This window comes from Arctopsyche grandis, chromosome 13, assembly GCF_051622035.1.
Source record: "Arctopsyche grandis isolate Sample6627 chromosome 13, ASM5162203v2, whole genome shotgun sequence".
NCBI classification, from domain to species: domain Eukaryota; kingdom Metazoa; phylum Arthropoda; class Insecta; order Trichoptera; family Hydropsychidae; genus Arctopsyche; species Arctopsyche grandis.
The window spans coordinates 23,098,916-23,164,084 of record NC_135367.1 but is presented as its reverse complement, the minus strand read 5'-3'; the positions used below and the strand labels follow the sequence as shown (position 1 = coordinate 23,164,084).

Below are 65,169 nucleotides of genomic sequence, written 5' to 3'. Positions count from 1 at the left end.
GGGGGGATGTTTCTATCAATACACTAAATTTGATAGATTTGGTCATAACTGGTATTATAAAATATTTAAAAAATTATTAATGAAAAAGTTTATAACGGTATTTGCATAGATTTATTAATTTAATATAAAAAAATCTATACAGTTATATTTTAATAAAATAGGCACAAATACATTTTAAATATATATATCCATATATAATTCTCGCTTTTGTGTTAACGATTAAAAAACATACTTAACAACATACATATATTATATTAGATATTTATGTATACATATATTACAGCAAAAATTAATAAACATATTTAAATTTAACACTTATAAATAATAAAATTCAATAGGACGAATGTTTAGCATACGATAATATCTTCAAATTATTGCAATTAAATAAACTTATTCACAGATTTGAATATTTGCGGTATAAAAGTTTCCCATCCTTTTAAAATTATAATACTCATGTACATATCAACGGTAAAATGTTTTTATAAATTTTAGATTTGAACTAAATATATTAACATATAAAGTGCACTAGTATTTGACACATATTATTATATACATCTATATATTATCTCTTTACCACGAAAAGCGGTTGTTGCATTTTTCGACAGATGTTTTGTCCGAGATGGAATAGACATCCATTCTGACTGGTTTTCCAAACGTCCAACATGAAACTGGTCGGATTCAGTATTGCCTTTAATTCCTTCAGCTCTATCCTAATTCTCATAGTTATCTTCAGATTTATCTAGAAGCAAGACATATATACAGGGGCGTCATTTGCGTTGCAATGCCACAATAACACATGTAATTCCCGTTCCCGTTCCCGTTTTGGGCGATTTTTTTTTACAGAAACCATCAACCATCTTTTTTTAAAAGAAACACACAATAACTCATGTAAGTTTCATCGCAATCGGTTGAATGGTATAGGAATACATATGACACAGACAGACAAACATTGATTTTTATATATATAGATTTAATATATAATGTAATATATTAATATATATGTCATCTACTGGTGTACTTACTCTTCACATAATAAACTATGTATTGAATTACAAAACATTATGCAAATTTGGCCTCGATTATACAGAAACTTGCTAAGCTTCAACGATAAATACTTTGAATGTCGCTTAAAAACGCTAGGAACATATCGCTTTCATTTTTCCTTAAAACTTTCCAACAAAAGTGATCGAGATGTGACTGGAACTGATCTTGACTGACGATGTTCATCTTTTTAATGGCGCGCGTCTTTGCATCCAGCCACATCTGTTCGACAGCATGCACATTTCTCAAGCCGAGTTGGTTTACTATAGAATGCCGATAGCCTGTGGAAGTGAGACAGTCGTAAGACTGCGAGTCGTTCGATATGATCACAGACCCAGATTGGCACTCTTGCTCAATAATAGGAATTAATGTATCTCGATCTAGAATTTGTATATAAAAGTACCTAAAATCAGAACCCTGTCTGAGACCGAAAATCCACGGACCGTCGATTCCGGTACCTTTAGTACTCTTATTGTTCGATACCTCTCCATTTATTTGTTCACCATTTGATGACTTATTGCGTATATTCTTCTTGCCGACAAATCTCGTCTCGTCTATTTGAATGGGATTTTCCTCGGTGCCGATCATCTGACCTCTCATACGATGAGAGACGATAGTTCCACACACCTCTCGGCACATGTTGAACCAGTCAGTAACCGTCTTGAAGGATTTCCCCGTCAATGTTACGGCTGTGTCTGTGGGTATTTCTAAGACGAATAGTAGTACGAGTTCTAAAATTTCAGACAAACTCAATCTACAATTTAATCGGTTGTTGATATCTTTATAATGGAAGAACTCATTGCCTTTTCGGATTGAACGGGAAGTTTGGCAGCCCCGACGGGTGCAGCGAAGCACTGGTCTGAAGTTTCCACTTCTATCCCGCTTCTTTCTCTCCAGCATAGTACTGCCGCAGCGGTGACATGGTGCAGCTTCTTGTGGTGCGTCTAAAAGGTTGTGCTCGCGAAGAAATTTAACAGCAGTATCTTCCGACAAGATTACTGTCCTGTAGAATTCTTTCAATAGCATGTTTGATTGTGTGATGAATCAATGTTCTCTGCTCGACTGTCGACTTTTCGATTTTCAACGTCGAGCATTGAATGATTCAATGGGCTGATGCTGAATCAATATACTGCATACTCAAATCTATACAGTTCAAAAACAAAATTCAATAAACAATATGTCTATTTATAATTAGGTGATTTTTGTAACATAAATTATGCATCTTGAATGGTGTTATAATTGTATGCAAATGATTGTGCTTGTGGGGAATAATATATACAGTAGTTAAATGTAAATTATCATAAACATATTTCATATAAAAATTAAAGTGGAAATATTTTTATGATAAAATTTAGATTTATCTGTGGTACCTGTCATAGTCGATTTAATCCATAATCTTCATATATTTTTATTTTTCCAACTGATTGCTTTAGAGCTACGATCGTTTGCGATAACCTAAATTGATACACAAAATATGTATATTTGGAATACATTTGACAGTTGACAATTGCTTTAGTGCTGCCACTATTAAATACCATCAATAATACCATACGTAAAAATTTTTATATGTAATCATTGTCGCCATTTAGGAACTGAGAGCAATATAGTTATTTAATATAAACTGGGGTCAATACACTACTTAAATTTAAGTGGGTAAACACCAAGAATAGCGTCACCTGGCATTTCGATACACAAAACGTTGAGTATGTAATTCACTATCATTTGGATCCACAAATTTGTCTTGGTGAATCACAAACGAATGCATTTTTATTCCATTGTGGATGCGAGTGAAATGGAAGCTGAAATGTCAATTTGGCGGGTTTGGTGCAAACGATCGACAAGCGCCAGACAGACTGAACCACAGATTAACTGGATGGCTGCTTTAAGGTCTATTCATACCTAATCAGCACGTACCGACTTCAGCAGGTATCCGGCCGTACGAAAAGTATTCTTTGGTACATTTTGTATGGGTATATTCCAGTGGCGGCTCGTCCTAATGGGCTGCCGGGCTGCAGCCCCTCCTATAAAATTCTAAGATATATATTTAATAATACATTTAATATTTTATTTATTAATGATATTTTTTTTATTAGTTGGATGGACTTAACTATTGGGGCCTTCGACAGAGTAAATATTACTTACAATATCACCCATATCCAAAAGGGTGATATTGTAAGTAATGTTGACCGTTTCGAAGACCCCACTAACTTGTATGGTGATAGATGAATTAAAATGTTGCTGTACTGGCTGTAAAGTGTTACAGCGCCGAGCTGAACGCTGCCCAGCCCGGAGTTTCGGAACGAGAAAGAGAAAGAGCTATTTGCAACTGCAGATAGGTCTTTCTCTTTCACTCACTCTTCCGTTTTGGGCTGGACAGTCGGCAGCCTTCGCCTGTTAAACGACATTCATCTGTCAGTTTGTTTAAGATTTCGCGCGCTTGATCTTACATTTGATTAGTTGAATTGCACGATCACAGCTTTATTCGTTTTCGTTACTCTTAATTGGTTGCGTACGAGCCCTCATCAAATCTTCGGTGAGTCGTTTTCATTTTGATAACAGCAAACTTTTTTCAAATCTGTTTAACTTTTTCTCGTAATTTTTATTTAAATATATTAAGATTTTTTTTCTTTTAAAAATGGAAGAACAAAAGAATTCAGTAAAATATTTACAAAATTTGCACTTTTCGCGACTAGAACTTACCGAAAAAGTCGCTATAAAAGCATTAGGCTGCTTCACGCCCAATTTAATTATTTCACAGCCTGCAACTAGTAGATCTTTTAGTTACTCGCGAAAATTTAATCCAGATATTTATAAAAAATACAATTGGTTAACGAGATGTACAGAAAAAAACGCGTTATTTTGTTATCCGTGTCTTTTGTTTGGAGGCGAGTCGCCAGGCGAAGCATCTTGGACGAAAACAGGAGTTATTGACTTAAAACATTTAAACGATTAATTTAAAAACACGAGGGAAGTGTCGAACACTTAAAAAATGTGTGTAATCTCACGATTTTGGGAAGCTTGTCGACGGGAAATAGATAAGCATAACGAAAACGTAAAAAAAAAATCGGGATGTTTTATTTAAAATTATTGATTGCGTTAAATTTTGCGGTAAATTTGAAATGCCAATGAGGGGACACGATGAAACAGATAATTCAAAAAATCCAGGAGTTTTTCGGGGGCTTCTAGAATATTCACAAAATTTCGACGATTCTTTAAAAAAACATTTTCAAACTTCTTCGGTTTTTAAAGGGACATCAAAAACTATTCAAAATTAACTTTTAGATTGTATTTTGAACGTGTGTAGGGAACAAATAAGTGCTGAAATAAAAAAAAGCAACTTATCTAGCTGTTATGGCAGATGAAACAACCGATGTATCGATGCATTGTCAACAGGTTAATGTTTTTCGTTACGAATTAGGGGGTTAAGTTTTTGAAAGGTTTTGGGGTTTTTTTTAATCCGCGTCGCGAAACCAGCAAGAACGAATTTTTTTTAGCAATCTTACTGGAGTACCAGCGTATTTTTCGAAATCTTCATCGCGTTTGGACGCACCCTTTTAATGGGTGGTGAATTTTGCTAGTTTTTTTTTCAATAATACTTAAATTCACATGTAAGTGGTCGTACGCCAAAAATTGTGCTTATTTTGTCCTGTTATGACATGATAGAATAATTATGGTGACATTTTTTAGACATCTTTTCAGTGCAGCCCCGCCACTAAAAATTATTACGAGCCGCCACTGGTATATTCATACCAACCGTCACGTTTACGCCACGGCAGGCTTACAGCAGTACCCGACATTTCCTGTTCATACCTTACAGCAACATCCGTCAACGTATCGTATCCGTTTTTTTGGCCATCGTGGAAATATATACGCGAATTACGTGCCATGAGTCTGCCGCTTTGCTGTTTTGGACCAATTATCGATAGTGACAGTTGACAGCTGTTCAATCTTTCGACATGGTTTTGGCGCAAATATTTAAAAAAAAATTAAATTTTTTACGGAAATATTTAAAAAAATTTTGTCCATCATCCACAAGCTCCTTATACAGTGTCCAAAACTCTCCTTCGGTTTTTCTATTTTTAACATGGGATGCACATCAAAACGCCTCCGTGCTTTTTTATTCCCTTCTTGAGCGTCTTCTTTCAACAACAACGCGATTATACATAATTTTTCGTTCGATAAACGCCGAAACATTTTTGCTGACTTGTATTCTGACGCGTAGCTACGAATGCACGTGTGTGCATTTATATTGCAAGTACTCGACAATATGACGTAAGCAATATTGTGGCGTATCGTCATGGCCTCTAATGTATAAGTAAGCCGATTTTGCCTTGCACTCGGCCAAATTGCTGTAACCGTGACGTGACCGCGACGTGTAGGTAGATATGAATAGAAATGTAATAAAATGACATATTTGAAACGGAGTCGTGCAGTGCTGAAGCCGTGCAGTGCTGTTAAGTATGAACAGACCTTTAAACGCAATTCTCGACTTCATGAATGATATATTGCACATCAGATGACGAGTAACCTTTCGATGTGCACAGATGCAATTATTAAAATTGAATTGGATCTTTCTGGTTTAATAAGGCAAAGTTCGGAACTAAAGTATCAGAAGCACAGAACGTATACAGGGTAGATATGTCGGGACTTCGGGTAGATTTCGCTTCGTGTAAGTGCGAGCAGTGCGCACGTATAAGGTACACGTGTCGCTAATCTGTGGTTCAGTCTGTCTGGCGCTTGTCGATCGTTTGCACCGCATCGCAATTCTGTACAAGTCGTGGATTATTTACAACGTATTTGCAAAAAATTGTATTTATAAATTCATTTCGCACCACCACCAATGTATTTGGAGTATTTCTGAGAATTTCACAATATATGTACCATGTTGGATCTTAAGTCAAATTCCAGGCGACTCTATTTTTAGTGCTTACCTTTAAGTGGCCAACAACTAGTGTTTTCCTACACGCACACCTACATACATATATATGCAAATATTAACCACTTCGTCGCCATAAGCGCACCGATATATTGGTATCATTTTATGGTGAAAAGAAACACCATCGAGGTTATAAACTTTTTAAAAATTCGCGTGGGTAATGATTCAGTCAGCATGGCCATTGACCAGTGTTTTCTCTTCTTAATAATAAAATGAAATATGTATTTTAAAGTCTATCCGAAAATTGTAATATTTATTTACAACGAGTTTTGGTTTCTGCCCATATAATTCCATCTTTTTACTGACAATTTTATGAAATCTAATATATAAGAATACATAGGTAGAATTATTGTAATAAATACAATGTATGTTGCATGTATTGTTAGGATTTCCCTTTTGTAAGTACCTATTAATTATAAATACACATTTATACTTACATATTATGTCTATGTAATTTGTCGCATAGCCAACCGGTTTAATGACTGTTAATTACGAGTAATGTTTGTTTTTATAATATAAATATGATGAAGTCAATTTGAAAATATGGCATAGAATTCGTTTGTTATTTATTTATTTTATCTTGGCAGCAAAGAATAAAGTATTATTTCTCTTTGTGACAATATATATTTGTATCAGTGGCGTGCGCTGAAATTCTCTCTCTTTTTGTCGTACAGCTTTACTTAACGTGCACGAACGGGATACAAGAGGAACAGCCTGTTCCCCTTGTATCCTGCTCGTGCACATTAAGTAAGGCTGTACGACAAAAAGAGAGAGAATTTCAGCGCACGCCACTGGTTTGTATGTACATATATACAATATAACTACATATACAGTACATCATTTCCATCTGGTGGTTCTACAAGCTGGTCTATTCACGGTTATCGCACTGACTTTTTGTAGTAATTCATCAAGTATCTAAAGAGATTATGTAATTATTTGGATATTTTTGACATTTTTGATAAAAAAATATTTTATTAATGTACACATTGAAAAAACATATATTTACACGAATACATTTATAAATGCATAAAAATTGTACAATTTTGGTTTACAAACTATTATAGAATAAGGATCTTTACTCTAATTAAATTAAATTAAAATGTTCAGTCTTCGAAATGGGAATAATTTATGTTCGTAATATTATCACGTGACACATTAACTTGATGCACTGATTACATATATCTGCAAGAGGTATTGCAGAAAATTTGTCCTTTTTTCATAAATTAACATCATTATTACACAAATTAAGGTTTTAGTTGGTCCAGGAGCCAGTCCATGTAATAGGCTACTCGAGTATAGACTCCAGGTAAATTAGCCGTGCCACACCTTTTAGGGCCGAAGCTAACTATTCCATGTTGGACGAATCTCTGAACTCCTCCAACTTCTCCAGGAGACATGAGAGGACCTCCCGAATCTCCACCGCAGGAGTCCACTCCCTGAATTCCACCGGCGCATACTTGCTTGAAGCCTATACCAGCGGCAACAGATCTGAAATATGAAATTTTTTATTGAATTGTGCATAGAAAATAAATCTCAAAACTTTAGTCGGTCAAAAAATGAATAGACAGGAAACGGGAAAAAAGGAAAAATTGAGAATTAATTTAAAATGAAGATAAGTAAAATAGGTGAAGAAAAGTGAAGTAGTAGAAAATATGCGAGGAATATAAAAAAAATGATTCAATCTGAGTTCTGCATAAGATTGGGTTAAACTGCTACGTTTATATTGTTAATCGTATCAGTATTGCCAACTGTGGCGCTTATCATCAGGAGAAGAAGATAAAAACGGGTATTTTGCAGTGGCGGCTCGTGAGAATTCACAGTGGAGGGGCTGCAGATATGTTATGTTGACCATATCGGTGACCATAGCAAAAATAGCATACTATACTGGGGTCAGCAGCCTTACAGCCCATATGGACGACAAAAATAGCATGAGTGTGTATTATACTGGGAGGTCTGCAGCCCGCTGCCCTTATGAACAAGCCGCTACTGGTGTTTTGTTGTTTATTTACCTATTGTGTATTTCTCCACATCTTGTATTTGTGAGAACAGGCAGGTTGACTCTTAATAATTCTGGGGAGCTGGTACCAGTTTCTGTGGCACCCCAACCTGTAACAACTATCGTCGTACCTTCTAGCCGCATATTCCTCAGTGCCTCGGATGATGGCAGACACACTGGCTTAGAGTTTTCTGCAAAATCAAATTAGAACGAACATTGAAAAATTACAGATAATTATCATTTGAGAAACATTAACTACCCTTATTCCGCAAGGGCAGGTTCTTTTTAGCATTTTTAACATGAAATCGCACATATTCGCAAGTTTCTTAATTGTGGCCGAAATTCAAACTCGTTTCAAACGACGGCTGCTAGTTTTTTTTTTTTTATTTACTTTCAAAATATTTTTATCAAGACGACCTTGAATGAAGATTTGCGGGTTAAATTATTTATCATTAAAGGTCAGAATCTGAATTCAATTTTTGATTGATTAATCAAATTTATAGGATAAAATATCCAGGTGTAATTACTTTATCTATATACGTAGTAACAATAGATTAAGTTTTGTGATCATGCGAAAATTTGAAATCGAGATTTTGACTGATTCGAACTCAGAATCGATCACTGATCATGTTTTCATGATCTAGAAAAAATGTGTCTGTGTATGTGTGTCTGTGTGTGTCTGTGTATTTTGGGGATTTTTTAAACATCGTTAGTTCTATCGAACTGAAACTTAGTATCGGTTACTGAAATTTTTATCGATACACCGTAATTTTTTTTCAAATTTTTAAGTTGACCGGAAATGGTACCGTAGAAATAGAAATTATAAATTTTATACCCTGATATTTTTTGAATATTTTTACCTGAACCGGAAGTAGTACTTTTACTCTAGAGAACCGAGGTTTTTTTTATGTTTTTCTCAGAAACCTTTTGGTTAATTGAACTGAAATTTCATTTCTAGAAGATTAAGCTTAATACCAAGTTTCGTATAAAATTTGGCAGTTTACTCTTTTTCGATTTTTCTCCCACTATTTTTTTCGACCCGTTAAACATGTGTGCTCTTCACGAAAAAATTCAAGTACAATTCTTGTATTAATGTGATGAAAATAAAAAAAATCACTAAATTTAAAAATATGTTGTGTCCACTATTCTGTCCACACCCCTGAACGTATCAAGCTGAAAATTTATATTTGTATTCTTTATGTACTAACTTAGAGCTGATAAGGTCTAAGTTAGTACAAAAGTAACAAAATCCAAAAATCGGAAGTAGAACTTTTGTCTTGTGCAAGTTTCCATACATTTGCCCTCAATTTGAATCGAAAATGCTGTCGTAGCTATTAGTATTTAATAATGCTGCCGGTATATGTGAATGTGTATGTACGGTTCAATATCGAATTTTGTTTTGTGACCTTCTTATATTCCTCAAATACATAGATTAAGTTGCAATGGGTTGGTCACATCCAAATTTTTTAATAGTACATATAGACAAACATAGAATCAAATGTTACAAAATTACAAATATTGTAATTGAGGTACCACGAGATATCATATATAATATCGCTATTCTGTCTGTCTGAGATAACGCTCGCTGTACTATAATAGTCGTTTCGATTCGACATACATATGTACGTCACAGTTAAACCACTGCCAATACGTATATGTTACACCGAATCCGTGAAATTGTCTATTACACGCATTCGGCAAGAGAATTGCCGAATTCGTGAAAAATGCAAGCACGTTGCCCAGTTCACGGATTTGGCAAATTCTTTGGCGAATGCGTGTATTCGGCAAGAATTTGTCTGCTCAAAGCATGGAGTCGGCAAATAGACAGCAGCGCTCCGGTGTTGTTTTTTAGAACTGGACAGCGTGGACAAATGTCAAAGTGACAGCTGAATGAGGATGTTTAATTTAGTTTAATTTACATATTATTATGTATAATATGACTACATACATATGTTTAGATCATCTCATATGACTTATACATAAATTAATGCCATTTTTATACATTTTGATCAATATTTTAACAGTGAAACATTTGTATGTAGTCATATTATACATAATAATATGTAAATTAAACATCCTTATTCAGCTGTCACTTTGACACTTGGTTATAATATAACACGCTGTCCAGTTCACGCATTCGGCAAAGAATTTACGGAATCCGTGAACTGGGCAACGTGCTTGCATTTTTCACGCATTCGGCAATTCTCTTGCCGAATGCTTGTAATAGACAATTTCATGGATTCGGTGTAACATATATACGGATACAATAATAAAATAAAAAAACTTCTATATATATGTACATATACTGATCGCTACTAATCTTTCCTCTTGGCAGAGAATTTACCGCTATCTATTGATAATTTAACTCATTAATTAATTTTCCTATCGGTGTTTTATATTGTTTATATGTAGGTAGGTAGGTAGTTTTACCATTTTTTCATATTAAACAATAAATATAAATACATTTAAAAGGCATTTGAAAAAAATTCAACCCCGTGGAGATCGGACACATGACTGACGACACATTTCTTTTAATTTAGTAACCTAATATACCAACAATATCGGGTACAAGGGGTACGGGTAATTTATAGCATTAGTAAATTTTTAATTTATTTATGCTAACAATGTATTTCCTTCTTGAAATAAATGATTGCCTGTGGAAAATTGATATATACTTTTCTACGAAATAATATATGTAAATTTATGAATAAACGTATACATACATACATAGATGTTTTATTCTTTGGAATAACTGCCATTTGAGTAAAATGTAGCGTAAATGCCGTTCAACGCGTAAAAAAATAGTAAACATGCATTGTTGTCAATACATAATATTATTATGGTTTGATATAACAGTATATCAGTAAATGTTTTTTCGTCAACGTCAACTACGAACATTGATGAGTAACCCTGAACTACCAGTTAACCTTTTTTTATTTTCTAATTATTACCAATCACATGTCATACAAAATAAATTACATAGATGTGGTTCAACTCTTTCGCTGTGTCGTACAGAAAAAATAGAATGTTTTAAAAATATGAGGTGTTTTCATCCCATGACTTCGTATTTCCACTTCTCGTCCTAGAATACACACCGAGAGAACGAATGTGTAATGTAAAAGTTTCTAAAAAATTTACCCAAACTTGTTTTTTGGGTATGGTGCAAAGCATGGTGCAAGGTATGGTGTGTATGGTGCTTCAAGGTGCGGGCCTGTCTTATCTGAAGGCCTGTGAAAGCTGTACTTACCACTATTGAAGTCTATAGGCGCAGACAGTCTAAGCAGACCGATGTCATCCTGCAGCCGGACAGGACTGTAGCTTGGATGAGGTAGAATTTCTTCGATGGTAAAGTCTTGAGGTGGTGGTGCGCAATCTAAAGCATCTGCCTCACCCTCACAGTCAGTCTCGTTGCGAATGTCGTGCTCACCAACTCTGACTCCAGCCAGGGTCAGACCCCTCAAGTTGGTGATGCAGTGAGCAGCAGTCAGGATGTAGCGTTCGTTGATAATCGTCCCACCGCATCTGAACGACATCCCTCGAGCTGAATTCATGAAAAACTTTTTTTTTTAAGTGTAAGCACTTCTATAGCGACTGTAGCGAAATCATACAGAAAGTTGTCGTTCTTATGGTGCGTACGCACCAAGCCAACGAATGGCCCATAGGCCAACTTTTAAAACCAGTAGCGTACAAAATATCGAAATAAAAATTAAATTTAAAAATTCAAATTAAATATCAAAATTAAAACTATTATTATTATATTAAAATTAAATTCAAGTATCAAAATAAAATTATAATCATTATATTAAAATTAAAATTAAATATTGAAAGTTAAAACAAAACATGCACAATTTAAATAAATTTTCGAGATTGACCTAAAATTAGATCATCAACAATCACATACAGGTAATCCTCGACTTTTGTTTGTCGAAGATGTTTTGACTTACGAAGATACGCACTAAGATCGAAAAAAAATCAAAGAATTATTATTTTTACTTCCCCGTAATGCGCAGTTACTGAGAATATACCATGTATTAGTATGGGTGATCCAACGATTTTTGCTAACCCGGGGTGTTGTCGGTCACATCAAACGGATTTTTTTATTCTTCAATTGTTTCTTTCGTCGAAATAAATCAAGTAATTAAATCATTTCAGAGGTAAAATTTATCGGATAATGTGTGATTATTAATTTTATTTCGACGAAAGAAAAAAAACCCTTTGACAAATCACCGACATCCGACACCGCGTTTTTTTATGAATTGTTTTTTTTTATCGATCATCCACGTGGAAATACAGTAACATCTCGTGACGACTTTAACAATATTTTTTTTCGCTCGTATGCAGAGAAATTATAATATTTCTCTGGTTGTAATGCGTATCGTCGTAATTCAAAACATTGTTGTAATTCAAAACATCAACGATGATCTAATTTTAGCTCAATCTCGCTCTTTAGCTTGATTTTGATATTTAATTTCAATTTTAAAATTTAATTTTTATTTCGATATTTTGTACGCTACTGCTGGTTAAAAAGTTGGCCCAAAATCGTCGTTGGTTTAGTCCGTAAGCACCATTACGAAATACTCACCGACCAATCAGTGGTTTTTAAAACACAATTATTACTATTTTTTATTCACACTTAATTTTTTCCAAGAGCGACAGTATCGATATATCACTAGTCGGTCTCCCTCACGGGACCGAAAGTGAAACGCTCGAAAACGCAAATATCGGAAGGCAAAGATCGAAAATCGAAAGATCTTAAGTCGAAAGATCAAAAAAAAGGGTGCATGGTAAACGGTACTATGTATATTTATAATATATATGAGTGGCATGCGGTGAAATTATCTCTCTTTTTGTCATACAGCCTTGTTTAATGTGCGCGCGCAGAATACGGAAGGAAAAGTCTGTTCCTCTTGTTTCTGTTGTATCCTGCTCGCGCAAATTAAGTGAGGATGTACGACCTTTTTTTTATCTTTCGACTTAAGATCTTTCTATTTTCGATCTTTGCCTTCCGATATTTGCGTTTTCGGGCGTTTCACTTTCGGTCCCGTGAGGTAGACCCCTTAGTATAACATACATATATTCGAATATCAGTTAATTCATATTAGCACAGCACGTACCGTCAACTGCAGTACGAAAAGTATAATTTGGTACATTTTTTACGGACACATTCATATATTACGTGGCGTAGACGTAACAGCAAGCAACAGCAGTAGCCGACAGAATCTATTCATACTATACAGAATTACATGCCACCGTAACGTATCAAGCAAAACTGGTTTCCTTTGGCCACTGTGGAAATATTCATATACGACGTGACGTCATAGTAGCGAGAGCAGACGTACTAATGAAAGTGCGCATGCGCATATGAATATTTCCATGTAATGTATTATATATGTAAGCTGATTTTGCCTTGCACTCGGTCAAAACTTGTCTGAGTGTGCGCTGTTGTATAGTATGAATAGAAGCTGTCGTTTACGTGAGATGATGTGTTGTGCTGTTGCCGTGTACTGTGATGTGGCACAGGATGTACAGGCAAAGAAATAAATAAATATTAACAACTAAAAATACACGAAATTCGCCGAAATACAATTCACCAGTGTTTTAAGTTTGTCGAGACAGTTCAGGGTGGAAGGGTTTGCTAGTCGTTCATGTGTTATATAAATAAATTATCACCTGTATTATAAGCCAATAGTGCCATCCATGGAAAGTCGAACACTCCTGTTTTGTTTCCCCCCAGGATGCGATCGTCTTCCAGAGGACCGCAATTAGTTGGCAACATGGATAGATTCGGGTGTCTCGTTACATCCGGAGGGGGCTCTCTGTATTCCTGCTGATTGTTTGGTCTGGGTGCTTGAGTGACCGGATTCATTATCCTTGAAGTAAGCGGAGAAACCGGCTGAGGTGTAGGAGTTGTTGTCCTTTGCGGAGGACAGCAAACCTGAAACAAGAAAATGCTCAATTATGCACATATTTTTAGTTTTTGCATAGCACACGAGTTCTTTCATCTTAGTTACCTTGGGTTGAGCACCTTCGTAGCCACAATTTGACCTGACGAGAAGTTCTCGGCTTGACTGAGGTAAAGGTCGCACCATTAGCAATTGTGCGAGTACATTGCACTGGTTCAAGATGATGCAGGTACCTGGTTGACCACTCGGAGTCACGCAGCCATCCTCAGGGTCACTTTCTGAAACGAAACATGATATGAATTTACAATTCGGCATCAAATCTTACATACAAGGAAAATAGCTAATAATAATAATAGAATCATTTCGAAATAGTTTACACCAAATGTAGAAGTCTTATATTATTTGAACAAACACTCCTAGATCAACGGTAGACTTTTTGCAGCGTTTATCCTTATCTTTACGTGATATTTTACGAATCTGAGGTAGGAGGGGGGGGGGGGGGCGTGATGGATAGAGATGTGACATTCTTGCATGTACAAGTGCACTTTGATCGAATTGTATAGCATTATTTATGTGCACGCCCGGTCGACCCCCCCACGGTGACTTCGCAGTGGGATTCCCCGATGACATCGATCTCTATGTGGTTGTGGGTTTGTCTGTTTAATGATTACATATTGTCAATACACGTGCTTTTGGTGAATTGTTTTCGGGCGAATTTCATGATAATGATTAATTTCAAATAATGACATCTGCAATGTTTTTAGTACACCGTTAAACTTGGCAACACAATGGCAACATCAATGTCATAAAACTTTATAAATCTGCTTTCATACAACATAGTATTATACACACAAAGAGTATTCACGAAGTTGGGGTTGTCAAAATATTACTTATGTGGTTTGGTTCTTAAGGTTCCTCAGCACATCCATATGGTATTACGACCAGTCTATTTTTATACCACTCTCATGCAAGTCATTATTGGAAATTGAAATGCACACAATGGTTCATTCTACTTACATATACATATATAAATACATACATATGAATTGAACAACATAAATTGACAAAAAAAAAGCACTTTTTAGCGTCGCATTAGATTCATCGATTCAGTTTTTTAGCATTGTCTGTTAAATTACGGTCCATTCCAAATGGACATAGACTATTTTGATTATTATTTTGGATTCGTTGCGATTTTAGCATAAACAATACATACATATGTACATATATTGTAGTAATGCAGTTGTTCTAATTTAATCACACCTACTTTTATGAATGTCAACTTTCTTTGTCAATAAAGAAAGAACTATGTAGGTCATGAACACTCAAACTTTCTGCAAATTATAAATACTTAATGTATACATACATATACATTAATTATTTAAGTATATGTATGTATATTTAATGTATACATACATATAAATTAAGCCTTTCCGGTTCCTTAATGTGAAAGATGAACATTTGGACCTGTTCAATTGTCACGTTGATGAGATTCAACTTAAATTCAAGTCTTTTTGAATGAGATGAATGATGAATGGTGATTTATATTGTTCTTTTCTTTTTTGTAAGACTGGTGTGACACTTTGGGGCAATCTGTCAGGTCACATTGGTCATATAATTGTTATTATTATTATGAAATAATAAATAAATAAATATGATATAATACAATTAAATAGGTAGAGATTCCATGTGTACGATTTATTCAATGTTTACCAAACAATATCCATAATTATTACATATTTAGAACATTGAGTTTTCGTTACATCTCCGAAAGTTCAAGTGATTATTACTATAATTATAGTAAAATATGTGAAAAAATGTATGTTTTATTTATTTTCTCACATATTACTATAATTATAGTAAAATATTTAAAAAAGGAAGTCATTTTAAATATTAAAACATAAAGAAGTTGATTATGACTCATAAGTAAAAAACGGACCCAGAGCGCGCTGTTCATTGTTCACATGTTGTAAATGCATTGTTAAAGGTTTGCCGAACCTTTTTTACAAAGCATTTACAATAATGGAACAATAGACGGCGCGCTTCCGGTCCTACCTCTACTCATAAGTTAAGAGTAGACATAGCGTAGAGGTAGGACCGAGAGCGTGCCGTTTATTGTTCAATTGTGGCAAATAGGTTTTGCTATTGTTAGCTTCATCGAAAAGCTTTTTGTTTGCTTTCAGCTGTGTTGAAATCTCTATTGTTATTTGATATTGCCTAATCACCCTTAGAATGCGCCGAAACGGGATCCTTTTGTCAATCTCTATTGTTAACCCGAAAAGAAACCCATTTATTTCGAGCCGGCGCATCCACGCGCCTCACTTTACTCATGACTAGAGACCGGAGCCACTTTGTGCCGTTCATTGTTCATTGTTTGCCCTGCATTGTTAATTTTTATGGTGAACCTTTTTTTTGCTATCTAGTTTTGTATTACAAAGCTAGAGAGCAAATGAACAATGAACAGCGCACAGTGGCTCCGGTCTCTAGTTATGAGTAAAGGGCGGCTAAACGTGGTTTATTTTTTCTTAGAAATGGCCAATGTCTTAGAAAAACCATCAGTGTTCAAAGTAAATGGACAAAAAAGCGTTTAAAAAATATAAGACATTATTAACCGTTCGAATTCTAGTACGTCTAGTTAAAACTAGAACATGAAAATGTGATTGATTCTGAGTTCGAATCAGTCAATATCTCGAGTTCATCTATTATTACTACATACATACATACATATGAACATTGATAAAGTAAAAATATATATTGAATAAAAAAAAATTAAAAATTGCCCATTTTTATTTAAAATGCTCCTATCTCATAAACGAGAGCAAACCAACAAAATTATAATATTCTAATTAAATGAGTCAAATTTAGTTTGAGTATATTTTTAAGCATATACTAGTTTCTAGCATTATTTTGTTGCTATTTAATCTTATATTTGTATTTTGTGCTCATTACGCCGCGGGGGAAATTTTAATGTGTTTAAAATTAGAATATGTTTTTTACATCAGTCTACAAAACTTTAGTATATGTATTATATAATACTTTTATAGTCTACGATACTTAATACATATGTATACTAAAGTTTTGTAGACAAATAATCAAAAAAATAAATATTTTAAAAATACACAAAAACATTAATAGTGTGTATAATACTTTCCAAGATACTTTTATTTACTTCTATGGTTCAGTTCAATCCATTGACGCCCACTGAAATCTTGAGGAATATTTTTTAGCATCTTTTCTGCTAATAAGATGCAAAAAAATTTTTTTTTTTCAAACGGAACGAATCTCAATATAAAAAAAATGCAGTAAATTAATATCGAAAAACAAGCCCACGCAAAATCCTTGAATGCGAACAAAAACAGGTTAATTTCACAACAGAGAAAATAAAATTCAATTAAAAATCGCAGAATCAAAACGACTACATATTATTATCGTCATAACAACTTTATTATTAATCTAATATATAATTTCGAAAGAGACTTTGTTGATTCGTAAATCCGTCATCGAACAAATTAATAATCAAATAAATTTAATAAAATTTTTACTATTAGACTGGCCATGTTTAAGCGGTTTATATACCAATTTGCTTTTTGAATCTTTAATTAATATTATGTATTATATGTATTATGAGCATTTATAAGAATTATAAATAGGTTTTTGAGCTCTTTTTCCTATTATGCTGTACATTAACATTATAATAATATAATACTATGATTACTAACAAAATTAAATTAAAATTTAAAATAGAAAATGATCAGTAGATCAGTAGCTCTTAAAATAGATACAAGATGTATTGTGAACATAATTTCGTAATAATAAAAAGCATTTAAAAATCAAGCGGCTTATATTACAAATACCGAGCGAAGCCGAGTAAAGCCACTAGTTATATATAATTATATACATAAAATATTTGACACAGCACTACGCACATTGTATATGCACATACATATACGAACCGGTCGAATCGGTCAACTTACGGCAATTAACCGCGATCACCACGAATGCGATCGTCACCACAAAGATGCACCACCTCTGCTGCATCGTTAACGACCCCTGGCCTGACCTAGGCGAACCGGTCGGTGCGAATCGGGTCAAATATATCAACGAAAACGTCCACACACCGGTAGCACGACCGACCAACTGACTAATCCGTCTCGTAAACCACCTGTTTTTACCGAATCGGTTTTCGATCGGGGAGATTCCCAAAACCTCCGAGATGCGTCACAATCTCAATTTTACCGCAATCGGGTGTGCGCTATTGTCCAAAGAGAGTGACGATCGTATGGACTTGTATGCACCTGCAGTGCGGTTTGTTTACAAACACTTTTGCGAATTGATGATGCTAAAATTTGCATGTCCTTGTTGATGGATTTGTCATTGTGTAAACTTCTGTGCGCGCACGACTGTTACGAAGGTGGTAACGCGTGTGTATCTGTCTTTTTCGCATGCGTTGTAAAATGTTGAATACCCCCTCGTTGTCTCGTTTTAATCGTTCAGTGATGCGCAACCTGCTTTATATGACTAGGGGACATACCACGGTCGTTGGCCATGCTCACTGAGTCATTGGCCACTCGAATATATGTATAGGTACATATGCATAGAGCACTCGATAGTGCTCCCATCCACTACTAACTAATATCATTGTATTTATTTACCTTCAATTGGTGTTAATATACATATTATTTTAATCTAAATCTATGACTATGTAGTGTTTCTCGTATAAAAAATAATGTATGCAGTATTGTGTAGACATTTTAGGGAAGTCCCAATGAACTTGTACTCATACTTTCTGCTAGCTGTAGAGTATATAATTAATTTGTCTATTGACGTAACTTCAACTGCTTGATTGAGAATGTTTGCTGAAGACATATCATCATAATTCTTAATAGATGATTAACTCATCTCTCCGTGGATTATTTATTTAAAGTTTGAATCATTGTGGTATTACAGGAATTTGCTAATGCCCCACAATGGACGAAAATTTAATAAATAAAAAAATATATTTACTATACAGAAATAAATTTTCAAATAGAAGTAGTCACAAATTGAAGAGAGAAGATCAACATTCATTCATACATCACATCCAATTATGAAAATAATGATGAGCGCAGGCTACCAGAAAAATAGGTTAATAATCAACGCTCACTGAGATGGAATATATCACGTTCAGGCACGGTAGCAACGTTTTTACCAACATGCCGGATAGCTCTTAGGATAGGAGCCTTCCAATAAAGAACTGTGCGGGCAGGAGGTTCAACCAGTACCGGTTTTAGGGGGGGTCTGGGTCGGGCGGTGCCCGAGGGCGCCAAATAAGTTTGGGGACCGCTCGATGCGCCAAAAGCGCTTTAAAATTAAAATTAGAGCTCACAACGAATTAAAAAAAACTGATATTATTATTCAAATAAAGTTCAAGATAAAATTAATTCACTCATTGTATTTAATTTTATAAAACAGCACAATTTACAAGAATTATATCCAAACATTTGAGTTTCTATGCTTTTGCTTACACTGCCTGAAACTGTAGCAAAGTCCCAAGGCCGGGAAAAAGGAGGATGGTAATCCAATTTTTTACAATTTTTTTCTAAGGGTGTTTAGAAAAAATTCCCAGATTGCGCCATTGGGTGTAAGGCCAGCACTGGGTACAACCATCAAATGATGATGTCTACTTGGCATATAATAAGGGGCATGAAGTCCCAACTGTTACAGCAACGACATGCATGCCTCATTACCAAGTAGAAGCTAAGGAAATGGAGCATGGTTGAACTGCATGTATATATTTAAAGATAGTGCAGTTCACCTGATTTTTTGTGGTTTGGTATAGTACTTAAATACTGATAGTACTCATATACTTAAAATACTGAATCAGATTCTATGTATAGGATGTGATGGTGAAAGGGGTAGTCTGGAGTGACTCGTCGTGGAGCGAACAAGAGGAAGAACCCAAATCTATCCACAGTAATATAATGTTGTAAAACAATTACATTCGAGATCCGGTCACAAGAAATACTTACTAGGAAAAATTGGTTTAAATATATACAAAGTTTGCGCAACATCGAAATGGAATACGCGTGTCGTTGATTATGTCGCGTAATTGTGTTTTCTAGGTATTTGTATAAATATTCAATGAAGAACGATTGTTTTTCAAATAATTTGAGGAAAAATGAAAACATAATACGTGTATGGTTTTCCTTCAACTAGCTAATCAACTCGCTAAAATTGTATTAGATCACCATTTCACGGATAATCAGTTGAATTAAACTTAGTCTTAGATTTAAACGCATCGCTAAATCGTGCTCAAACCAATAGCTGATCTGCAAATGAGATACTCGATTAATTTTCACACTATATTTAGAATTAATTAAAAAAAATACATATCTATATTTATTATATTTCAGTCAAATCTCGTCATAACAAATTTCTAGAAACCTGTTAAAAATGAATTTGTTATATTGGAAATTTAATTACTTCCGTATGTCTTGGCGGAATTCGACAGCACTGGAAAAATTATATTTTGAACTATGGTATTGTTCGTAAACATGAAAAATTTAAACGAGTTAAAGATTAGACGTTTATCTAAGGTAAAATTAAAGACAATTATGATTCTCACTCAAACTTGTTAATGTGAAGATCATTTATGTATGCTTACACGTGCTATCGTTTGACCCTTATTATTGGTAATAAGCAATTCTACGATAATATAGAATACAATATTCTCGAGAACTTCATATTGTTATGTTTGCAACAATAACAATTAAAAAACTAGTTTTATATGATAGTATTTGCGCTATTGTATCGCTAGTTATACAGACTATACACGTATCATATATGTATGTATTGTAGTATAATACGACCCACACACCCTTTTTTTACTTTAAAAAAATTTAACAAATTTGACTTTTTAAACCAAACAGCCAACCAACTAAATTTGATCAAACCCATTTATGATTTTAAATCTGATGATTTTACGAGCGGGCCTGGTAAACTGATCTTGGTCTTGATTTAGACACATTTTGTGTTTTTTTTTTTGTATGTACATATATATACAAATTGCAAACTTTCACAATTTTTTTCAACAATTCCAAGCCAAAAAATGTTATACCAGTATAATTTTTTTACATTGTTTATTGATTTATCATATTTTCTTCTACATTTTACACATACAAACATACATAATTTATAATATAAAATATAAAAGTTTCTACTATCGACTTGATTATATCAAACTTTCCTTCTTTAAATATACATACATATTGGAAAGTTTTTGTGATGAATGTATTTTATATTCGATTTTGAAAATCACATGTGTAAATAAAATATATACATATACATGTTTAATCAAGGCCGGAGCAAAAAACGCGAATTTTGAATTTAGATCTTTTTAGATTTTAAACCATGTCCTGTGTCTCTAATTAACCGATTTATGTCTAAAAATTTTTTTAAAATTTGGGTTTTTTCATATACATATCTGATTTTCGAGACTGATTTTTATTCTTTTATTATTAAAAAAATAAAAACGCTCAATATTCATCCATTGAAGTTTAATTGGGTCGATTTTTTTTTATTTAAATAGGCACACATACAAAATAAAATATAAAAAGAAAGTTGTATAATGAGACAAAAAAATAATAATAAACATTAATAAAAATATAATATTCCATTTACAGTGAGCACCACATGGTGATATAAAAAAGTAAAATTACAAAGACATCAAGATTTAAAAAAAAATAAAAGAAACAGATAAAGAAAAAGATACAGATAAAGTAAAAAAGAAAAAGAAAGACTATAAGGATGACGAAGCAAATCAACCACATATTATTTTCTTCACCTTTGTCCTAAAAATACTAAAAGAGTCACTAAAGAGGTCAGGACAATCATCTAAGCTATCGTAAATACGGCATATACGAACGATTGCACTATTGAAAGAGGTGTTGCTGTGATAAATTGGTGGATAAAAAAGATTTGTGCATCTGGTGAATCGGGCATGAACGTTAAAATTAATCTCACTTAAAACAGATGTGTCAAGAATACCATTAGCAATCTTATATAAAATTAACAAATCAGAAACCCTTCTACGCTGAGACAAACTTGCAATATGGAAAAAAGAAAGTCTGTCATTATAAGATGGTAACAGTTTTTTAAGACCAGTCTTATAGGATAAATGGCGCAAAAAACGCTTCTGGATTGTTTCTAAATGCTCAATGTGAGTTTGGTAATAGGGAGACCATATGATTGAGGCATACTCCATGTTACTACGAACCAAATTGTAATAGAGTAGAATCAGAGTATGGGGATTCTTAGCCGCTTAGCTGCCCAAAGCGCCTTAAGGCGCAAACAGCCGTATCTATTATACGCTCAGCGCGTCGTCTGGGCGTCTAAGCGGTTAAAGGGCTTCGCAACTCGGCAAATAAATCCCAAGAGTTTATAAGATTTAGTTACAATATGATTAATATGTTCATTAAATGATAGTTTGGAATCTATAAGTATACCTAAGTCTCTGGCACAATTTTTTGCTATAAGATCTACGTTATTAATATTGTAAGTAAAGTCAATTAGGTTACGATTTCTGGAAAGTGTCAATGAGAAGCATTTAGAAATATTGAGATGCATAAGGTTTACATTACACCATTCAGATATTATATCATTGTCGGATTGTAATTTTAAGCAATCCGACTCACTATTTATAGGATGGAAAACATAAAGATCATCGGCATAAAGTAAGCATTGACACTTCAGTAGGGGGATTAGATCATTAATAAAAATAATAAACAGAAGTGGTCCAAGGTGAGAACCTTGAGGAACTCCTGAAGGGATTATTCTAGGGGCAGATGAGAAACCCTTAATTGTAACCAATTGACTTCTCAAATTAACATAGGAAGTTAACCATCTAAGTAAATTGGCATGAATTCCAAATTTAGATAATTTACGAATTAGCAAACCGTGATTAACCTTGTCAAAAGCCTTTTGGAAGTCTAAAGATTATAAGTTTTGACTATTAAACGAGAATTCAAATTCGCCGTTATAAAGTTCCCATACAAATAGCGTCGCTCTTACATATGCATATTTAATATGTTTGCTATAATTAGTTTTGCAGGTGATTCAATATCCAATCCATGTAGTACGCTATCCTAGTATAAACTCCAGGTAATCCTTCTGTTCCGCAGAGTACAGGCCCATAACTGACAATTCCGTGTTGCACAAACTTATAGACACCATTGATATCATTGACCATCATTAATGGTCCTCCAGAATCACCTTTACAAGCGTCCTTTTTGCTCTCACCTCCGGCACATATCTGCTTATGATTGGCAATTGGCAATGAATATCTGCAAATTATGACATATACACACATGCATAAATACATGATCAACAAATAGTATTTTTCATATAATAATCACAGTCTTATAGATACATATACACATACATATGTAGGTGTCATTAAATTTCCGAAACAACGAGCCCTCAACAAGAATATGTACGTCCATTGCATATTTTAACCACTTTTTCAACTATGCAACTATTTGAGATATACGTATGTACATATACATATGTACTATGTAACATTTATTTTTTCTCAAAAATATAATTATCAATAATTCTAAATGGAATTAATGACCTAGCAACAAAAAAAAAAAATTACCGGAGCGGAGAATAATCGATATACATTACTATAAGTTTGACCCATTAAATATAAATCTGACAATGATTTCTGCCGGCTTATTCTCGTTTATGAGATATAAACGTTTTAAAAATGCACAATTTGTAGATATTTTTCGCTTTTGCAATCTTTAACTCAAAATTTAGTATTGGTGTGCCAAAAGTGAGTATTGAAATCTATAGCCAGATGCTTTTTTGAATTAATTGTGATTTTATTGCTTCGAAATAGTTATAATTAATTACCTAGCGAATTTTAAAAGTCAAAAATTTACTTTGTTTAATACTTTTATATCATAATATTATGAGCTTATTTCGTCGATTTGTGACTTAACCATGTTTAAGGATTGATTTTTTATCTCAATATGTTTTTAATATCTACGTATTATATAAACGCACTAATTCAAACGGGAAATAATTTTAAATTTAATTAAAGAATGCGGTGTTTACAACGGGTGTTAAGCACGACATAAAGAATGAGGAGCCCATCACTCCATCTGACTCGCTCACGGTCGCACATCGTCACTCACGAGCGATGAGCAACTCGCTTTCATTTCACATTGTAATTTAAAATCATTTAGCGCTCGAATTAGTACGTTAAGATAAAAAAAATGAGATGGAAAACTAACCCTAGAAAACGTAGTGAAATATAGAACTGGTTCAATATATTCATGATAGCTCGAGAAAAAATGTGTTTAAAAAAAAAAGCATATTTTTGACCTTTAAAATTCGCTAGATAATTCATTTATACGTATTTTAAAGATATAAAAAATCACAATCAATAGAAAAATTATCTCAATATTGATTCCAATACTCACTTTTGGCACAGCAATACTAGATTTTGATTTAAAGACTGCAAAAGCCAAAAATCTGTAAAAATTTCGCTTTTTTATAAACGCCAATATTTCAAAAACGAGAAGAAGCCAATAAAAATCATTATGATATTAGAATTTAGTGGGCTAAACTTTGTAAATATTGATTAATATCCTCTCCGGTAAGGAAAAAAATGAGATTTTTTTGTTGCTGTGTATTTAACGTAAGTAAAAGTGAATATTAGATGAAGGCAATTACACTGAGTAACAAAAAAAATTACCAGAGCGGAGACTAACCAATCTTTACTAAGTTTGACCCACTAAATTCGAATACGATAATGGTTTTTTTTGGTTATATATCGTTTACGAGATATGAGCGTTTAAAAAAATGCGCGATTTTTACAGTTTTTTGCCTTTTGCGGTCTTTAACTCAAAATCTAGTATTGTTGAGCTCAAAGTGAGTATTGTAATCAATAGTCAAATGTTTTTCCTATTTTGACTTTTAAAATTCACTAGACAATAAATTATAAGTATTTTAAAACAATAAAAAATCACAATCAATAGAAAAAAACATGTGACTATTGATTCCAATACTCACATTGAGCACAACAATACTAGATTTTGAGTTAAAGACCGCAACAGCCAAAAAACTGTAAAAATTGCGCATTTTTTTAAACGCTCATATCTCGTAAACGATCACTAACTAACAAAAATCATTATCATATTCGAATTTAGTGGGTCAAACTTAGTAAAGATTGGTTAGTCTCCACTCTGGTAACTCAAAAACGTGATTTTTTGTTGCCGTGTTAGTATTATAAACAATAATTATACTTTTTACGACTATAAGCCTCAACACACTGATGATGGGTCACAACTGGTACTTGTACTTGCAGCAATACATTAGAGTCGGTTTTATTTTCGGTTATGCCCCAACCAGCGATTTTCACCTCCAAACCATCCAATTTTAAATTTCCAAGTTCTTTACTGATAGGTAAACATATTGGAAATACATTGTCTGAAATATAACAGTTAGTATCAGAACATGTAAAATAGTTTGATTGATTTATTTTCAATTTGAATCTAACCTTTAGAAAAATCTATGGGTGTTTTGAGTTTGATGAGGGCAATGTCGTTTTGTATTCGAATCCTGTTGTATTCGGGATGAAAGAAAACACTTTCTATTAAGATGTCCTGGGCTGTAGCACAACGCCTGTCGTCATCTGGTCCTTCACAGTCTACTTTGGTGTTTACGTCGTGTTCTCCCACTCTGACATTTGCCAAGACTGTGCTTTTTAAGTCGGCGACGCAATGTGCAGCTGTCAAGATATGTCTGGAATTAATTATACTACCACCGCATTGGAATGATGACTTTCTTTCTGCAAAAACAGTAGACGAAAGCAACCAAATAGTATCAGATAATTGGATCGGTTTTTGACGTTGAACGTAACTAACTTGATCTGTATCCGATAAGTGCCATCCACGGGTATTCAAAAATGCCAGTCTTTTCACCATTCGTTATTTTATCGCCTTCTAGTATTTCTCCACAATTTGTCGGAAGTAAATTTATATTAGGGTGGCTTGTCACATCCGGCGGAAGAATACCTCTGTGTTCTGTTGTCTGTTCAGATGTAAAACCAGTAATAATTGCATTTTGCCCTATCGAATTTTGAGTACTTGTAACTTTTGGAGTAGAGCTTGAAGTTGAAGATGAAGTTGATAAAAGGGGACAGCAAATCTGTTTTGAAAATACAATGTTAAGAGGGCTGTACACCCGAAACCTTAATTTTTTTACCGTTCCTTTCTTCGATATATATATTGAGTGTATGTATATATTGAGTGAATGCGACAATATATATCAATATATATATATATATATTGAGTGAATGCGACAGTTGCGCTTCGACCAGATAAAACGTGTTTTAAATTGACAAAATCGAGGTTTCGTATTCTACTATTTTCTCCTCCAAAACTGGACCAATTTTTAAAAAAATTTCATCATCGGTATGAGAAAGATATTTTCTGTGCATCTATCGGCGTACTTTTTTTTAAATCGACCGTTAAATAACCACGCTAGACTCTTTTTGTGGGTGTAAAAAAGAGGCGATTTTATAGATGTTTGGCGGCTCCTAGCTCCTATAAAAAATAATTAATCAAAAAAATAAAACGATAGATGCACCCCAATGGTGGATATCCATAGCATATTAAAAAATAATTTCTCTAGTGCCATAATTGAGGTAGGGAGAAGTATAGTACGTTTGTATGGACAAGGCGCTGCTGTTCAGCCCTCTTAAGGATTTTTATTTTATAGTTACATTTATTTTTAAACGTCGTGAATTCAAAATTTAATTTGATTCAAGAAATAACGAAAATTGTTTTATTGAACTGTAAATCGTTTAATTGCATATCACTTTTATCGAAATAGGATGTGGACGTGGGTGAGAATCAAGGTTGTGAATATAATGGAGCGGATATATGGATTGTGGACAAATGTTAATCAATAGGTGGTAGATTGTATGTAGATAAAATTAAATAATAACAAGTTCATTTCAGTACTTAAAGTAAGAATAATGTAATTTATTCGCCTACTAAAGACTTACCGCAATGAGGACAATATCGTATATGTATGTATGTGTGAAACTGTGAAGAGTTCCATAATACCGGGTTGACACGATGCGAGTAGCTTGGTCGTGTAACTTTGACGTTCAAAACGTTAAAAAATGATTGAATCGATTGTTGTCATGTTGCGAGTAACGCCCGAGTAAAGTAAGTAATGTTACTCGTCCAAGTTAACGAGTAAAGTAAGTAAAGTTACTCGTCCAAGCTTCTGGTCTCAGCTACTCGCACCGTGTCAACCCGGTATAATCGAAAAGCTTAGGTAAAATATCATCCATCACATCCACCATACTCGTTCAAATAATATTAAAACCGATACATTTACTAAATTTAACCAAAAATCTTGTACCTTTGGTCGGAAGCCATCGAATCCGCATTGAGACCTTCGCACTAGATCGAGAAATAAAATGTTTTTTGTTGCTGATATAAATTTCATGAAGATTTCATTACATTCTTCGACAACTGTGCATTTCCCTTCAGTTTTTAAGTGAGATGTGCAAGTTTCATCCATTTGCGGATATTCTAAATCACCTAGATAATTTATAATATTACAATCACATTTTGATTTGAAAAGTGGCCTACAATCAATCACCGGCACCCCATTTTAAAAACTTTGATTTTAAAATTTCACAGATATAATTGGTATGTACATATATAAATTTAACAAAATAAGTTTGAAATTAAAAATAGCAGCTAAATATTTGGTCAGTTATAAATACAGGAAGTTGTTGCATTTAAATATACAGTAACTACATACATACAATATGTTACATATGTATGTATGTACATATTGAATATACGAATTTGATCAGTTAACTTTTATTTCTTCATCAAAACGTTTAGATTCTTATTGATCAAATCACCATTTATTATTGTAGCCGACTTTATTTAATTTGCATTTAAAGTTACTGACCAATTAAATACAAAAAAGTGATATCGAAACATTTTCTGCAGTTGGAATAATCTGTCGACTTACTACAGTTAACGGGGCTCAAGAAAAGTGCAACCGTTGTTGCAAAGATGCACCAACTCGGCTGCATCTTTAAGACGGATAGATGCAAATCGGGATAAGAAAGTCAATGAAAGCGTCCACACACTGGTTGCAACCACAACCAACTGATGATCGTCCTAGCAAAATACCTGTTTTTATTGAATCAAAATTCAAACCAAACAATTTGGCAAATACAGCTTATATTAATAAATCTAGAAATTAATCCGATTCAATCAATTAATCAATATATTATATTAATCAATTATATAAAATTGAATTTTTGTTTGTGTGTTTGTTACCTCTTTCAGTCTACAGTTTTAAATTCAGAATCAAAACATTTGGTTCTGTTATCTTATGGTTATCTATCTTAGAGCTAATCAAAGACGCGTCTGCGCTATAAAACAGTTTGAGTAGCTCTGCTTTAACTAAGATCGTAATTACCTGGTAATTTGGTGGTAACTCATATCTGAAGGAGTTATTCTGTTAATTACTTGGTAAGATTCCTCGAGCACCAGATTCATTGACCTTCAAAGTCGGAATAACCGGTTAAGGTAGAGGTTTTGTCCTTTTGGAAAACAGCAAAACAGATTCTAGGAAATTCCCAATGAAATTTTCACACACTTATTCTTAATTAATGTTTCTTCTCGAGGAGAAACGGAATAGTAGAAAAATTACTTAATTAGTTGGAAAATAGGTGTTTCTCCTCAAATTTCTCGTTTCTCAAAATAATTAAAAAAGGCATTGATCTAAATATAGATGATATGTATGTACATACATACATACAATAAATAATTAATTAAAACCACTAAAATATTAATAGCAGTATTGAAATACGTTAAAATAACCGCCAAATCTTTGAGCAGAGAAGATCCGGCACTGCTAATTGCCGAAAGTAGTACTGAAATTCTTTTTTAGAAATTTAGAAAATATCAACAGTCAAATAAGCTTGGAGCTTCTTTTTTTAAATAAAAATCAAATAAACAAACGAAGACACAATAAAATTGTATTTTTATATTCATATTTTAAACATGTTTCTAAAAAGGATTTACACATTATATAGAGAGAAATGTTAAACAGCCAAATCTAAAGCCTATTAAAATATAATGTGTTTAATATAACAGGTGTGTATATTTTCAAATTACGTATCAATTTGATTATTTTAATTTAATTTATTATTTAAACGTATTAGAGATTTTTTTAGAAATTAAGTGAGAATTCATTTTTCTCGAAAAATGAAAAATCTGAAACAATAGTCTTAACTAGGAATTCTGCCCGGGTCAGTCCAGAAATATTTCATATACATTAAAAATATATATAAGAAGAATTAAACAAGGAGTTATCAAAGACAAAACTACAAAGTAAGTAAATAATAATAGCATTAAATTTAAAAAATAAATTTAAATATAGATACATGATGACATGAGAAAAACAGTAAATAAAAAAAAAATGTTTCCGTTCCTTTTGGCTATAAAACCAACTTCTACCGAAATTTAAAGAGTTTTCTCATTGCTGGAAATATTTGTGCCAAATCTAGAAATAGGCTTTTGGACTCTCATTCAAATATTTTAGTATTAATTAGATTATAATTTAAATTAAATGTATTTTTAAAATAACATTTTTATGTTTTCTAGATATATTGTTTGTTTTTTAAATAAATAAATTTTATATATATATATAGTTTTTTAATCATATGTCCCGGGATTTCAGGAATTCCAAGAACGATCTCTGGCCCGTTTCTTGTCCGAGGAATTGAAAAAGGCCGGGAAATCAGAAACTCACTCAACACACTGAAGTATGTACATACATACACTAAACAAGCCGTATCAGTGATTTGACATATGTATGTATGTATTTCCAGTTCTTGGTGGAGGCAGGGATTTGGGTAAGGTAAACTCCCCCACCTACCGATCAAAACTAAATAAAAAACTTTTTGGTTGTAAATGTTGAAAAAAGTAGATTATATTCAACTTGTTTTTATTCGCAATTGTCGTTTTGCTTGTTTAACTATCCAAAACAATCCATAGTTGTCGCCACTTTACATAGCTCATTAAGTTGAAGCGTTTCCTTCCACATCCAGTCTGGACTAGATAAATACATTTCTGACATTGTGTATTTATCAATCAATTTATTTATTTTCTTCTACAACGCACACACAATCTACATATAATATATGGTATATAAATATAAAAGAGTAAAATATATAATATATTGTATGTATATAATTAATTTTTCAGTTGATCCAATATCCAATCCATGTAGTAAGCGACTCTGGTATAGACTCCAGGTATTCCTATCGTTCCACAAGCCGTATAACCGTAACTGACTATTCCATGTTGCACAATTTTAATCACATTATTGACGTTGCTGGGAAACATCATGGGTCCTCCTGAATCGCCTTTGCAAGAGTCAGATCCAGTTGCGCCCCCCGCGCAGATTTGCTTATAGCCGATAGTAGTGCCGACTGGCAAAAGTCTGTAAATTTATGATACAAAGTGTTTTTATCTCACCAGAACGTATTTTATTTCACGATTCACATTAGTATTTTATTAAAAAAATCATTGTTTGCAATATATTTGAATCCTGCTCAATATAATTTTTAAAATGCGTCATCGTGAGATAAATGTGTTATAAATGCTTAGTGTTTTTAAGCTGGAGTCAGTTAAGATTACTGATCGGAATTGAATTCGAGTATCTTTTGAATTTTAAATGACTCCACAGCTCTGGAAATACGGTGATTATTTTGACTTACAATTTCATACTATTTTTTTAGGTATTGTTTATATTATGAAGTATTTTTTAGGTTTTAAGATGGTTTTTAGATACGAGTTCTGGATACTCTTGTGTAGTACGCACTGCGCACTGAGCGCTTAACATTAATTGTTACAATTTACATTGTGCAGAAAGTGTTCGCCATATATGTATATGCATATCTATATATATATATATATATATATATATATATATATATATATATATATATATATATATATATAATTGAATGTTTGTCTGTCTGTCTCAAATAGGCTCCTAAACCACTGAACTGATTACGATGGAACATTCAGGATTTGTTGTATGCATGTCCGGGAAGATTACCGTTAAAAAAAAACCGAGAAAAAACCTCTTGTATATAAAAATCGATGTTTGTCTGTCTGTCACGTATGCGTTCCTATACTTTACTATAATTTAATTTGATTATTAAGTATTAATTTGAATCTGAACTATTCACTTATCGATACGCTTCGAGAAACGGGAATTGCATGCGTTATTGTACGATGAAACAATGGAACTTTCAGGATTTATTGTATGCATGTCCAAACGGGAACGAGTGGCATTGCAACGCAATAATTTCAAATGTTTTCGCGTCGCGACATGCGTTGTTAGCGTAAAATAAACAAATAAATGAATAATTTCAATTGTGTTCGCTGCCTGCAAATGTGTTCACTGCCTGCGGGAACGGGAACGGAAACGGGAACAGGAATGGGAACAGGAATGGGAACGTTATTGTGGCATTGCAACGCATGCCGGGTTCAGCTAGTTGTTAATAAATATTTTCTTACGATTTGTAAGCTTCTGCACATTGAGGATTGGTCATAACTGGTACTCGAGCTTGAAGCAACACGTTCGAGCTAGTTTTATTTTCGGTTATGCCCCACCCGGCGATTTTCACGCTCAAACCTTCCAATTTTAAATTTCTAAGCTCTTCACTGACAGGTAGACATATTGGAATAACATTGTCTGAAAACGTAATAGGACATAAATTAATTGTTTGATTATTTTGATATTATACAGGTATTAAGTTTAAATTTTGATCTAACTTTTGGAAAAATCTATAGGTCCCAGTTTGATGAGGGCAATGTCGTTTTGTAGTCGAGGTACGTTGTATTGAGGGTGAATGAATACACTTTCTATCAAAAAGTCTTGAGGTGGTGAAGCACATAACTTATCATAATCTGGTCCTTCACAATCTTCCTCAGTATCCAGGCTATGTTCTCCTACTCTGACTCCAGCCAAGATCAAGTTTCTCAGGTCTGTGACACAATGAGCAGCGGTCAAAATGAATCTCGAATTAATGATACTACCACCACATCCAAATGACAGCCCATTTTCTGTAAAGAAATTAAACGTATGTGAGTAAACAAATCAAATGAAATAACTTTATGTTGATGATTTCGAATGAGACAAACTGACTTGAGCTGTGTGCGATTAGCGCCATCCATGGATATTCCATAATACTAGTACGTTCACCGGCTGTTATTTTATCAGAGTCATCATCTCCACAATTTACCGGAAGTTGATTTAGATTGGGGTGGCGGGTCACATCCGGTGGTAAAAGAGAGTTATTTTCAGACGTCAAACCAGGAATCGTATTTTGCTCTATCGGCCTTTCAGTCACTTTAGGAGTGGAGCTTGATGTTGGTGATGAGAGTGGACAGCAAATCTGTATCGAAATTCTAAGGTCACTTCAAGCGTTCAATGATTTTTTGGAAAGTTTTCAGTACACAATTTAAAACAATTCAATACGCAAACTTCAAATTATGCGTGTAGAGATTTTTCATTTATTCATTTTTTAACATATTAGCCACAGTGACATTACAGAGAGTTTAATCGCGTCACTGTGGCAAGTCATACAATCATAAAATCATAATAATAAAAGCCTTAAAGCTTAATAACAACCTGCTATATCTTGATGAAAAAATCATTGATATTTTTAATTGATAAAATCAACCACTGGCGTTGCAAAACAACCACTCAACCAGCTTAGCACAGTTTACATTGAAGAGGTCAATTTAACCAGCAACCAGGTTGAGCAGATATATCGCTCTAGATATTGGAGACGTTGCCAACATATTTGTGCGAGCCACAGGAGGAGCAAACAAATCACGATTCCTCAGGTCCCTGATCTTACTAAACATATAAAACTTAAATTCATTGAGAACCTGAGGATTGTGTACTATCCCATTTAATAGCTTGAAAAAGTGCTTTCCCAGAAACATAACACGACGAGACTCCAATGAGTTGAACCTTAACAATCCAATGTATGCACTAGGATATAGCCAAGGATAATAACCATACAATTTCATATATTATACATATGTATATCTGAGAAACCGTTTTTGGATTCTATCAATCTTCAATGAATGAGTCATATGGATAGGACTCCATACCTATATAATGGAATAAAATTCAAGATTGCTACGTACTAGAGGTTCATAAAGAATTTTAAGCACCAACGCACTCTGGAAAGGTTTACTAATTCGTAGTAAGAATCCCAGCATTTTTGTGGCCCGCAAACAAATATCGTCTATGTGAAAAGGATAAATTAACAAAACTTAGGTGAAAAGGATAAATCAAGCGATTTGAAGATCTTTTCACATTGAGGACACAGCATTTTTTAATGCTAAAAGTTATTTATTTTTGACAGACCAACTTGACAGTGCATCTACATAAGTCCAACTGGAGAAGAGCTGCGTCACTATGAGACTTAACTGTCTTAAAAAGTTTGAGGTCATCAGCGAATAAAAGATAGTCTGAATACTGTATTATTTTGGAAATGTCAATAATGTTATAGATTATATTCATTCATGTATATTTTAGGACAGCCCTGTTTAATCCGCAAACCCCGAAGCACATTTCTGTTAAGATTAGCGATATTCAAAAAGTCTCCAAAATACACAGACACATGTATATTTACTAACACACATTTTTTCTAAACCAAGAAAACGTGATCATTGATCAACTCAAAATCTCAAGGTCGAAGTTTTGCATGATAAAAAAACATCTATTGTTACTACGTACATATGTATGTATGTACATACATGAACATATGTAGATAATGAAAAAAAAATAGTATGAATGAAAGTTCAATTCAGCACTTAAAATAATTAAAATGGTTGGTGCGTTTATACTATTTTATTTACCTATTTATGTAATTAGTACTTGTAGACATTTTTATTTTTATTACATATCTCGTACCTTTGGTCGAAAGCCGTCAAATCCGCAATGAGATTCTTTCAGTATATCGTGAATGGCTGGAAGAAAGGCTCGTGATGATTCCTTCAATATCGAAAAGATCTCATCGCATTCGTTAAGAACTAAGCATGTTCCTTCAGTTCCAAAAGCAGATTGGCAGGGTCCTTCAGGTTGAGGATATTCTAAAATGTCTATGTAGAAACTATCAAAAAGGAACCAAAACACCAAATCGCCACTGTTTTTATGACATTTAAATGCACGCATATGTATGTATATGTATAAAGGTATATATTACGGTTAAAGTATATCGTCCATTTGTAATATATTTTGACTATTTGAAATATATTCCAACTAATCTGTTGACTACCGTTATAGTTGAAGTGTATTTTTAGTTGTAATATCTATATTTTGACTAGTTGGAATAAAGTTGATTCATATGGCGAGTTACATTCCAACTGGTCAATATATTTGTCAACTGAAAATATAATTCAACTATAAGTTGGTTCCAGGTTAGATGGAGAGGTTAGGTTTTCGTGAAAATGTCACTCTTTATTTATCTCTTGAGTTATTGTAATACGATACTAATTACCCTTATTTGTAATATTTAGCAAATTTTAACGCATTACTAAATTCCAAAGCATATTGTTGAAAGTCTATTTGCGCTTGATATTTAATTTACTAGTTGATTTTTATTTGACATGAATGACCTAAAATTTAATTTGAATACAGTAGCATATCGTGACGACTTTTAAGAAATAATAACAAGATTTTTTTGCGCTCGTAAGCAGAGAAATTATAATATTTCTCTGGTTGTAAATGCGTATCGTCGTAATTCAAAACATTGTTGTAATTCAAAACATCAACGATGATCTAATTTTAGCTCAATCTCGCTCTTTAGCTTAATTTTGATATTTGATTTAACTTTTTTATTTCGATATTTTGTACGCTACTGGTTTAAAAAGTTGGCCTGGGGGCCGTTCGTTGGCTAGGTTCGTACCCAGCATAAGAGGCAAATTTTTTCCTGAATTGTAATCGTAAGTGAAACGTAAAGGAGGTTTGTAAAAAGTGATCTCCTTTCATAAATCAATCATTGCACGTTGTAATAATTTAAATAGTACTTATACATATTATATGTATGTATGTACATATGTAAATAGTCGCATATTATGTAAAAATGTGATAGGCGCATATTGTAAAAAATGTGATACTTTGCTTTCGTTTAAAGTTATTATGATTAGAGGTAGGATAGTCACAGTGCAATCGATTGTTCCATTGTTGTAAATCCTTTTTAAATAAAAAGGTTCGGCAACCCTTTAACAATGCATTTACAACCTTTGAACAATGCGCGGCACCTTCTGGGTCCGGTGACTAATTATGATGTTCATATAATATATATATATATATATATATATATATATATATATATATATATATATATATATATATATATATATATATATATATATATATATATATATATATATATATATATATATATATATATGTATAGATATAAATTCGTTACTTACCGCTATTTCCAACTTTTGAAAGAGCGAAAATCAAAATTATACTTTTCCACATTTTAAATTTGTTTAATTTTTCAGATAAATGCAGTAAGCCGTAAGTGATACTTAGAAGAGGTCAATAATGAAATTATACGTCTCATGTGGTAGATTGATTTATAAAATTTGTTGTTAAATTTTAAAAAACATCACCAATATGAACTTGGGCTTATCTTTTGTCCCCTCTTTCAGTCGCGTCTCATAGATAATGTCTTTTTTTAGTGCTGTTGTTGTTAAATTATTTTCAATACTGTTTTTCCTCAAAATACATGTTCACGCTTGTTCATTTATTTAATATTAATCGAGAATTTTACTCATCGTCTTAATGGTAAATTGCTCCAATGATCTCATATTAAGTGTTATTGAAAATGGTGATCGAGCCTCATTGAACAACTGTAATTTCACGAATTCAATTTATGCCTCACTGTATGAATACATATCTTTTAAATCTTCGAACCGGCGTTGCTCAGGGGATGAAAATTGAAAAAAGTCTTTCAAAGTCTCGGAACCTTTTCAAAACCAGTATATGGTCTAAATTAGAATACTGTTGCGTAGGGGTGGGTTCAGGATCTACATAACTTAAAGGCCCAAGTTGCTTCATAGCATTTATTCAACGATTCAAAAGGTCCACACCTAACCACCGCTCACTCCAGAATAATGTGATCTACCGTATGTACAAGTTGCACACCCGAACTTCTCCGATCCATTTATATATGTATATATTGTCTAGGCACTCTTGAGTCTATTGTTCTGTGAGAACTCCAACGAATCCTGTGTTCGGGCACGTTAGCCTAATCCGGGGTCTCTATTGTTCACCCACGAATGCACTTAGACAGTGGATACTCTCTTTCATGTTCCCACGTTACAATACCATGAGATGGTATATTAAATATAGCGGTACTAAAAAAGCTAAAAACTGTGGATATGCTTAGCGGACAAAAAAACATATACAAATATTTATTTTGATACATAAGTTTATATATTGTACATACGTATGTGTATAATATATTAAATAGACAAAATAAAATAAGCATTAATTTATTAAATTAATTAAAAAAATCAATACACATAATCACTTTAATAGTATATTGCATATATGTAATAGAGATTCTAAAATACATAATATAAAAAAGAGGTCAAAACATGTATGTATTTAAATTATTTTGTATATGTATATAAATATTATGTAGATTAGGGGAATTTCCAGTCAGCGATAGCATAGTTAATGTAAATTATCTTAAATATGTTTGTTGTCTTAATTTGTATAAATTGACTGATATAATATTTGTTTGATCTTTAGTCTTCAAGTTGATCCAGAATCCAATCCATGTAAAGAAGGATGTTTGTGAAAACAGCGAAGACTTCATCATCGCAATCACTGTTGCCCAAATCCACCACTCCATATTGAACGACCATCGACACTCCGTTGATGTCGTTGATCATCATCAGTGGTCCACCCGTGTCTCCATTACAAGAGTCTGTTTTTCTAGATCTACTGAGGCATAGTTGCTTGTGAGAGATACCATTCACCAATATTCTGTGAATGTTAATTGAAATTAATGAAGAGTAGAGGTCATTTCATCTACAAAGGCCCACTCTCACTTTTCGAAAACGTGCGCTACAGCATCATTCCCCGCATGATCATAGTGTGCGCATCTTTTACATTGGAGTGGGGGTGAACCTTCGTAAATATGTAGATATTTCATTACATTAAGACACATGCCAATTCTGTAAATATATAATAATATTGTGACATCCGATAGGATATTCAGTCGAGATGTGTTTACGCAATTACTCGGGAGTAGTAAGTTTGACCTTAGATCAGTGGTTTCCAAACTGGGAGGCGCGGACTATTGCCAGGGGAGGCACCAAAACTTTTTAATAAAAAAATAATTTTCATACCATAATATCTACAAATAAATAATACGTCATATCGTAGCTTAACAGTAAAAATTCAATGCATGAATATTTATTTTTTATTTTTCTTTCATTTTTATTTATGCATTTAATTCCTATAAAAAATTATCCGGAGAGAAAGATTTTAAAAATTGAGCCTTTGCAAACGCTCTGTTTCGGTAATGCACAAAACGACCGCTAGTTGCATGAAACAACAACCTCAAATTTAAAAGTCACTCGTGGCTAAATTGTCAACTGAAGCGTATTGTTCGGATGTGATATTGTTATTTATTTTAGTTAAAAAATATGAGGGAGGAACTGAACAGCATTTTTACAAAAGTTATAAAAATTATAAACTAATTATAAACTAAAAATTATTATTATTATTATTAATAGTTTTGTACCATTGTGGCATTACAGGAAGAACCTAATGCGCCACAATGGCCTACATTGAAAAAAGATATAAATACAAGTAAAATTAGTAAAAAACAGAATAATTAAAAAGCAGAAAACATGGTAAAATAAAATAATAATAAAAAAGTAACCAAAGTAAAATAATAATACAATTAAAATAGTACATAAAAATGTACAAAGGAGAAAGAAAAAGTAAAATAAATCAAACAAAATATGAATAAAAAATAAAATCACAGCGAGGCCCAAATGGAAGAGAGTAGATTAAGATTCCACTCATACATCACATTCAAATTAGGAAAGTAATGATGAGTGCAGGTTACCAGATAAATATGTGAAAATAATATCCGATAATCTACGCTCACCGAGGTGGAAAATATCGCATTCAGGGACGGCAGCAACGATTTCATTGAGAAGTTGAATAGCTCTAGGTATAGGAGCCATTCGAAAAAGAACTGTGCGAGCAGGAGGTACAACCATTAAATTATGATATCTCCCACGCACATAATTATTAGGTACATAAAGTCCCAACTGTTCCAGCAACAACGGGCATGACGTATTACCACGCAGTAGCTGGAGAACGAAACGTATTAACGAGAAGTTTCTCCGAAGTTCAAGGGAATTATACACAAGCATGCCCAAAAGGAAAGGAGTAGGATAGAGATTTGGGTAATACCCAAACTCTTTCTTATATAGAAAACGAAGAAATGCTTATTGCACTTTTTCGATAATAAGAGAGTAGTTTGCTTCATGCGGATTCCACACAATCGCATTATACTCTAGCTTACTTCTAACAAGCGAGTTGAAAAGCAAGCGAGAAGACATGGGGTTGGAGAATAACCTAGCATATCTCAAGACAAATCCAAGTCGACGAAAGGAAACGTCAGCGACTGTCTTGATGTGGTTGTGAAAGGTGAATTGAGGATTATGAACAGTCCTCTGAGAGCAAGGCTGTTTGCAAAGTTGTGTGCTGATATGGAAGTTAATTTTACCTCACTTTTGTATTATTGTGAAGTTCGCTGGCTACCTCGTGCAAAAATGATTCAAAGGGAGTTTGAACTCATAGAAGAAATAACCTTTCTTGAAGAAAACCAACATAAAGAGGCACATTTGTGGACGTATACGTGTTCGTATAAATTTATTTCATAGCAGAAACTTTTTATTATTCTGTCTATTCTAGTGTTCAGTATTTTTTTTTTAAATAAAGGTTCATTATTTAAAACGTGTCTATATTATTATATTTATTAAAAAATAAAAGGTAGGAAGGCACGGAAAAAAAATTTTTTTTAGGGAGGCGTAGTAGCATAAAGTTTGGAAACCGCTGCCTTAGATATTGTAATGTTTTGGTATTATACGAACTTTTTAAATGATTCCGAGCATCTAGAATTGGTAACTGGATATACTTGTGTTTTGAGCAGTTCATCAGATTTTGTAAAGTATTCCGAGACACCCCAACCTGTCATGGTCATGTTTGCACCGATAAGTTCCAAATTTCTTAGTTTGTCACTGAGCGGCAAACATATCGATTGGACGTTATCTGAAACCAATATTGAGATGTGGATTGTACGATGAAGATATAACTAATAGACATATATAGACAATAAAGCGGTAAAAATCGATGTCAATGACGAAGTCGCCGTGAAGACCGCTATCGAGGTCAACGGGGCCGAGTCAGTCAGATTGCACATGTACATACATATGTATATGCAAATATAGAACTAATGTCTCACCGGTATCTATCACTCTCATCTAGACCCAGACCCAGGGGAGACAAGCCGAGTATTAGCCCAGAGCGGAAGGTTTTGGGGGCGGCAAAAATTGGTGTAAAGAAAATAATACAAGAACGTGTCGTACATTTTCAACACTATGCAGGCAATTAAGAAGTTATGCGACCCTTCGATGACATAATTTTTCAAAAAACGATCATCAATAAACAATGGAATTGTTAACAACAGCTCTTCAAATTGATTCAAAAGAAAAATATTGGCGTCGAATTTTAATTACGATCGTAGCTACAGTTAAATTATAACCAAAAATTGGTTGAGCATTTTGCGGATACAAATAAAATAAAGTAAAAATGAAGAGTCAAAGTAATTTTAGAAATTAGAATTTATCAAAACATTTTTTTTAATATAAAGAAAATTTAAGTGGTATTTATGCTTTTTGACTTCCGAAAAAATTTTTCGCCTGTGGCGCATTATCATTTTTTAAAAATGTTGTATTAGGGTATTGTATAAGGGCAATATTGAATAAGTACAAATAAGTGGGGTGATCATATTTCCTATAGGACTCAAAAAGGGATGCGCTGCAAAAAAATTGTATTAAAAACTATGTATATTAAAAATGTGTTGCACGTCCAAAAATTTTATGATTTTTCGCTCAGTATAACCATCAATATTGTGAAAGAATTATAATATTTTTCAGAATGTACGATTCTTGTGTAGAAGGAAAATAGAAAAATGATAAAAAAAATCATATAACATTAGATATTCAGGCTGATTTCTTGTCTGAAATGTATAAAATTAACCAGTATCTACAAATTTTCTAAAATGATATTCTCGGTTTCTTTCAATTGAAAAAATTTTATCTGAAAAACTTTGATTTCTTTAATGTTCATTTCTTCTTTTGTTAATTAATATAATTGTTACCAAAACGCACGTTTCTTTTAAAGAAGAAAATGAAACAAGCTAAAAAATAAAATAAAACTTAATATTGTATTTTACAGTTAATTAAAAATAGTTATGATGAAAATAACTGCACAAAGCGATTAATTTTGCAAAAATATGTAAAATGAATCATGTAATAAAATATTTAAATTTGAATGTATATATATTCTTTGTAAATGCATATTCATATAATAATATTTGTTTTCGGGAAACAAACTGATTTGGAAAAATAAGGAAAAATATGAAATAAAAACAATATAAAAAAAAAATCCTTCTATGAACGGCCAAAACGGAACAAATCAAACAATTTTACGAAAACGATGGTATAAAAAAATTAAAAAAGCGAGACTGTCCCAGCCAAAAGAGATCCAGGGTCACCCTTAGTATAAGGCATCATCCCCCATTAAATTAACATTGAGTCTCCCCTTTTAGAATAGATATTTTACAACCGAAAAAATGCTCAAAATTTTAGTAACTTAATCTTAATCGATTTGATTCAAATTCATTCAGTATTCCAAATAACATGCATATTCCTGGCCTAGTTAAATCTAGGGGGGCAAATACCCCCCTCTGAGCCTCCAAATGACATCATCGGGAGAGGGGGGTATTGAATTTTTATGTATTATATACATACATATGTATAAAGGTTTTTTTTTTAATAAGGTTTTTAATTTTTAAAAATTCCCTTTCAAGCAATCATGATTTAAAATAATAATATACATAGGGCGGCAGAAATAATTGTTGCCCAGGGAGTGAAAAGGTTGGATCGGAGTCTGCTGTGGTCTTGTAGGGAGAAACACTGCGAAAGATTTTTTATACGTAAAATAGGTATGTAAAAAGCCATGCATAGCGTAGAATGCTGTTTTTTCTGCAGATTTAGTGATACATTTAATACCGGTCTCCGTGACGAGCCGGAATGTTAAATTACAGAAAACGCAAATATCGGAAGGCAAAGATCGAAAATCGAAAGATCTTAAGTCGAAAGATCAAAAAAAAAAGGTGCATGGTAAACGGTACATACTCACTTAATTTGCGCGAGCAGGATACAACAGGAACAAGAGGAACAGGCTTTTCCTCCCGTATTAATGTGCGCGCGCAGAATACGGGAGGAAAAGCCTGTTCCTCTTGTTCCTGTTGTACCCTGCTCGCACAAATTAAGTGAGTATGCACCGTTTACCATGCACCCTTTTTTTTTGATCTTTCGACTTAAGATCTTTCGATTTTCGATCTTTGCCTACCGATATTTGTGTTTTCTGTAATTTAACATTCTGGCTCGTCACGTAGACCCATTTAATACATATGTACTATTTTGCAATCTAACCTTGACTGAAATCTATGGGTTTTGCCAGTCTGACGAGTGCAATGTCGTTTTTCAGTCGTAACTTATCGAATTCGGGATGTGGCAAAATAGTTTGTATGTAAATATCCTGAGGTGGTGATGCACATGCCGCATATTCCGATGAACCTTCGCAGTCAATACGATTTTTAATGTTATAGTCACCAACTCGAATGAATGTCTGGTTATGACTGGATATGTTGGTAATGCATTGGGCCGAAGTCAGTAAATATCTACTGTTGATTATAGATCCAGTACATACGAATTGTATTTCATTGCCTGAAATGGTAATTTTTTTTGATTTAATTTAATTTTGATTTGATTTAATTTTTTGATTTTTAAATGCTTTTTAGTATTACTAAATCATGTTCACAATACATCTTATATCTATTTGAATAGCTACTGATCTACTGATCATTTTCTATTTTACAATTTTAATTTAATTTTGTTAGTAATCATAGTATTATATTATTCTAATGTTAAAATAGCAGATCAATTGTCTCCTGCTAGAATTTTCCGATTTTTCTAGCTTAATAAATAAAAGCTACCCACATATTGATTCATTTCTTCTCCTATTCTATTTTTCCAATATTTCCAATATTTTTATACTTTAGTTTAGTTATGTAATGTGCTATTTAATCATATTATAGCTTTCATTCTTTTCCTTTTCATTTGTTTATTTTGTATTTACCTTTTTCATTTGTTTTATATTTGTAAATTTCAATTTCTTCTTATATTCTATTTTATAACCTTTTCCAAATATTTTAATACTATAGTTTAATTATGCAATGTTCTACATATTTTGTCATGCCTTTATTCTTTACTTTTTAATTTGTTTTCCTTATATTTATCTTTTTCATTTTTGTAAAAATCTATTATTGGACTCGGATGTTACATATATTATTTATTTACTATTTGTTTTTTTTATACATATCTATGTACATCCTGTCTGTTGATTTTTCAATTAATAAAATAAAATAAATAAAATAAAATAAAATATTGCATTTCTTGCAAATTTGCTGTGTATCGAAAAATTTGTTGATTGTACATACATAGACGTGTCTATTTGTATTCTACATATTGTATTCTGTGTACTGTTTATGTTTGAAAAATTGTTAGAACTTATTTATGTACAAAAATTAGTTATGTAAAAAAATTAAAAAGAAATCAGCTTAATTTACAAATTATTTGAATCAGCAGAGATTACAGCCGGTCTCATACAAAAAATGTATGCTAATTAGTAATATTATATTAATAATCATTATCATCATTTACAGTCATTCACCATCCACTGATGGATGAAGGTCTCCCCAATACGCTATCATTCGTCTATTTTGAGCAACTATCATCCACCTCATCATTTAGCATTCACAAATTTCATCTAGCCAGAGCCGCAGTTAGGGTAGTTTACACCCGGGGGCAAAAATGCTGATGCTACTTTATTTATCTATTTTTTATTTAAAATTTTCGAATACGTATATAAATTAAAGTAATAAAATTAAATAAATTTAAATTCAATTAAAAAGAGGTTATCGTCAATTTTTTTAAATAATTAGGGTGAAAAGCGCCCTAAACCTCCCGTTATAGTGCTAATCTACTAGATAATAATGATCATTTTAAAAATCATATATAAAATTCCCCGATATTACCACCCTTTTCAATCTTGAGCCCGTCTCCCCTGTGGCTTCCTTTGCACCTTTTAAATTCTCTCGGGTACCATTTGAACACTTCTTTTAACTATATAACCTGCCCATTGCCATTTCAATCTCCTCACTCTATCCACTATATCAATTATCCTTGTGTACGTTTCCAATAAATAATAATATTTACATATAATTAATCATAACATGTTATTAAATGTATAACCAGTTTTTTTTCCGATGAGAGCCATCCATGGAAAATCAAAGATTCCTGTTTTTGCATCGCTTGTTATGCCATTGTCATTGACATTTCCACAGTTTGGCGGTAAAAGACGTAAATTTGCGTGTTCGGTGACATTTGGCAGATCTTCTTGATTTACTTCATCACTTGCATCTTCACCAATTCTAAACACGGAAGGTTTGAAATTTTTAATGAACTTTATCTGTGTCGGTGGAATTTCGGGAGGACAACAAACCTAAATGAATTTATATAAAAATTAGAAATTTCAAGTGTTAATTTGATAATTCATACTAAGTTATTGTGAATTAAAATAGTCGAAATATGTATGTATTACTTTCGGTCTTTTATTTTCGAATCCACACAGTGAATTTCGGAGAAGCTGCTGCACCTTTGCTGTCATTGAAGTGTTCCACATTGAACTGTAATAATTGCATTCGTCGAGAAAAATGCATGTCCCTTTTTGTGAAACATCATCTCCATCATTCAATGGCAAATTGCAGCTGTTTTCCGTGTGAAAAAAAGTATCTAACACACACCGAAATATGATCAAATCAATATACCTATGTATGTATGTATCTCATAATTCATTCTATGTAATATTATCTATTTTTTTTCTTTATATGAACTACATATGTATATAACAAAATAAAAGTAAAATAAATCGAAATAAAACAACATGCTGGTTTAGTTTAAGGAAAGTAAATATTTCATTTATATTACAGTTGCTAAAATTAACTTTAATTAGTAATTCGATTATTAAGTTTGGATATGACTAACATGTATGTGTGTATGTATGTAGTACATACGTATGTACGTACCAGTTATTCCATAATGTAGAAGCGTAAACGTGATAAATACACTTTTCCACATTTTAACAAACGGAGTTGATCAGTTTGACTACAAATTTGTCAAACGACTGAATACAATTTTGTAAGTAACTCGATATGAGAACCTTTCTAATAGTTTTGTCTGCAATCAATAAAATAATTCGAAAAAATTATTTTTAGAGTTATATTACAGTATTCATATTTCAAATTTATTTAATTTTCGAATATTTGTTACAGCGATTTAATTGAATTTTAACCATGAATTTTGGCTGATAATGATTTTAATAATTTCAAATTTGAAAACAAATATGTAAATAGATTAATGATTTATATATAATATGTACGTAGTGGGAAAAACCATTTGAGATAGCTTGGGAGTATGAAAAGGTTATCTTTAATTGCTCTCTGATATTTACAGTATTTGTAATAGTGTTGAGAATTTTTCTGCTAGTTTTTCTGTATAATTATTATAAAATAAATAAAATGAAAAAAAATAAACACTTTAAAAATTGGATTTCTGATATGAAGGCGGTAATTGTTGTAGACTATTTCATCACTATGATAAAAAAGTTTTATTGTAATCTTTCAAATCTTTTATTTCCTTAAAAAAAAGCTACCTTTTATGACTACTTACTCAATCGGGAAATATCATGTGGTTTTATTTGTGATAACAAAAGTGATTAGTAAAGGGCGGATAGGAAGCGTGCTTTTTCCAGGAATCGGGGCGTTTTGGGTCTATTTACAAAGCTAAAAGTAAAAAAAAAAGGTTTGGTGAACCTTTAATAAAGCACGGCGAAAAATTTACAATGAACGGAACGCTTCCGTTCCGCTCACTAGTGATTAGATACCTGTAAGCAATCAAAAAATTTACCCAGCATTTACATATATACATATGTATAATATTTAGATATTTATTGTTTTGAAGTGGTTTTTAGACCGTCATTGTATGATTTTTTTATAAATATAATTAAAATTGGTTTGAATTTTCTATTTGCCGGGTCAAATTTCGTCTTACGGGCTAAGGGTTTTTATCCGGAATAGGAGCAGAGCCGGAGCACGGAAATTTTAGTGCTAGATTTTTTTTTTAAATTTAATATTTAATGTTTGACGTTTTACATTGTAAATTCAGCTGTAATGCCTACTAAAGTTTCAGTTCTATAGGACTAAAGGTGTTCAAAAAATCTCTAAAATACACAGACACATACTAACAAGCAGATACACAAACACTAGGGCTTCCGAGCCAGTTTAAACCGAAACCGAAAAGCCGGCTTTTTGACCATTTTTCAAAAAACCGAAAACCGGCTTTTTTTTAGCTCGATCAACCGGATTTTTAAGGTTTTATTTGATTAATGTTTTTTTCTGCAAAATTAAAAATTATGAATTTCAAATTTCTATGAAAGATCAAAATAAGTATATTCAAACTTTATTCTTGAATATGCGTATATTTCTTTGAACAAAATAAGATACTGCACTTTGCGGTGGCTTTGAGATTTAGTTATGGACGAAGACCAGGTCATAAACCAATAAAATATTATTGAAAGTAGTTTCAATAACCTACAAAATTTCAAAATTTCGGCAAATTCGGTTTTCCATAATTTGTAGTTTTTGCGTGTTCAGGTATAAAAGTATAGAAAATGTCTTCGTAAGTAAGAATTCGTTATTGTTTTATTATTTTACACATCCGTTTTTTAAAACAGACGTGTAAAATAACTTTGAAAGATGTAAATATTTCATATTTAATTACGTTTTCGAACACAAATTCATCTCAGCAGTGTTCTTATTCAAGATTACAGTTTTTCTACGAGGTAAGACATTATTTTTTTAATATATTATTGATAGTAGCTTATTTAAATCATTTAATTATTTGTGCGTATTCAGGATCTACCATTTTACGGCTGTGATATACATATAATACAAATTTCATTATTTGTAATAATAATATATTGTTGCGTAGGGGTGGGTGGAGGATCCAAGTAAAAGGCCAACAGTCGTTTCACAGCATTTATTGATGATTAAGGAGATACACGCACTGGCAGTGCTCAGTCCAGAATGACATGATATCGCCTACGTACCGCCTTATTAGGGCTAGATCTCTCAGGACGTCTAATCTGTTTACCTACTATATAGTCACGTATTCGGATATGTATTCCCACAACATTGGGTCTCCCCGTACCGATTCTGAGAAAGGACTTATAACGGTCATTGTTTAGCCTAAATGCACTTATATGAGTCCAGATATAATCCTGGAAGTAAGTGCAAGCAGTTAGTTAATCCGTTAACAGATATCCGTTGGTCCTAAGTGCAAGCACTTAGTTAATCCGATAACAGATAACCCTCGAACGGTCACATAGTCTCTGGGATTATATTCGCTTAATCCGCGGCGTACGTAACAATATTATATAATAATGGTCTTATGAAATTTCATAATGTTTTTAACTTAATTTAATTTATAAGCAACTGTTTTTTGGCATAATATAATATGTATATTTACAATTCTTTTTTTTTATATAAAATTTAAAACCTAAAAAAAATCTTAATTTTCTGAAACGGGTGAAAGCCGGTCAACCGCCTTTTTATTTGTAAGAAAACCGAAAACCGGCATTTTCTTTTGGGCGGCTTTTTTAAACCCCTACACAAATACATTTTTTCTAGATCATGAAAACACGATCAGTGATCGATTCAGTCAAAATTTTGAATTCAAATTTTCGCATGATCACAAAACTTCATCTATTGTTACTCATAGGCAGCGTTAACACTAGCGGTGGATACCGCGGTATTTGACGGCGTGGAAACATACAGCGTGTTCCAATTTTTCACCAATCCGCGAGCCACACGACGCCCCTCCATAGCTCGGGCAGTACCCCTAGGATTGCCTTGGGGGGATGTCGTCGATATTTCAGAGAGCGTGTCGCGAACATATTTAAGACACTTGCTCGGCTCATTACTTTATTCAATTATCTTTCTATTTACCCGGCTTCGCTCGGTATTTGTAATATAAACCGCTTAAACATGGCCAATCTAATGTGGCAGCTCCCCAGGTACAAGGTGTGATACCGCTTCTTCTGTCATAACAAAATGCAGTGCATAACCATCACCTCATAACCACTTTATTGTTCAATTATCGTACTCTACTCATAACTGGTCATCTAAACACGCAACTTTTATTGTTCGCAGCACACCCACAACACAGCCTTCTACGAATCGAAACTCCAAGCGAGATGACATGACTAAACTACAAATATCAAAATGTCAATATTGAAGTACCTACCTAGTTCGTTTTGTGACCCTCATTTATTAAAAAATGTTGCTAATTTATTGAAAAATGTGATTTTCAGGAAAGAGTTGAAAAAAATAGAGCAATCTAAAAGGTCGGTCTGCGGAGCTGATGAGATATATATATATATACCATCATCCTCGACATTTCACGAACTGAGCTTTTTGGCCAACGTAGAAAAACCCGTGCTGACTATGGTAATCATCTTGATTATATTACTACTTTTAGAAAATAATTTATTTATTAGGTACTATTCGACCACATCAACTTTAGTCTCGGCCCGATGATCAAGAAGTATATAAAGGTAAAAATAAAAACCAAAGTAATATAAAAACTTTATTTATATTACTTATTATATAGTAAACATTTTACATAAACAAAAAAACAAATTATAATGAAATACAATAATAAAGGAGGTATGTAAAAAATAAATGATGACTAGATGATTATGTTTATGTGTGATGTTGTTTGATGTTTTATAAAATTTTTTGAAGCCAACCCTTCTGTTATTCGTATACCCGGATTGTATTTAATATTTTTAGGAATGTGGATAATTGGCGGACGTTTGGTAATGTGTGTTGATGGTTCCAACCCTTCTATTACTTGTATTTTGGGTGAATTGAAGCTAGTATTCTCGGGTATGTGGATAACATGTGGCGATGAGTTTGATAAAGATGTGAGAGATAATGAATTATTAATTTCAGTATAATACAAATTTTTCGTTTGAGCTTCATATATTATATTGTTTATGGCATGTGCTTTATCTAATTTTAGTTTCTGATTTAAGCCTTTTAAACTCTCAATCCAGGACGCACACATTAGATCGAAAGAAGTTTGGGGAGATTCAACAATGGGCCGAGACAGTATAGTGCATGCTTGTGCAAGCAGCTCATTTTTTTTGTTCGGCCTATTCTTTGTTATTTTCGGCATTGGACCTTCATCGTCATCATTAAGAGACGAATATATCAAAGACTCTTTTTGTACTACTTCATTTTGGTGTTGTTGAGAATAATCTTCCTGAAAAAAAAAAAAAATTTAATTTAAAATTTTTCAGATGCCAACAACAGATGCAGAATGAATCGAAATCGCAAATGAATTTGGAAAACTTTACAATTTCCCCAGATGCATTGGAAGTCTAGATGGCAAACACATTGAAATTATTAAACCTCGAATTTCAGGTCCCTCATACTACAATTATAAAGGCTTTTATAGCATTGTCTTCATGGCTTTGGTTAATGCGAGAAAAGAGTTCATCATGATTGATGTAGGAACAAACGGAAAAATCTCAGATGGTGGAGTTTTATTCTATACGAAATTTTGGGAACTCTATGAACAACGCAAATTAAATTTGCCAGAGACATGTCCATTGCCCAACACCACGACGAATTTTCCATATGTATTAGTAGCTGATGATATTGCATTAGAAGAAGACAAAGACACAATAACTAGCCTTTCCACTTCTTTTAATCGAAATGCTAAGTCAGATGCAAAAACAGTCAGAGACGAGTTTCGACAGTATTTCTTCGATGAGAAAAGAAGAACAGCCTTGTAACCTTGTAGACACCGTGGTAGGTCAACCTATATAATTATCATTATTATTTACTTGTTTTTTTACTATACATATTTCTTTCTTGCTTTTTATTTTTTTACTATCTTTGTTATTCTTTTTTATGTATATTTTTATTATATTGATTTTTTTAAATAAAATAATTTCATTTGTGATCCGTAATTATTATTTACCGTAATAATTTTTCATATTGCTATGCTACATTATATTTATATACATATATTCAAAGACATGGTTATATCTAGTCACCGGACCCAGAAGGTGCCGCGTATTGTTCAAAGGTTGTAAATGCATTGTTAAAGGTTTGCGGAACCTTTTTTACAAAGGATTTACAACAATGTATAGCACTGTGACTATCCTACCTCTAGTTATATCGCACTATCATCGAAAATCACCATAAGCTAGGGTTGCCAAGTGTCATGGACAAAAAAAGAGAACATTTAACAAAAAAATGTTTATTTTACAATTTTCTTTATAATTGTGCGGGAAAAGATTATATCTATAAGGCCGGTCATACCGTGAGTATGTACCGTTTACCATGCACCCTCTTTTTTTGATATTTCGACTTAAGATCTTTCGATTTTCGATCTTTGCGTTTTCGGTAATATCAGATTCCGGCTCGTCACGTAGACCCCCATAAGGCTAAGGTATCACAATAATTTTTAAAACAAATTTACACAAAAGTCCAATTATCACAAAGGAAATATTATATGACTTATTCCACTTTCATAATAACCGGAATATACATATGTAGTTAGGAACTTAAAAAGTGCGCTTAAAAATTAATTGTTGAATTTAATCATCTTCATTCTCACTCAATTAAATCACCTCTGTTGCTATATTTATTTATACACTGCTAATTTGATTCAAAAGTTTCTTATTTTCTTTATAAAATTCTAAACTATCCCATGTACGCGTTCGATGAATGCCACGTTTTTTCTAATATGTATCTAAAAAAACCACGTCCCACATTCACCGCTGTCTGATTTCGCCCTCATGCCATCTTCATGGTGTTTAATGTTGTTTTCAGTCCATTGTCGAATTACTATCATCGGGCCGAGACTTAAGTTGATGTGGTCGAATAGTACCTAATAAATAAATTATTTTCCAAAAGTAGTAATATAATCAAGATGATTACCATAGTCAGCACGGGTTTTTCTACGTTGGCCAAAAAGCTCAGTTCGTGAAATGTCGAGGATGATGGTATATATATATATCTCATCAGCTCCGCAGCCCGACCTTTTAGATTGCTCTATTTTTTCCAACTCTTTCCTGAAAATCACATTTTTCAATAAATTAGCAACATTTTTTAATAAATGAGGGTCACAAAACGAACTAGGTAGGTACTTCAATATTGACATTTTGATATTTGTGAATTCTATAAATCTGTCCGTTTTTTAAAATAAAACAATTTTGATTTTACATATTCTATCTTCTGTAAATGGTCCGATATTACCTAATCAATATATATATATTTGTACTCATATACCACCCCCATATATGTATATACATATATATGGAGAAGGGCGAGAGAAGTGACGGTGTAGTTTAGACATGTCATCTCGCTTGGAGTTGAGATTCGTAGAAGGCTGTGGTGTGGGTGTGCTGCGAACAATAAAAGTTCCGTGTTTAGATGACCAGTTATGAGTAGAGTACGATAATTGAACAATAAAGTGGTTATGAGGTGATGGTATGCACTGCATTTTGTTATGACAGAAGAAGCGGTATCACACCTTGTACCTGGGGAGCTGCCACATTAGATTGGCCATGTTTAAGCGGTTTATATTACAAATACCGAGCGAAGCCGGGTAAATAGAAAGATAATTGAATAAAGTAATGAGCCGAGCAAGTGTCTTAAATATGTTCGCGACACGCTCTCTGAAATATCGACGACATCCCCCCAAGGCAATCCTAGGGGTACTGCCCGAGCTATGGAGGGGCGTCGTGTGGCTCGCGGATTGGTGAAAAATTGGAACACGCTGTATGTTTCCACGCCGTCAAATACCGCGGTATCCACCGCTAGTGTTAACGCTGCCATAGATGCATTTATCATCAAATATATAAAAAATGAAACCCGTCGATTTAAAAAAATAAACCAAGCTGGAAAACCGATTTTGCTATTTTATTAATCGTGTATATTATATGCAACGAAACGTACAATTAACACATTGATAAGAGTTTATTTTCTTTATAATACATACATATAATGTAATATTTATGTACATACATAATTATCAAAGAGCCTCGATACTGGTATTTCAATAGGCAAGGTATATGTAAGTCTCAGGATGCTAAAATCTCAATTGTATTATACTGTATCTACAAATAATGTTATGAATATATGTACATATATAAGAAAAACAATAAGAACTGAACAGGTTATTTAATTTAATATTGCCAACTATTTGCCATATATGTATATTATATATGTATGTTACAATGAAATTGTTATTGTCAGTGAAATTATAATTTCACTAATGTGATAATAATTTCGCTAGTGAGATTATAAATTAACTGACTCAACCAGTGAGAACGGATGTAACAATAGAATTTCAAATTGGTTTCTCAATGTCACTGAATTTGTAATTCGAACGCTAATGCATCATGCGATTGTGCACGTCGTACTACCAATCCTAACCTAACTCCCTATAATAAAACCAAACCTAACTTTACCTAACCTTATAAATAAGTGTTGGCTGCTAAGATATTATGATGTGTTTGCAGGACCTAAATTTACAGGACCTAAAGTTTTGGTATTTCAACAAAACAAAGTTGTTTGTGTATTCTTACGATATACACAAACAACTAATACCTGCTTTTACTGCCCAAGGATTTTTTTATAAGGGTCGAAATGTAAGTTTTCAACATTTGCGTGGGCTCATTTGCGCGGGCCCTTTTGCGCGGGCCCATTTCCAACCTCAAGATTATGTATATAATTGAGCAAAAACTACATACTGAAATAAAAATGGGAAAAAACAAATTTCCGTGAATAATATAAACTGAATTGCTTAAAACAATTGTGATAGGACGATTCATCATCAATCAGCGATTTAAATTTACTTAAAAGCCGCTTTTATGCCGCATTCTTTTATGATGCATTCTATTTTATTTTTTATTCATATACAAACATATACAAACATATATATATATATATATATATATATATATATATATATATATATATATATATATATATATATATATCGGGAAAGCTTAACAGGTTAACCCCAACGCGCTTTCCTGGCCAATTATATATGTAGTATCACAGAGACAGAGTGGGTAGCATTTTATAATATCAGCAAATTCGAGATGCTTATAAACTCGAATTTGCGAGAGATAAATAATAATTATTATAATTTATCGAGGCAATAAATAATTGCAATAAATGATTGTAATTAATGGATCTTTATTTTATATAATTATAGTATCTATTTATTTAAAATTTATAAAATATCTGAGCTCTGTACCTATATACCTATTTACCTAAGACAAGGGTTAAAACGAAATATACAATATAATTTATGGATCTATTTTGCTTTTACCATTTTTCTTGCACGTAAATATGTTTTATTTTGTTATATGGGGGGGGGGGGGGGACAAATATTTTTATCCTTAGGTGGGCCCCCTTTGACTCCACTGTCCACAAGGAGACCGATTCTTCTTGTTCTGGTTACGAAAATCATTCCATTTGCTACGATTGAAAACTCAATGTATAAATCAAGAGCAAGAAAGGATGTCGACAATGTGTTTTTCTTGCGTTAACAATGCTTACATTAAAAATGCATATATATATATATATATATATATATATATATATATATATATATATATATATATATATATATATATATATATATATATATATATATATATATATATATCGCTTGTTTATGACGCGATCTACAGTCGAGCGAGTTATTTCATTGGAAACGTATGTACATATGTATGTACAAACGACAAAGATGATTTTCTTGATTTTCCTGGCGGCCCTGATCTGTTCGAGTGCTTGTCGTGAGTATTCTAGTAAAAAATTTGCCCATTTTGCAAAAACACCATCTTCAAATCAAAAAAAGCTTACTCGAAAGCCATTTCTCCATATTTGTATTACTCTGTTAGTTCATTAACGTTCCTGCCGGTGAAATATAACATTTGTAATCTGTTTTTGAACCACTTCCAGGACTCTTTAGATCTCATTGGTATTTTACCGACATACGGGGGTTAGTTAACATTAAAGTAAGCTAATGTCTCCGACCTGAAGCTAGAGGAGTTAAATCATTGTTAGTGCTATTTTTATCACAACGTGTGTAGATGTAAAATTAATTATTCGGCATACCTTGACTTCTGAGATTATAAAAAAAACAGAGCTTCAAGAACATACTCGCGTAGTGAAATACATTATTAATATAGAAATACGAAACCTGTTTTTTTACATAAATGATCCTAATGCCAGAAGTGTTTTTGTTTTTATTTTTCACATTGCAGAAAGGGATTGCACCACACCGAATGGAGAAAGAGGATCATGCAAGTTGTTTCCACAATGTTCACATTTAATGGAACAGTGGAACAGTGCACCCAAGTCGCCGGTTTCCGCCGTCACTAAATTATTAAGAGATCTCAACTGCGGTTTCGAAGGCTTAACACCCAAGGTACCAATTTTAAGTGGCTCTTAACCTTTTCGAAGTCACAGTGCACTTTTGATCATAGGAAAAAATGGTGGTGCACCAGTATTAAACGGTCAAAAAAAATATGTGGACATAATTTTTATTACAAACTAAAAAATTACATTACACTTGAAGAAAAAAATAATTAAAGAAAATATATATATATATATATATATATATATATATATATATATATATATATATATATATATTTTCTTTAATTATTTTTTTCTTCAAGTGTAATGTAATTTTTTAGTTTGTAATAAAAATTATGTCCACATATGTATATATATATTTAAATATACGGAAAAATTATTCTTAGCAAAATGGAATATATTTGATGTAAAAGTCAATTAATGTGATACCCGAGATTGTCAGATTTTGCAGATTTCAGAAATATTAGGTCGATTTGATATTGCTACCCTCAATTATTTGTCTAAAGTCTTTCCCAATTTTTAATTTTTACATATATAAGTTATGTAAACACAACTCGATGTATTAATGAATGCAAAAGGGTTTCGTATCCAGTCATAATTTTCTTTATTTAAGAAAGAAATATAATTTGCAATCTTTTCTTCCAATAAAGTTAAATGTTCTCTTACAGCGGAAATAATTCAATCGCAAAGTTTTCGTTCAGTAGTTGAAAGGAAACATACATATAGGATCCGGATGTGAAGGATTCCAAGTGAAACGCGCAGATTCAGTCAGAACTATTTATTATAACATGTCGTCGGGCTTGTTCTCCAACAAGTGACCATAGCAACACGCATCCAGTCTCTCCCATGCATACCACACACTTTATCCCTAGCAGTTCGGCCAACCACACATACGGCTCGTTTAAAAATCATTCCTATATACATATCTACTTTATTTTTTCATTTTTTAGTGGATGTCAAAAAAAATCGTTTTTTTCTAGAATGCTTGTGCTACCATTATTTAAGTAATTAAAGATAATTGCTAAATATGTCATTTTAGCACACCCATCATCATTCTGCTGACAGTTTAGAAAATCATCCATACCTTCATTTCGAAAAAAAAGAACAATTCAATCTTAAGTTCTATGTATCGGCATAAAACTTTACGCTGACTTCACCTGACTTCAGTGTGAATGAATATTTTTTAATAATTTCCGAAAAAATATTAAAATCCATCGTTTTATATTGGTACACATCTATAATTTGATGTAATGTTAATACATTTTTATTTAGTCGTGGCAAAAGTCCCTCAAACTTGATAAAACTTGTGACTCGTGATTAGGGATTTCAATACCGAAAGTACCGATACCGGTAGTATAGGTATTTGACCGAAAATAATTTTTTTTGCAAGCTGAAAAGCTTTTGGTAATACCGGTAGTATAAAAATAAATACTGATATTATCGATTTTTTTAAATTCCTACATTTTTTTTATCCAAAACGATATTTCCATGGCTAGAAACTACGAAAACGATCGATGTGTATATATGTACATATTTTTCCTACGTGATTTTAAGCGAGTTATTATTTGTATTCGATCTCTCTTTATTTGATCACGTCACAAGACAGTAAAATTGTTTTAGTTTTTACTATTTTCCGATTCATATCGTTAAATACAATGTTCGGCAACATTTTCGGTATCACGGCCCCCTTACAATTTGTCTCAATTTCGCAAACCTTTTAAATTTTCATTTAAATAAGAAATGTTTACTATAAAGTGCTGATTTTTTAAATTATGTATATAAATTTTTTAGTTACGTTTTTCTTATTTCTAATTTTCTAATTAGATAATGGTGGAGCTTGGTGAAACATGCAAGCGGTTCTAGGGATATCGGAAGCAATGTTTTCTTTTTATTAAAATTTAATTAATTCAAAAAAATACTGAAAGTACTGGTAATACCGATATCGTTATTTTTTTTATTTCGATAATACCGGTATCAGAAATTCCGGTATTTTCGCAATCGCTACTCGTGATATGCAACCAAATAAATTTGTACTGAGTACGTTCGTGACTTCCAGATTGGAGGTCAATTGTGGTCTAATCGAAAAAATTATTGCCAAATATTGCTCTAATACAGTGCTACTCAAACTATGGTCCGTGGCCCATTACTGGTCCGTGCACTGGCGGTAGCCGGTCCGTGGGCAAAGAAGTAAATAAAAAATTAAAACAATAGCTTATGATAACGTTGCATCATCTCATCCATTTCACATAATAAATTATATAAAGACATGCCCTACAAACTCGAGATTATTCGGGATACTATGCCAAGATATAGGCGCGGATTACAAACGACTATTATCGCATGCTGCCATACGTTAGTTGTCAAGGGATAACATAGGCGGATCCAGTAAATGGTCAAGGAGGGGCCATTTTGAAATTGAACATAAAAAAATTATGTGATTTTAGATTTGTTTAGCATTACAATATATGTAAATAATAGTAGTGTAAATAATAATATGATACTTTTTTTTAAAGAAAACTACTATGATGTAAAACACTATTCAGGAAAAATGTGGAGTATTGGAGTATAAAATGCGGGTTTTTAAAGTTGCAGTATTCAACTATACGAAACTGCAAAAATTTGCTGCCACAAACTGCTTTTTTTTGTGTCATCATTGCAACTAAGCTTTTCTCATTTATTTTTTCCCCCTAAATACGAATATGATAATAAAATATATCAATCGCATAGTTTTTCTATGCAAAATGTAATGCAAACTCAATTCTTTGCGGAAGTAAACTACCACTTCCGGTTCATAGCTTTGTATTATATTAAAATCTCGCATTATCTGGACACTTATACATATAATGAAACTAATATTAATGAAATTACCTTAACAAGAATTATTCCAGTATCAACGAAATTAAAATTCGATACAAATTCAAAAATGGACATACAATATATGTGCACCAAGCCATCGATATGTCCAGGTCATTTAAATCGACACTAATATTGGGAAAATATGTAATATCACTTTTAGGTGTGTTGTGCAATCCGAAGTGAATCAGTTGACGAAGATGAAGATGATGATCCACCTATCGTTCAATACAGAGGTTTGCCACCAACATGTGGAGATTTTGAAGGTGTGCGTATAACAAATGGCAACAAAACTGGAATTTACGAATTCCCATGGATGGTTCTTCTCGCGGGTAAAAATTTTTAAACAAACATTTTTGACTCTCGCACCCCTAGCCAAGGGGCCCTTAACAGCCATTTTCCACACACTCTTCCCTACGTATAAGAAAAATAAGCCACCACCTTCCTTTCAATACATTAAAGTCTTGTCCTTAAACCAAACATGAAAATCGAATTTTATTCAATTGAAGATTTAGCAAAATTATTTGCAATGTTGACTTTCTATACGATGATGTCTGTTTATTAAACAATTTTTTACTGAAGCAAACGAGGAAAAGTAATATTTTCCATTTCTCATACAATAAAACATTGTATGAGAAATGTAAAATATTTTTTAAGGATCATTCCGCATGTAACAATTTGTATAAAATTATGACTCGCATCTTCTCAAATCTACATTTCATTGCAATTTGCAAAATGATATTTAGTCTAATGAATACAACCTGGAGAAAGGAAAGAAACAGATTTCTATTAAAAACCGTAGTAGCTGAATTAATGCTATTGTAATGACTTTTTTATCAAGCAAAGCTGGTGAACATACAAGCAAAAAGCTATGAAAAACTTTTAATAAAACTGTTTTGATTGTATAATTTTTTGCATTTAAACAAAATTTATTGATAATTCACAGAGTCAGGCAAAGACAACGAGTTTTTATGCGGTGGTTCCATAATCAACGAGTGGTACATATTGACTGCTGCACATTGCTTTAAATTCGGAGGAATATCCAATGTTCGGATTGGTGAACATAACATCAAAACTCCTATAGATTGTGAAATATCTGACGACGAAGAAATATGTGCACCAAAATTTCAAGATATTAAAGTAGACCAAATCGTGATACATCCCATGTACAATAAGCCAGCAAGAAAACAAAACGACATAGCCCTCATTCGACTAAAAACACCAATAGACTTCAATACATGTATGTAAATTTCCTTAGATAGTATACATTATAAAGTTTCATTTAAATATATGTATGTAAAAACGAAAACTTGATGTAAGTACATACATATGTATAATTATTTATTTATTGGTAGCGTAATAACATTGTTGCGTTTCTCTTGGATGTGTACTATATGATTAAACTTTTTTATTTATTTCAGATAACACCAGGCCAATATGTTTGCCAATGAGTGACAAATTAAGAAACTTAAATGTCACTGGAAGGAAAATGCTAGTTGCTGGTTGGGGTGCTACTGAAAATAGTACACGTTCCGATGAACTGCTCAAAGCTAACATTCTTGTCGTAGACAATTCAAGATGTTCAAGGTATAATAAAAAATTCGTATGTATGTATGTATCGTAACATGTGAATTAAAAGAAATGGAAAAATATTGTGATAAGAGTATTTTGTATAACTTTCAGTTCCTTCAAAGGCATAATAAAAGGTATATAAAACATATATACATATATATATGTATATATATATATATATATATATATATATATATACATATATATATATATATATATATATATATATATATATATATATATATATATATATATATATATATATATATATATATATATATATATATATATATATATATATATATGTATAAACGAGCCGAGCCGTATGTGTGGTTGGTCAAACTGCTAGGGATAAAGTATGTGTGTGGTATGCATGGGAGAGACCGGATGCGTGTTGTTATGGTCACTTGTTGGAGAACAAGCCCGATGACATGTGATAATAAATACTTCTGACTTAATCTGCGCGTTTCGCTTGGAATCCTTCACATCCGGATCCTATGTATATATATATATATATATATATATATATATATATATATATATATATATATATATTTAATTACAGTAAGACTAATTGGTTTGGTGAGCAATCCTCAAATTCTTGCAAAATTGAGCTTCGATATTTTTAGCCAATTAAGATCATACATAGATGCGCAAGTTTATTTTTTTCTGCTGGGGCACGTACCAATTAGTTGATTTCGTCGCCTGTTGCTATATAATTGTCGCCTATTGCTTTATAACTATAGATAATTACAATACTTTAATTACAGGAGAATAATCTCTGAGGGGCAGTTGTGTGCTGGTGGGGATACTGATTCTGATTCTTGTGCCGGAGATTCAGGGGGACCACTGATGATTGTTGAATATATCAATGGAGTGTTGAGTATGGTACAGCATGGTATAGTCAGTTACGGTCCATCCACTTGTGGTATTGTGGGAATGCCTGGTGTTTACACACGTGTATCTCCATACGTTGACTGGATTCTTGGTGAAATTAATAAACCTCGCAATTCAATGTAAGACGAGTAGGTATATTATATTAACGATACACAAATGACAAATCCCTTGGATTCATCGGCATCCACCTTCCGAAGTATTTTTTAAATTCATAAATAAAAAAAAAACATTGTGACGAATTATGAAAATACATCCAATAATGAAAATAAATTTTGTTTCATTTTTGCGCCAATTTTTTCCCAATTTACTATCGTAAATGAAACTGATTACAAGTTGCATCGAAAAACAATTAAATACAGATTCATATCGTTAAATATGTAGAATTTTCGGTATCACGGCCTCCTTACAATGTGTCTCAAGTTTAATTTAAATAAGAAATGTTAATTTAAATAAGAAATCTTTACTATAAAGTGCCGATTTTTTAAATTACGTAAATACATTTTTTAGTTACGTTTTTCTAATTTCTAATTTTCTAATTAGATAATGGTGGACTCTTCGTTTGCATCTTCAGTGAACTATGATTGGGTATCTGATGAGCTTAAGTCGAAATTGCAAAAAAAAACTAATAAAAACCACACAAAAAAAACCAGTTTCAATTTCATCGGCATCCACCTTCCCAAGTTTTTTTTAATTCATAAATAAAAAAAAAAACATTGTGACGTTTTATGAAAATACATCCAATGATAAAAATACATTTTGGTTCATTTTTGCGAGACCGCAAAAATGAGATTTTTGAGAGACCGCCTGCCACCAAATGACAACCAAAATTCAAATCTAGTTCTCTCACACAAGTGTACTGGATTGAAATAAATTAATTAAAAAAGCATAAAACGAAAACATAAATAAAGTTAAAAAGGAATTCGACATTTTTTGGTGATAATGCGATGGTCGCTACATTCAGTGGTGTTTTTTTTCAACACTTATTGAAATAATAAGTCGCTGAAATATTATTTAGTGCAATAAAATCTTTATGGTTTTGAAATGTAGAGACTTAATTTCTCGTAAACGATAATATGGATCTTAAAATAATTTTCGTAACATAACAGGACATTTCTCTTGGGGATGATATTAAAAATGAAGTCTTAAAAGTCTTTCATTTGATGGACCTACTGATAAAAATTTAGTATTGCCGTGGTTTAACAATGTATTATAGTCGTTCCTTGAGCGGTGACAAAATTCCTTCAATTTTTCAACTCGGACTGTTTATAGATATTTATGGGGCGTCGGGAGCGCTGGAGGCGCCGGGGGCGTCGGGGGCGCTGGGAGTGAAGTCCTAGGGACGTCGGTGATGTACAAAACGTATCACTTCGTAATTTATAATTCGTAATTTCTAATTCGTGTATTAATTTCTTTTCGAAATCCCCGACAGGGCCCCATGGAGGCTGCGGCCCCTGCGGCGCCTTCGGTGTGGCCCCATGGGGGGGTTGCGCCCCCGACGGGCCCTCATGGGGGCCGTGCCCCTTCGACGCCTTTGGCGAGGACCCATGGGGGCTATGCCCTCTGCGGCGCCTTCGGTGGGGACCCATGGGGGCTGCGCTCCCTGTGGCGCCCCCCTGAGCCTTTGCTCTATAAGGCTTCGCCCTCGACGCCCTCTGTGCCTTTGCCCTCTAAGGCTTCGCCCTCGGCGCCCCCCCTGAGCTTTTGCCCTTTAGGGCTTCGCCCTCGGCGCCCCCCGAGCGCCTAATCTAATCAGCACCTAAATCGAATCGGCGCGGCTTCTATGAATCGAAAAAAAAAATCCTTGCACAAGACAAAAGTTCTACTTCCGGTTGTCGGATTTTGTTCAAATTTTTTTTATTATTTAAAATCAGTATATTTATTATACATATTAAATATCAAGAGGATAAAAATAATTTAAAAGGTCAAAATAAAATAATTAAATATTGTTTTAAAAAAAAATACTACTTCCGGTTTACGAATTCTGACCAAAACGTTACCAAATCTAAGTTAGTACATAAAGAATACAAATTTTTCAGCTTAATACGTTCAGGGGTGTGGACAGGATCCAGGTGACAACATTTTTGACATTTCTAAGAGGAGAAAAACCCACTTCTGGTTCATTAAATTTGGCGATTTTATTTTTTATTTTTACTTAAAATCACTATCTTTATTATACACAATAAATATCACGACGCTTAAAATAATTTAAAAGGTCAAAATAAAATAATGAAAAAATAATTAACTATTGTTTTAAAAAAAAAAATACTACTTCCAGTTTACGAATTCTGACCAAAACGTTACCAAATCTAAGTTAGTACATAAAGAATACAAATATAGTTTTTCAGCTTAATACTGTTACGTAGGGGTGGGTGGAGGATCCAAGTAAAAGGCCAACAGTCGTTTCACAGCATTTATTGATGATTAAGGAGATACACGCAGTGTCACTGCTAAGTCCAGAATGAATTATATCACCTACGTACCGCCTTATAAAGGGTAGATCTCTCAGGACGCCTAATCTGTTAACCTGTTGTATAGTCACGTATTCGGATATGTATTTCCAAGACATTGGGTCTTCCCGTACCGATTCTGAGAAATAACTAATAACGGTCATTGTTTAGCCTAAATGCACTTAGAGTCCAGATATAATCTTTGGAAGTAAGTGCATGCATTTAGTTAATCCGATAACAGATATCCGTTGGTCTAAGTGCAATTCGCTCAATCCGCGGCGTACGTAACAATACGTTCAGGGGTGTGGACAGTATCCAGGCGACAACATTTATGACCTTTCTAAGAGGAGAAAAACCCACTTCCGGTTTATTAAATTTAGTGGTTTTTTTATTTTTATCACATTAATACAAAAATTATACTTGAAATTATTTTCGTGAAGATCACACATGTTTAAAGGGTCGAAAAAAATAGTGGATGATAAATCGAACAAGAGTAAACTGCCACTTTCGGTTGAGGTATGCTTACCAAATTTTATCCATAACTTGCTATTACGCTTAAACTTCTAGATATAAAATTTCAGTTCAATAAACCAAAAGGTTTTTGAGAAAAACCTCGATTCTCTAGAGTAAAACTACTACTTCCGGTTCAGATAAAAATATTTAAAATATATAAGGTTATAGATATTATTATTTCTATTACATGTAAAAAGAATTTAATCCGACTCAGTCAGCGGTTTGGGAGATAATTGAATTCAAAAACTTAAAAAAAAAGAGGATACCTATAAAGGGAGGTACCATCTCCGGTCAACTTAAAAATTTGAGAAAAAATTTCGTCATGTCTATAAGAATTTTAGTGCCCGATACCAAGTTTTGGTGCGATACATACATATACAGGTTACAACGAAGTGTAATTAAATTCAGAGTAATTTTACCTGTATTTTTACCTTTTGTTACACTATTCCCGTAACCTTTTATCGATTCACCGTCGCCAAATTTTACACTTCAAAATTTCCACTTACTGCATTTTTTCTTCAAATTATGTATAGCTCAAAGTTTAATAATATACACAGTAATTAATGTAGCAAAAATAAGCTTTTTATAAGTTTTGATTTTATTTGGCCCAATTATATAATACATGAAACATCATTATTATTCACATGATTCATTATTATTAAATTCACTAATTTAAAACACGAATTAATACACTAATACACTATATGTAAAAGGGAGGATGTATATAATTGATTTCATCCTTCTCACCATATCAGTTCATTGAGAATGCAATCCCACGAACCAAGTTCTTGCATATACATACATATATATGATGAAACACACTGTGAGTATGAATGTTTTAAAATATTGTGTGAACCTTACTTTCATGTTTCAAAGCCAAAGATCAGCGTTCGGTGGATGATTTTCGCACAAAAAATGGTTCACTGTCAATTTTTTAGAAAAACCATGCTCCCTTGCTTTGAACAGTAATGGAGCGGTCTATTGTTATATGAAAAGCATCTATCCAACGCTTATCTTTATTCGCAACTATAATAACTAAAGGGTGGATAGGAAGCGTGCCTTTCATTGTTAATTGTTCGCTGTGCTGTGTTAAATTTTATGAAGAACCTTTTTTTTGCACTCTAGCTTTGTAAATAGACCCAAAACGCCCCGATTTCTGGAAAAAGCACACTTTCTATCCGCCCTTTAATAATAACCCGTCCAAATTCTGATACATTTGTCCGGAAAACGCACAGCACTCGCAGACAAACATGGACACGCAAAGTTCTCACGGACGAACATAACCAATGATCCTACATACTGGTACAAAATCAACTGGAACGTCTTATATATTCATGTGTCTGGCGTGTTTGTGATATTCTTAAATTAAATTATATGCCTGTGAGCGTTTTGAGTGTCTGTGATCGTCTGTTAGCGTTGTCCTAATTTGGACATAGTGCAAATATGTATACTGGATACCTACAGATACAGGCTCGTCATCCGCTTCTAGTTTTGAAACATAAGTGGCGCTTACAATTTATAGTTTAAAATAAAATTTATTTATTTATGAACTGAAATAGCCAGAGAGATGTAATAAGAATAGAGGGGCCCTTACGAATAAATAATTGTTGTCAATTTTACGCGGTACATCTCTATAAATACGCTACGAATACAATTTACTTATAAAAATGTATCCCATGTTGTTTATTGGGCATTTTTTATTGTATTGTGCAATTTTTACCGATGCTTGCCCATCTTGCGAGTAATATAAACAAACAGATAAGTTTTTATCGGACATATATACGTCGAACACCAAGCGTCAAATGCTGCGTACGGACCAAACCAACGACGATTTTAGGCCAACGTTTTAACCAGCAGGATAAAACCAGTAGCGTACAAAATATCGAAATAAAAATTAAATTTAAAAATTGAAATTAAATATCAAAATTAAAACTATTATTATTATATTAAAATTAAATTCAAATATCAAAATAAAATTATAATCATTATATTAAAATTAAAATAAAATATTGAAAGTTAAAACAGAACATGCCCAATTTAAATAAATTTTCGAGATTGACTTAAAATTAGATCATCAACAATCACATACAGGTAATCCTCGACTTAAAATGTTTTGACTTACGAAGATACGCACTAAGATCGAAAAAAAATCAAAGAATTATTATTTTTTCTTCCCCGTAATGCACAGTTACTGAGAATATATCATGTATTAGTATGGGTGACCGAGCGGTCGTCGCAATCCGGTGCGTTGTCGATACATCAATCGAAATTTTTTTAGTCTTCAATTGTTTCTCTCGTCGAAATAAATCAATTAATTAAATCATTTCAGAGGTAAAATTTATCGGATAATGTCTTCAATTGTTTCTCTCACCGAAATAAATCAAATAATTAAATTCATCTCAGAGGTAAAATTTATCGGATAATGTGTGATTACTAATTTTATTTCGACGAAAGAAAAAAAAACCCTTTGACAAATCACCGACAGTTTTTTTGTTAAATGTTTCATCGACGGCCGAAACACAGTAGTATATCGTGAAGACTTTTAAGAAATAACAACAAGGTTTTTTTCGCTCGTAGTCAGAGAAATTATAATATTTCTCTGGTTGTAATGCGTATCGTCGTAATTCAAAACATTGTTGTAATTAAAAACATCAACGATGATCTAATTTTAGCTCAATCTTGCTCTTTAGCTTAATTTTGATATAAAATTTCAATTTTTTAATTTAATTTTGATTTCGATATTTTGTACGCTACTGGTTTTAAAAGTTGGCCCAAAACCGTCGTTGGTTTGGTCCGTACGCAGCAAAATACGACTGATGCTAAAATTATTTAGGTTTGTCTGTGGACAACCGTCACTTGACAACAATATAACACCTAAATCCACTTCTATAATATTACATTTCTCTGGAAATAGCTGTGTACTAGTATCACTAAGCTAGTAACGATAATATACATATGGTAGA

General features: G+C 32.7%; 7 protein-coding genes across 12 annotated transcripts in view; 1 reads left to right on the top strand and 6 right to left on the bottom strand.

Annotated features, from left to right (window-relative positions):
- Nucleotides 1-6,892: 6,892 nt before the first annotated feature.
- On the bottom strand, nt 6,893-18,304 carry LOC143921000 (CLIP domain-containing serine protease B4-like). 2 transcript variants are annotated; one of them, XM_077444077.1, is made up of 6 exons: nt 17,848-18,304; nt 13,985-14,154; nt 13,644-13,908; nt 11,221-11,514; nt 7,987-8,164; nt 6,893-7,465 (listed from the first exon to the last, which is right to left on the bottom strand). In XM_077444077.1, exons 1-6 carry the CDS (start codon nt 17,909-17,911, stop codon nt 7,222-7,224), a joined length of 1,215 nt encoding a protein of 404 aa, XP_077300203.1. In that variant the 5' UTR covers nt 17,912-18,304; the 3' UTR covers nt 6,893-7,221. The 2 variants fall into 2 exon arrangements, with proteins under 2 accessions (XP_077300203.1, XP_077300204.1); XM_077444078.1 differs by having other exon boundaries at nt 6,926-7,465; nt 18,193-18,284.
- A 2,680-nt stretch (nt 18,305-20,984) lies between these two features.
- Nucleotides 20,985-25,959, bottom strand: LOC143921023 (CLIP domain-containing serine protease HP8-like). 2 transcript variants are annotated; one of them, XM_077444121.1, is made up of 4 exons: nt 25,786-25,945; nt 25,419-25,709; nt 25,165-25,348; nt 20,985-23,193 (listed from the first exon to the last, which is right to left on the bottom strand). In XM_077444121.1, the coding sequence occupies exons 1-4, from the start codon at nt 25,808-25,810 to the stop codon at nt 22,950-22,952; spliced, it is 744 nt and encodes a 247-aa protein (XP_077300247.1). In that variant the 5' UTR covers nt 25,811-25,945; the 3' UTR covers nt 20,985-22,949. The 2 variants fall into 2 exon arrangements, with proteins under 2 accessions (XP_077300247.1, XP_077300246.1); XM_077444120.1 differs by having other exon boundaries at nt 22,950-23,193; nt 25,419-25,959.
- Nucleotides 25,960-27,167: 1,208 nt separating this feature from the next.
- LOC143921657 (uncharacterized) lies at nt 27,168-28,054 on the bottom strand. The gene is made up of 3 exons (XM_077445010.1): nt 27,923-28,054; nt 27,282-27,477; nt 27,168-27,237 (listed from the first exon to the last, which is right to left on the bottom strand). Exons 1-3 carry the CDS (start codon nt 27,984-27,986, stop codon nt 27,168-27,170), a joined length of 330 nt encoding a protein of 109 aa, XP_077301136.1. The 5' UTR covers nt 27,987-28,054.
- Nucleotides 28,055-29,866: 1,812 nt separating this feature from the next.
- On the bottom strand, nt 29,867-35,628 carry LOC143921001 (CLIP domain-containing serine protease HP8-like). 2 transcript variants are annotated; one of them, XM_077444080.1, is made up of 6 exons: nt 35,437-35,620; nt 33,911-34,089; nt 32,126-32,375; nt 31,753-32,043; nt 31,495-31,672; nt 29,867-30,409 (listed from the first exon to the last, which is right to left on the bottom strand). In XM_077444080.1, the coding sequence occupies exons 1-6, from the start codon at nt 35,486-35,488 to the stop codon at nt 30,160-30,162; spliced, it is 1,200 nt and encodes a 399-aa protein (XP_077300206.1). In that variant the 5' UTR covers nt 35,489-35,620; the 3' UTR covers nt 29,867-30,159. The 2 variants fall into 2 exon arrangements, with proteins under 2 accessions (XP_077300206.1, XP_077300205.1); XM_077444079.1 differs by having other exon boundaries at nt 29,870-30,409; nt 33,911-34,098; nt 35,437-35,628.
- An 864-nt stretch (nt 35,629-36,492) lies between these two features.
- On the bottom strand, nt 36,493-54,740 carry LOC143921003 (phenoloxidase-activating factor 3-like). Of its 2 annotated transcripts, none has more exons than XM_077444082.1 (7): nt 54,645-54,740; nt 44,478-44,628; nt 43,994-44,184; nt 43,645-43,894; nt 41,764-42,057; nt 39,136-39,313; nt 36,493-37,006 (listed from the first exon to the last, which is right to left on the bottom strand). In XM_077444082.1, the coding sequence occupies exons 2-7, from the start codon at nt 44,527-44,529 to the stop codon at nt 36,766-36,768; spliced, it is 1,206 nt and encodes a 401-aa protein (XP_077300208.1). In that variant the 5' UTR covers nt 44,530-44,628; nt 54,645-54,740; the 3' UTR covers nt 36,493-36,765. The 2 variants fall into 2 exon arrangements, with proteins under 2 accessions (XP_077300208.1, XP_077300207.1); XM_077444081.1 differs by lacking the exon at nt 54,645-54,740 and adding an exon at nt 44,722-44,824.
- Nucleotides 53,231-59,508, top strand: LOC143921008 (CLIP domain-containing serine protease B4-like). Its single transcript, XM_077444089.1, has 6 exons — nt 53,231-53,338; nt 53,810-53,973; nt 56,941-57,109; nt 57,724-58,017; nt 58,199-58,364; nt 59,120-59,508. The coding sequence occupies exons 1-6, from the start codon at nt 53,269-53,271 to the stop codon at nt 59,367-59,369; spliced, it is 1,113 nt and encodes a 370-aa protein (XP_077300215.1). The 5' UTR covers nt 53,231-53,268; the 3' UTR covers nt 59,370-59,508.
- A 3,260-nt stretch (nt 59,509-62,768) lies between these two features.
- LOC143920992 (CLIP domain-containing serine protease B4-like) overlaps nt 62,769-65,169 on the bottom strand; it is a 29,382-nt gene continuing 26,981 nt past the window's right edge. Inside the window, exons 7-9 of one of the 2 annotated variants that reach the window (XM_077444065.1) lie at nt 65,027-65,169; nt 63,705-64,011; nt 62,792-63,241 (exon numbers count right to left, since the gene is read on the bottom strand). The exon at nt 65,027-65,169 is cut by the window's right edge and continues 246 nt beyond it. The gene's annotated coding sequence lies outside the window, so the exon portion shown is untranslated. Of the gene's footprint in view, nt 64,012-65,017 lie in introns of both variants that reach the window. The other variant, XM_077444066.1, reaches the window with a different exon arrangement.

Coding starts and splice junctions, on each gene's coding strand:
- LOC143921023 (XM_077444120.1), bottom strand. CDS start 25,845: ATGGTGAAAAGACTGGCATTTTTGAATACCCGTGGATGGCACTTATCG. Junction 25,349..25,418: donor ACCCATAGATTTTTCTAAAG/GTTAGATTCAAA, acceptor GTTATATTTCAG/ACAATGTATTTCCAATATGT. Junction 23,194..25,164: donor GAGGCTTATAGTCGTAAAAA/GTATAATTATTG, acceptor CATAATTTGCAG/ATATTCATTGCCAATTGCCA.
- LOC143921008 (XM_077444089.1), top strand. CDS start 53,269: ATGTATGTACAAACGACAAAGATGATTTTCTTGATTTTCCTGGCGGCC. Junction 57,110..57,723: donor ATGGATGGTTCTTCTCGCGG/GTAAAAATTTTT, acceptor GATAATTCACAG/AGTCAGGCAAAGACAACGAG. Junction 58,018..58,198: donor ACCAATAGACTTCAATACAT/GTATGTAAATTT, acceptor TATTTATTTCAG/ATAACACCAGGCCAATATGT.
- LOC143921000 (XM_077444077.1), bottom strand. CDS start 17,911: ATGCAGCAGAGGTGGTGCATCTTTGTGGTGACGATCGCATTCGTGGTG. Junction 14,155..17,847: donor GGTGATCGCGGTTAATTGCC/GTAAGTTGACCG, acceptor GTTTCGTTTCAG/AAAGTGACCCTGAGGATGGC. Junction 8,165..11,220: donor GCCTATAGACTTCAATAGTG/GTAAGTACAGCT, acceptor TTGATTTTGCAG/AAAACTCTAAGCCAGTGTGT.
- LOC143921001 (XM_077444079.1), bottom strand. CDS start 35,488: ATGTGGAAAAGTATAATTTTGATTTTCGCTCTTTCAAAAGTTGGAAAT. Junction 32,044..32,125: donor GCTAATCGCACACAGCTCAA/GTCAGTTTGTCT, acceptor ATTTCTTTACAG/AAAATGGGCTGTCATTTGGA. Junction 30,410..31,494: donor TGTGCAGAAGCTTACAAATC/GTAAGAAAATAT, acceptor ATAAATTTACAG/ACTTTTGCCAGTCGGCACTA.
- LOC143921003 (XM_077444082.1), bottom strand. CDS start 44,529: ATGTGGAAAAGTGTATTTATCACGTTTACGCTTCTACATTATGGAATA. Junction 43,895..43,993: donor TCGAAAATAAAAGACCGAAA/GTAATACATACA, acceptor AAATTCATTTAG/GTTTGTTGTCCTCCCGAAAT. Junction 42,058..43,644: donor TCTCATCGGAAAAAAAACTG/GTTATACATTTA, acceptor TTACCATTTCAG/GCAATGAAATACAATTCGTA.
- LOC143921657 (XM_077445010.1), bottom strand. CDS start 27,986: ATGCAGCCGAGTTGGTGCATCTTTGCAACAACGGTTGCACTTTTCTTG. Junction 27,478..27,922: donor CTTGAGCCCCGTTAACTGTA/GTAAGTCGACAG, acceptor TAAATTATCTAG/GTGATTTAGAATATCCGCAA. Junction 27,238..27,281: donor CCAAAGGTACAAGATTTTTG/GTTAAATTTAGT, acceptor TATTTGAACGAG/TATGGTGGATGTGATGGATG.